Below are 71,714 nucleotides of genomic sequence, written 5' to 3'. Positions count from 1 at the left end.
CCCTTCACACCAGGACATAAGGATGTAACTAAAAATGTGGAAATAATTCAAGTAGTAGTACAAAAGCAAGGATACCACAGCAACGAGTAAAGATTAGGCACTTTTAGAAAGTAGGGACATCAGATCCCCAAAGTATCTCTCGCTCTCCCTCCGTGAAGGCTTGTTTTGGAGACTCTGCATTGTGAACAAAGATCCCAGGCAACCATGTGCCTCTAGAATACATGGCCGCTTCTTTATGAAAGCAGCTTTGAGGTCAGGAAGTATCATTTCAATTTGGCACCACAGTACAGTACTGATCACACTATAAATATTGAAAACAGAGGAAATTTAATGCAAGGAATTATACAGTTGATAGAATTGCTGAGAAACCAAAGTAGACCAAGTGAAGCAACCCAGAAATTGGCAAAAGCAGGAGGCCACTCCCTAGGCTGGAGAAACAAAAATGAAGGAAAGTAGTATCTGAATGCAGAGAGTGATGCCACCCAACAGAGACTAGAATCACTGCAGCCTGTCCAGCAGGGGATGTATTCACAAAGTTTGTGCAGCCCCCTGATGCAGAAAGAGCAGAGAAATACCCTGGTGGCTCCCTTCCTCCTGCCCTTCAACCTCCTGCCACTGCCTCCCACTGCCCAAACCCAGAAGGAATATGGTCAGGTGGGAACCTGAGAAATCCAGACTGCTGGGATCCACTTCCCTGAGGCAAAGAGCAGAGCTGAGGAAGGGCAAGGAATGGATCCAAGAGCATAGGAATGGAGAAGTAGGATGAGTATTTTCATGTGCTCATTAACGTGCATAAAGAGAGAGTACCCGCTGTGGGCCAGGCCATGATCACTGGGGTGGAAATATCACCAATGCACAGGCCCCGGGGAAGTTAGTGTGGTGGAAGGGACAGATATGTAAGCACTTAATTACCACCCACCATGAGAAGTGATAAGATACATCAGAACTCAGAAAGGAATTGCAGTCTGGAAAAGAGTGCTTTTCTTAGAACAAGTGTGCTCCTTGAATGTCCTCGGGAAAAATATTAAAATGGTATCTCTCAAGTGGGAAACACAGACTCTGTATTCTTATTGCAGAATCTCTTCTTTTAAAAACCCATAAAAAGTCCTAAAGGAATTATTGTTGCTCTTTTTATTTCTTGCTCCCCAAGATCAAATGACTTCTGTCATCGTTGAGGGATTTTGACTGTCTCTGGAAAATGATGTCTGGAGTAACCCAACCAAAATGAATACTGTGGTAAGTAGGCCATTAGGCTGGAAAGACCACAGCCGAAGTGCCTTTGTAGACTATACCAGTCAAGTAGGGAGTGAAGAGAATGAGAACAAAGTCGGCCTTTGCAAATGTAAAGAGATTTTCCAGTAAAGTGACAATAATTTAATTACAAAAATGCTTCTGATACAGCTACCCATGAAATCTTTTTTGGCAAAAAGACTGACAGATTAAGTACAGCAGGCTAAGTGACTAGTGATAGGTTTGAATTAGAGCCAGATTAAAGGTACTATACCGGCTTTCCACACAGGGTGCTCAAGGCAGCAGGCTTTTGATCAAGTCTAAACCCTTCCACTAGCATATAATCTGAGGCCACCATGTTCCGTCAGAGCACATGAACAAGTTTTAAGTCATGGGCTGAACACTGACATTATTCTCTCCTAATTAATTTATCATTAGTACAAAATATTAACATGAGTTGGATTGATTTCTATGGCAAAAGCAAATGCTACTGCAATCACACTAGACGTCACAACTACAGAATGATCATGTTTAAAGAGCAAATGATGCTCACCATGGAGAGCCACAGTAGCATTTCTACCCTTCATTGCCCCACAGGGCTTTTGTTTTGGACCCAAAGTCTTAACAGCCCATGAAGGCTGATAAACACCTTTCCTTTAATAGCGGACTAAGAATACAATCATCATTAAGTGATTTTTAAGCCTGAGTGTGACCCCATTTATATTCAATTGATTTTTAAAAATGAGGCTTTGTATTTTACTGGGAACCATCCAGATTTTTATTTAAAACAGAAATGGTTTAAAAAAACTAAAAAAAATACTACACAGTTTCTGTTCTGGACCATTAATTTTTCAGTCAGATCTAACTATCATTTAATTGGTTCCTGATGCTAAAACTTGGATTCCACTTTAAACGCTTGAAACTAGAGCATATAGAATAATTTGTTATGCTGAGCTATTCATCCCAAATGTCCAGGGAAAATAAACCAATCTCAAAATAAAACTGGGCTACTTTCTGTGATGACACAAAATTAATAACATAGTCAAAGAAATAAACCTTGAATCCATGTTTGTTCCTCCCAAAAAATCATTAGCGTTTCCATGATGAAGTAATATTTAATTCATAAGTTTAATATAAAAAGATGTCTGTTGACTAAAAAAACAAAAATTCTGTAACATAACCTTTAGAAGTTCTGCCTAATTTAACAAGACTCAAAATCATAATTCAGATAAATCTGTTTTTCTTGGGTATGTAAATGACTTTTGAGTGCTCCTTATTTTTTCTATATATAGAGCAATTAAAACTAGTTCTGGTAATATTTTAATCCTCTGATAAATTTCTAGGACGAAATTTTAACTTTCCAAAGATTTTGAGGCAGTCTATGTTGTTACTCAACAACTTCAACTCTAAGAAAGGAAATACTTTATAGACCAACTTTTATTTTTTTGGTAAGAGTAGGAAAACAATTATTGGGTAACTTGGGAATTTAACCAGAAAAGTGGCTTGAGAGATCTGCATTGTAAATAGGTTTCTGTTCACAACAAACAGTCAATTTGTAATCTGGCTCAACTAACCAGGTCAGAAAAACAACCTCTGAACAGGAGGAATTCCACACATGCAGATAAGCACTAGTGAAAATCCTTGGGAAATAACTGCTAGTTCAGCATGCACCCATGCAATTTGGTAACCAGTCCTCTGGAGTGCGACAAATTAGTTAGATAATTGCTCTAACCTGAATGTAGCCCTAGAGGTGCTAAAATCCAAAATTCTTTGGAGCTTCTTAAGGACACTTTGTAGGTCCTCAGCTATTGACCTTGAGCAATGTTTCTGTAGCTTCAGTAATCGCAAACTATTTTATAAATAAAGAGCTCTCCTTACCACTGAAATGAAGTTTAAAGGCAATATAGCTAAGCTATTTTGCAGTGATGGAAACTGCAAAAGAAAAAGAATATAATATGCAATTTATTGGAGGGGTGGGGAGAAAATGCAGACAACTGTAATTGAATAGCAATAAAAAAAGTTTAATTTAAAAAATTTATTTAATTAGAGAAGATTGGGCAAATAGTTTCCTAGTCTCCCAAAACTGTTTTAGAAATATATTAATAAAATGTGTCCTTACTGTTATTTTAACTCTAACCCCCAAACAATATTTTCATCCAGATACAAAGTACTAGCTAAGTATGTATTTTTTAATTTTTTCTTTTAACCAGCTCCTCATTAGTTGTTTTCAGTTAATTTTCTTTTCTATTCGTGTTTTGAGTAGCAGTATTAGAAGCATTTTTATAACTAAATGATTGTTGCTTTACTGGAAAAATCTCCTTATGCTTGCAACGGCTGACTTTGTTCTCATTCTCCTCACCCTTTATTTGACTTTTAGTCTATGAAGGCATTTTGACTTGACTGTGTGTCTTTCCAACCTAATGGCCTCCCCAACAACATATCACAATATTTGTGTTGATTTAACTGTCTCTCCTGGTTCTTCTTTCGAGCAACAGCTTCCATGGGCAACATGATTTGTTAGCTTCAGGATATAGTCTGACATAGTACCAAGAATTCATCATCTTCCCCCTCCCCCATCCCTGAAACCTCTTCCACCTCTGGTACTACCTACATCAATGAACAGGGCCAGGACACAAGACGGAAAACTGGCCAGATTCAGAGACTCCCATTGCTCCCTCAACCCCCATATCTAGTCATCCAAAAAGGCCTGCCCAGTCAGCCCCCAAGTGTGCCTCCAAGTCATCTCATTTTTATCCTTTGCCCGTTGTCTTTGATGAGGCTCTTACAATTTTTTGCCTGGACTACTGCAATACTCCCTTATATTGCCTCTGTACATTCCTGCTCTTCCCTTCTGTTTTAACACTAACCATGCAGGTCCCTCCACTTTATAAAATCACCAGTGGCCCCAATGCCTACAGTCTGCAATCTGAACTCCTCTGCAGGCCTTACAAGACCTTCTGGGCCCCATCTCTGACCAATCTCCGTATTTATTCTACTTTGTTTGTCCTCAGATTTCTCATTTTCTTTTTATCTTTGAGTTTGCATAGATGATCTTTACCATCCCACGCTGTAATGTCTGTGTAGAGGATTCCTTACAGATTCAGGTTCTGCTGCTTCCTATAAGGAACCCCCAATCTCCACCCTGGCAGGAGGGCTTTCCCTGTCCTACCTTCCTGGGCACTACTGCTCCTACTTTCAGAGCACTCACCCCTCTGCCAGGGAATTAGCAGTTCACGAATAGTTGTGAGTTCCCTGAGGCCTGGGATGTTTTCTTATCAGTTTTTGTATTCCTAGCACCTAATTCAAGTCCTAAAAATCAGAAGGGGGCAGGAAGTTTGAAGAAGGAAAAGAGGAAGACAGAAAAGGAAAGGAAGAAGGAGAGAAGGTAGAAAGGAAAGAACAAAGAAAAGGAAGGAGCCAGAGAGACAGATACCCATGTTAGAACAAATACTTGCAGCCAGCTGAGAACCGACTACTGAAAAGCTGCATAGTGAAACATCCCGATGCTTGCAGGAATACCTCCTGAGCCTATACTTGGAAGCTGTGCATGAGGCATGAAAAAAAAAGACTTGAAAAAGACAGTATAGCCCTTTCTAACATATCTGAGTCATATGTTGAGATTGGTTTCTGAAACCAATAGTATCTGAAAGTAAAGAAAATAATGAATGCCAGAATGGTGTGGGGAGGGGGGCGAGATTTTTCTCCAAAATACACCCTAGAGTTTAAAAGGGAGGGGTGAAGATAAAGATTGACTAGACGTGAGGGGAGCCAAAAAATCACCTTCTCCCCCCTTCAAAAGGCATCAGAGAAAGGAAAGGGGGATTGGACATTAATGGAAAAAAATCAAGCACTCTGATTACATGTTACATATTTTTTTACTCACTCAGAAGGCAGGGGGGAGGGGTTGAAGGATGTGTTTTTACTAATGATTAATCTCTTTCTCTCTGTGTTTTTCAACCTGGTGACATTGTTGAACTTGGGGGAGGGGAGAGGAGAATTAAAGTAGCAAAAAGTAAGTTTTCTCTGATTCTACTAGGACGATATCCTTAACAAAAGTTTCCCTTGGTTGTTCATTTTTATGTACCCATTGAAATTTCTGTTAGAGAAGGTTTTCCTTTTATAACTTGGCACCTAAACATTCTTTGTCTACTTACTGTGAAGAGTCATCAAATAAAGGATGTTACAGAACATCATCATCCCAAAAGCAATTTATAATAGATAAGACATCTTAAGTTTTGTCTGCTTAAAAAAAGTAATACTTCTGAGGTGATCACTTGTTAAAACATTTGAGAAAGATATGAATGTCTTACTCTAAGGGAGTCTGTTCTTCCTATATGGTGGCAAAAAAAAAAAAGCCTAAAGACACAGCAGGAATAAATAATTCTCAGTGATTTATTTACAGAGCGCTGAAGTGTATGGTTCTGAACAAGATATTTCCCAGAGCTGCGGCAACAGCCTGACACAGCACCAGGCCCGTTTCAAGCTCCCAGCTACGCTTCCACAGACGCTTACCTCTGTTTTCCATGCTACATTTCCTGCTCCAGGGTCAGCAACTTATTTCAGTTACTTTTTTCTCTACCCCATATGTCTATCTATCAAGCTAAACCTCTGGGGTCTCAGTTTTGGTGACAAGGATGAGACTGACTCAGAGCCATTTAATCACAAGTCAACCCAGACACTCACCTGTGTTTTATCACTGATGTACTGCCCAACCCAAATAAGCAATTTAACATTCATCCTTCATTCAACATACATGTAATGAGAAACTACTGTGTGCCTAGCATGGCACAGACTCCTGTGGGGCAAAGGTTGACAACTACTGCTCTTCAGTGTGAACCCATGATGGCAACACTAGGTAACAAATGCTATAAAAGAAGAAACAGAAAGCAAGGATGAGAGAGGGAGGGGAGCCAACACTAACACCTTTCTCCAGAGCAAACAGAAGTTTGCCTTCAAAGAAGAGTGACTGTACTTAATTGAGACCTAGCACTTCGCTGTATGTCTGAGGCTCCTGTTCCACCCAAAGGCAATCCCATTTCCAAAGCACGAAGTCACGAGCCACAATCTAACAGTGGAAGCCACAATCTCGAAAATTGCTTACAAAGACTCTGCTTCAGAGTAATTAGCCTCAGGAATATATTCCTGATATATATTTTTTATCACTAGCTTTAAGACAAGTGTAAGAATTAATTTGTAACTAAAATATTATCTATTTAATAGAGAAATATCAATCTATGAGAAACAAGTGGTCTCTGCCTTATTAGAGAAACCATGTACTTTTTGGCACTTAAGAATATTGTATCACTTTAATACTTGAGATTATGGAAGTGTTACTGTCTATTTTAATGAGAGTTTTCTCCCCATTTACCTATCTTAAGCAGTTACTATATTAGTAAAGAGAAAGAACATTAAACCTGAGGTTAAAATGAATCACAGTGATTCCAATGAAAATTGTGTTGAATGTATGCATGGAATTATTTAGATTAACATTACTCACAGCAAAAATACCAAAAAGACATTCCATGCGACAGGAAATTTGGGGTTCTCACCACTGTTCAGAGCACGTACACACACTATCCAGTAGTTATGTTATATAGTAAAGGTGCTGTCAAACATCGTGTATACAGCAACATTAAATATGGGTCTGGAAGCCAGTTAGAAAATCCCTAAACTGAGTTTATTTGAGGGCTTAACAATATAAATTTCAGAAAAAGAGAGAATCTCCTAGAGAAACTCCTCTCCAATGTAACACTACAAACAGCCATCCAGAAACATATTTCATCAGCTGAGTAAGATCCCTCTGGCAGGCCATCTCCCAAGGGTAAGCCACAACATCTGTAACATCTCCAGCTCTGGGAGAAAGATGACATTCTCTGAATCCTGAAGGAACCATATTTTCCCCTTAGAACAAAAAGCATCATCCCAGAGCACAGGCCTTGTCAGCTTTATTACCACTGTCAAACCCCATCCTCTCCTTCCCCCAAATCATCTGCTGTCACACATATACACACACACACAGAAATCGCCATAAAGAGAAATCACCATATAATTTCTTTAAAAATAATCATATCATTCATTGAGACTTTTCAGAGTCAAATAAATAATTAAGGCTGTCTGATCTCTGGGTTGGTTAGACTTTCACTTTTTGCTTTTTTCCATTGAAAAATGAAAAAGGCATCTATAGTAGATCCTGAAGCTGCTCACTCTCAATGTCTTTCTTGGGAACAGAAGTCTGATTTTTACTTGGACACAGTGCTCCCAAAATTAAAAAGAATGTTTCCCAGCCTCCTTTCAGCTAGATGTGACCACATGACAAAGCTCTGCCCAAGTTAAGTGAGTGATTTCGGGCTACCTGTTGAAAGGACCTATCTCAGATGGGAGACCTCTTTGTCTTCCGGCCTTCCCTCCTCCTGACTTGCAACACAGCTATGATGACTAGAGCTGTCCCAAACAGATGGCCCAAGAGGCCATCTTGGACCATAAGGTGACTCTGAAAATGTAAATCAGGCCAAGGATATTATCTTAGTTGTGGTAAGCTAAGCTACTGTAGAGAGAAAATCCAGACTCGGTGACTTAGAAAACAGATTACTTCTCTCTTGTGCACTGGGTCTTGTGTACTTGTGCACTGGGTTGCTTGAGAGCTCCTGGCAATGGGCAGTTTTGCGCTACTCATTCAAGAACTCCAGCTCATGGTGTCATCTTTGTTGTGTGGCTTCCAAGGGCACTCACTATACAGCCAAGGCAGAGAACTGGAAGCCAGGATGTAGAAGGAAATCGAATGGAAGGCCAGGATCAGAGATCTTTTCCTAGGCGGTGAGGAAGAAGCTGCCAAAATCCTTTCTCCACACATTCCACTAGCAAGATCTTCATCACATGGCCCCATTCAGCTACAGGGGAGACTAGGAAATTCAGTGCCTAGCTGGACAGCCACATTTTAGTTACAATTCTATTACTATGGAAGAAGAAAAGAAACAGATTTTAATAAACAGATGCCAGCCTCTGGACAGATGGTAAGGCAGGATGGTAAGAGTCTGGGCCCTGATGGCATTTTGGGGACTGTGCTCTATACTGACTCCGTCTACGTTTCTTTTATTTGAGAGAAAAATCCATTTTGTGTTAAGCCACTTTTATTTTATAGTGTTCTTTTTTCTTTGCCTTCAAACATTATTCTAAATGGTACAAATTATCAGATTTTACCTTTAAACACAGAAACATTTGGTTTATGAGAACAAAATACATATTGGTCAATTAAACAATTATGATACTTACATTATAAAGGATTGCTCTAACAGGTTATTGGAAATTATGGCTGTAATTTTGAATTTGATTTTAAAATAGAGCTTTTCCTTATCTTTCCTTATAGTATTTGCCCATTTACTTGAAAGATACCATGTAATTTCTCTGTGGACTAAATATTAATAATATTGGTACAAAAACTGAGATTTATTTAAACAGTGAAATAAAGTCTAGACTTAGCAATTATCTGGTAGTTGACATCTGTTTAATCCAGTTATTTTAATATATCATCTACTCAGTTCTCCATTTTTGAGTTATGATTTTAAAAATAGAAAGAATCACTTACCTAATTGATAAAAATAAATGATATCAGCACAGACACATTAAACTTAAATGACTTGAAAATCTCCTTGTTAACATCAGTGGGAACCAGAAGACACAGTTCTGGCATTATGGTCCAGAACTCACCAATCTGATCTCAAGCAAGTCCCTTACTTGCTTTTGATCCTATTTTTCTGATTTATTAAAGCGATGGTTCAAATCAAAAATCTCTATAATCTTGTTCTACTCTACTGATTATTTTCCCAGTTCTAAAGTTCCCCTGACCCTGAGACTACAAGGTCAAGCTTTGTATGACCACACATATAGAGCAAATGGCATAACCTCTTACTGAGATCCTTAGGAACAGGGGAGTTGTCCATGTCAGAAATGGTTACACAATGGGGGATTCGTAAGGCTGTGTTCTCTACTCTCCATGACAACTTTTAGTAACACTGACAGTTACCTTTTACTGGGAGTGTATTATTTGCCAGGCCATGTGCCAAGTGAATTACACACAATATCTCAGTTAATCCTCCTGACAACTCTGTGAGGGCAGTGGTATTATCCCCATTGCACAGATGAGGAATTGGAGGCTTAGAGTGATTAAGTAATTTGCCTGAGCCACACAGAATATAGACTAGAACCCAGGTCGGCCTGGCAAACTGCTCTCTCACCCCTACTCTTGGGCATGCCATCGGAGTCACCCATATTTCATTACACCATGAAGTCTCCATAGTAAACATTCTTTGTGTCTCTCCCGACTCCATGCCCTTACTTCTCCTAGTAATAGACGTGAACATTGATTGAGCACTCGCCACAGAGTTCTGCTCTTCAAATAGATTGTTTCATTTCACAACAGTCCTCTGAGATAGGTATGCTAATATTCTCCCCAGGGAAGGACACTGAGGTACAGAACAGGTAAGTATATTGCCCAAGCTACCAGCTAGTAAGTGAAAAAAAAAATGTTTGAACCTAATTCTAATTCCAAAGTAAATAAAAGTATTTAAATTCTGGTAACATTCTGGCCATGTAGACACTGCTGAAGATGGCTTGTGTGGCGTTGCGAACTCTGGCCGACCAGGACAGGTTTATTTGTATATATCCAGCTTATTTAAATAACAAGAAGACCATTGCAGAGGGCTGGAAGGCCGGCGAATCCCCATAAGTAAGGCTGTTGAAAATCCTACAGCTACAGAGATTCAAGATGTGTGCTCAGCAGTTGGACTTAATGTCTTTCTTGAGAAAAAACAAAATGTACTCCAGAGAATGGAATCGTGATGCTCAGTATAGGGGCAGAGTAGGGGTCCAACTTAAACAGGAAGATGGCAGCCTCTGTCTTATACAGTTCCCATCACATAAGTCAGTAATGTTGTATGCAGCGGAAATGATTCCTAAACTAAAAACAAGGACACAAAAAACAGGAGGTGGTGACCAAAGTCTTTAGCAAGGAGAGGGAAGTAAAAAAAGGAAAGGAAAGAAGTGACTTGGTATGAGAAGCAAGTATGCGATACTACTGCAAGAGATATGAATGGAGGTTTCTAATTTGTATCTGAGAGACACAGGAGCTTTTGGTTTGTATCATTTAACTGACTGAACATTTGTGCCTCCCAACTCCAGCATCAGAGTTGACAATGAAATAAATTTACATCAGAAGTTTGCATCTAGTTTTTATGCAGTATAAAAGAAAAACAATTTTTTTTTTTTGCCTTTCAATGCAGAGTTTTTGTGGAAGAGAGAAGCTTATTTTTAATGGATAATGGACTCTACCATAAGTTACTTGAAATCCTATATCTGTCTTCTGTGTGAAAACATGTTCAGATAAATGAGTTCAATAAGATTTGAAACACATTTTGGTTCCCCTTTTAAGTTAATGAAATAAAATTTGAAACTGAAAAAAAAAATTCTGGTAACATTCTAAATTAACATGTATTGATCCTTTATAATGCGCTGGGCCCTATTGTAATGCTTCACATAAACCAACCACATTTGATCCTATAAAATAGGTATTATGGCTATGGATGTCATTTTTCAGATAATAAAACCCAGGCAGTCTTGGGTAAGTCATGAGAAAAAGTCAGAATGGTTACAAAATCAGGCTTTCACATCAAACAGACTACTGGTCGGAACTACTAGTTGTATGCTCTCAACAGATTATTAACCTCTCTCTGCTTCAGTTTCTCCATATGTGAAGTGGCTGTTACAGGATTAAATGTGTCAGTATATGTAAAGCATGTGAAATAGTCTCAGCAACACAGTAAGAACCACAGGACTGTTTAGGCAAAATAAATAAAAATCCAGACTTAGCCTTTTACTGCCAAAGTTGTCTTATCTCTCTGTGTGATTTGCAAAATATATAAAACACAGTGTTTACCTTGTAGTGTTATTGTGAGGAGGAGAAGAGTAAAACTGAAGAGAGTAAATTAATAGATATGTATTAGAATAGTACATTGTACAAAAGGGTTCAAAAATGTAAGCTTTCACTGTTGTTGTTATTCAGATTATAGCATTCTTCTCATTTTGATCCTTTTCTCAGTCACACCAAAAATCTTTCTTTGTCTCAGGAACAATCAAGCCAGCCCTGCCTTTTTCCTCGCATGAGCAGAGGTGAGGCCTAAGGTGGTCAGCAATTCAGATCATTTCAGGTGAGCAATACGTGCAGGTCACAGAACGCCTTTGTCCCCAGCACTCAGCCCCAGGAAGGCAGGAGCAATTCTCAGTATCTGGGCATGAATAGCTCTCACTGCGTCATGTAAATCAGCACATAATTATACCGTCTGAAATGTTTTCTAAGAATGTGCCTGACTTGCCCGACTGACTGCAAGGCTCTCAGGGCAGGGCTCTGACATCCACTGTTTTGATGACTCCCACAGCACAAGCTCTCGTCCAAAGTATTGACTGATTGCTTGTTTGACTGACTGACACAACAACTGGCCGCCCTCTCGGAGCTGCTTAGCTGGGAGCGCAGGCAGTCCTGTTCCCCAGAGGCAGGATTGCAGGGCAGTTACATGCTGCCAGAGCTTGACCACCTGGGTTAGAAGCCTTTTTCCTCTGTTTTCTGATTATGTGAACTTAGGCAATATAACTCCCTTCTTTGTGCCTTTAAAAAAAAAAAAAAGCTTCTCTGAAAGGGAAATCATAATAATCTCTACACTGAGGATTAATTGAATTCATCATGTAAGTATATATTTAGGAAAATATCCATATGTATTAAGTGCTCGCTATATGTTAGCATTATTGACTGACCAGCACGAGTAACTTAACGTAGTCCAGTTGTCCAGTCGTTTTAGGCTCACATGGTGTGTCCCCATCTGAATGTAGAGCAGAGGGAGCTTCCCTCTTCTGTGGGTAGAGGTTGTCAGTCCAGCAGGGAGAAAGCTTCCCACGGCAGCTGTGCCCTGCCCATCACTCCAGCAGCAAATGTGTGCCAAGCGTACATACCTTCATGAATCATTTTGGCTGTTAAGAAGCATTCACCAACATGACCTTCTCTTTTCTTCTTGAGCCATGTTAATAAGGCTATATCACTTGCCACTCACACTTACGTACACATGCAAAAAAAAATTAATCTTGTAGCAATTATATTATGTGGGCTTGTCCTTGAACACTAAAAGTAATATCTGTTCCTTCTGTCCCTTATTCTGTCCATAAACATTTATTGAGTGTCCCATTACTTAGACACAAGGCTAGGTACTATAATTATAACACTGAAAATCCAGTTTTAAACCAAAATTTATAATCTGGGGAGTCAGAGAAGGTAAAGTAGAAAGAGAAGTAAATAGACAAATATAAAACCACATGGTAAGCATAGAGTTTCAGGTGGGATGTGGTGGAGGGAGGGGAGTCGGTTCAAAAATTAGGCACCGAATCAAAAATGAGAGATTCCAAGAAGGCTTCCCAAGAGAAAGTGGCATCTAAGGTAAGACTTTAAGCAAAATATGTTAATTCTCACAGTTATCCATTGCGTGAATAACGAAACCAAGGCAGAATGACACTCATCTTAAGTTGTAAAAATGTATGAGAGCCTTAGAAATAAAACATTGTCCCGAAGACTTGAGTTCCTTACTTCGACCATCACACCATGCTCCCTCCCTCCTTCCAAAAGATCTAAACATTTTAAGTTTATGAGTCTGACAACTTCAATGGCATTCCTTACCCAGGCTGTAAAACCCTAGCCCTGCCACCATCAAGCCTTTTTTTTCTGAATTTCGCAAACTTAGAGATAACACTGACTCTAGTTTTCTGGCCAGCAACAGTAATAGAGCCCAGAACCTCGGTTTGTATTTGAAGACTAACTTTACAGCTGCAAAAATGCTGGTGTCTGTAAAATCCAGGCCAGAGAGTGAGGGTAAAAGAAAGGAGCTTTCTCTGAGATTTCCTGCTTTGGGAAAGCTAGAACTTTCTAATCATTTTATTAACCTTGGTTTTTCCTTCAAAGTTATTTTGAAGGGTTTTGTTTGTATCAACACAGGAAAATATCATGCCATAGCAAAATCTATATAACAATAAAAATGGTCTGTCTTTTCAAAAATAAATACTTTGTGTAAAAAAGTTAAGTAGCTAAGATATGTTTCTCACTTTATATTGACTAGTCAGCAAAAATAAAGAGGTGGGATCAACATGTCAGCTTTGCACAAAGACACCCTACTTCATAAAATAGAGTTTATAAGTAAAAATTTTCCTATGCTTCATATGTATGCATATGTCCATCCTCAGCTCTGATAATATTGCACAAGCATTCATTAACCAAGAAACTTTATATGCCATGGTAAAACTGGTTCAACCAAAATATTCGATGATGTCCTTTGCCAAGCATGTGAATGCTATTGCTCTTACAGCCAAATCTGGCTGACTTCTATTCTTACAATCATGTAATTTGGCAAATGAGACATCCCCACTCCCACCCCAATTCATTCAGTCAGTTTGATTCTGCTATATCAGTTCAAGTTTATAAGAAAACAGAGAAATTATTGTGAAAATAAAGATGTTATTTTGGCATAATTATCATCAGTAACTTGAGGCGTGCCAAAGTTAAGTCAATAAAGGTTATTTATAAAGCATGAGGTACCACAGTACTGTCAGGAATAAATAGAACCCAGGACTTCAATTTCTAACTTCGGCTAACTCCTTCTCAACTGAAAGAAAGAATTACTGCTGAAGTTCTAGAGAAGGAATAGTGCCAGCAGGCTATTTTTTACATTCTTTACTGAAAGAATATTTTAGAGATGAAACATGATAATCAGATGTTTACTCCTGCAAGAAAGAATGGATTCATATCAACTTTTGCTTTCATCATCTGACTGTATGATGCCTGTAAAATTGAATAAAGGCCAAAGAGAATATAGGCCAAAGTGCAGGAAGTGCAGCGGGAGCTTGACGCTAGAAAGCATGTTCTCCCAGAGCAATTCTTCTCTTTATTGAGTACTTTACAGTCTACAAAATTTGCTTAATTTCACCAAAACTCATCAAGTGCCTTCTGTGTGCTGGCGTTGTCCTAAAGAGCTCTGGCCAGCAAGGAAATCAAAGTCCCACCCCCACCGCCTCATTTAATCCTTGAAACAAACTCACAAGAGGTGGATGTTATCCCTATTTTATGGTTTTAAAAAATGAAGTTTAACAGGATTAAGTGATTTTCTGAAGATCCTGGAGCTGTCAGACTGAGAAAGTAAGGAGGTATGAACGCTGGTCAGTGGACTACCACCCCAGCCTTTGGTAAAATAAATCACTCTACCTCCAGGGGGTGCCCTTGAGCCCTCTTGTGGCCATTCTTAGAGGTTTTCTTGTTTAAACCACCCATTATCTGGAGGACAGCTCCAGCGGTCAGCTGACTGACCTTTGAACAAAATGTTGGAAGAAAGAAAGAAGGCTCAGAAACTGGAGAAGAGGGTGAGATGGAAGAGTGTCGTAAAAAAGGGATAAGATTCCAGTCTTACCCCTTTTCTCCTCCACACACCTGAATAAGGGGAAAATTGTCATTATTTTGAAGTAGGTGTGAATTGTGATATTAATGAGTTAACACTTATTTTTTAAATGTTTGGCTCCCAACAAATTTTACAGTTGCTCAAAAAAAGTTTGGCTGGTCACGTGGAGAATACAAACATTACTCCTCGATTCAAAAATCATTTCATATTCTGCCAAAATCATATAACAACAAAGTCCACACTCATGATTAACCTTTAGGCTGTGGTTCTGAGCACCATTTGAACAAGAGGGCTTTTAAACATTACCAAGTATCTGACCCTTCGTAAACTAATTAAAACAGAAACTCTAGAGATGGAACCCCAGCTTGAGTTTTGCTTCAAACTTCACCAGTGATTCTGCTGTGCATCAGAAGTTGGTAACCTAGGCCTTGCAGTGCTTCTCAAAGTGTGGTCCTGGAGACCAGCAGCAGCATTATTTCAAAACGTGTTAGAGATGCAAATTATTAGGCCCCACCCGAGAACTCTGAAAGCAAAACTGTGGAGGTGAGGCCCAGCGAGCTTGTTTTAAGAAGCTCCCAGGTGATTCTGGCACATGCTCAAGTGAGAATCAATGCCTTAGAAGATTTTGTTAGTCAAATGAACAAAATAGAAACAGACTCATATATGCAGAGAACAGACTGATGGTTGCCAGGGGGAGAGAATCTGTGAGGCTGGGTGAAAAAGGCAAAGGGCTTAAGAAGTACAAATCGGTAGTAACAGAATGGTCACAGAAATGTAGATTTCAGCATAGGTAGGGAATACAGTCAATGTCATCATGATAACTATGTATGGGACCAGGTGGGTACTTGAAGCAATGGGGGACCACTCTGTAAAGTATATGATTTTCTAACCATTTTGCTGAAACTAATACAGAATAATACTGAACACAAACTGTAATTGAAAAATAAAAATTTTTTAAAGCTATAATCTATCTAGTTTAACATCCAAAACAGCTTCTAAGCCATTTCATTTCCTAACATGAGAAAGGAGAAACCACTTGAAAAATAAACTTTGCATTTGGAAAAATAAGAACCATGGTAAATAAATTCAAATTAAATGATGTAGAAAAAACTATTGTTTAATTTTTTTTTAGTTTTTCCTCTATTTTTCATTAATTTTTTTTTCTTTCCTAGTGATCAAATGCTGATGTTTTCAGAGCACTGGCCTGATGGAAATGAGTTCCCTTTCCCTTTAATTGCATAAGACACATGTGAGCACAGAAATATGAGTTACAGATTTACATGTATTAATCTTTGTGAGAGCAGCATTCTCCAAGTATCATGCAAGCCTCACGTGACAGTCTTGGGTGCCACAGGCAGACATAAGTTGTTTACATTAGCAAATACATTTCAACAAAAACACATGTTGCCAGTTAGCACTCTCAGCTCCTCACACAAGCCATCCTGCGGGGAGTTAGACTCTGTTAGAAGAATTTAAATTTAAAAGTCCTTTTTTTATATTTGGTTCCTAACAATCATCTGAAGATCTCAAAACATTTTGGATATGTTAGTTTCAATTCCTTGTTAATGCAAGGAGTTAATGCAACTGATCCAAAACCATGGAGTGGGAGTAAGAGACGTAGAGCTCTGCAGGCCACGCTCTGACTGGACATCTGAATATGAATGCGTTCAGGGGAAAGGCATGGGGGGAACTTATCATTTAGAAGCCAATGAAAACAACCCACGTTGGAGAACAGGGACGTAAACAATACAGATAAGTGCAAGTCTGAAGAGCAGGGGAATGTCATTAAAGTGACACAGGCTGAAGACAAGCAAGCCATTTCCACAGGCAGGACAAATACTCAGCTTGTGGGCTCAACCTGTGAGTATAAAATGTAAATACTTCTATATTTATTGGTAACTAGTTGGTGCTCTGGGCCCCCACAACGTCATCTCACTGCCCTGGCCACCCCATGCTCTCCCCACACCTCCCCCACCCTATGTCTCCCACCTGCTCTCCCACCCCCATCCTGCAGCTGCTGCCACAGAGTCTGTTGAACGTTTCTAAGACCACCCCTGTACCCATCTAGTACTCAAAATGACTCAAATATAAATGAAATAAATTTCACTTGATGTAACAAATTACTAAAATATTTAACTTCTCAGCTTCCCACCATATATTTTTGTTCTGATATAAAATTCCTGCAAACATCCATATGTATTTAAATGTGGGGGTATATTCCAGCAGACAAGGACCTACCCCTACCAGCAGCATTGGCATCAGCAGGGTCCATAGTGGTCAGTCATTGTGGTGGCAGTCACAGGCATAATTGTAGTGACATTCCACCCACCTTGTTTCTCCCATTGCACACGTCTCCTAACTAGAGAGAGTCATGGGCCACCAAAGCGCTGGTTGTTCTTTTCTCAGAGCAAGCATTTAAAGGAGCACACAGCGGCTTGGAAAAAGAAAATACATAAAAATCACTAACTTCATAGAGTTTGAATCTGAAAACATTTTTCACTTTTATTTCAAAACATTTGTTTCTGCTACATTGAAAGAAAGGATCTCCCAATGCAAGTGCCCCAATGGGCTGTCGACGAGCCATGTTGCAGATTCATAAACCGGAACTGTCTCTTGATTGACCATCCTCAACCTTCTCTTTCAAACCTTTTTGGATAATCAAGAGAAAGAGAAAGGCATGAGGAAGCACAAAATATAAACTCCAGCTTGACAGGACCTGACTGTCTAAAGCAGGCTCAGTCACAGTCATACAGCCTCTAACAAAATTTTCCAAGCCCCCACCTCCCAAACCTGCTTGTTCAGTTTTGCCTATTGTCCAATTCACACCCAACAATTCTCTCCAGCTCTCCGTTTCCATTCTCTGCCAGCTTTCTTAGCTGGACACTTTACTTCCTGGTCCAATTTTGACCCAAGGTCCCAGGGTCATGCCTTGCAACCTCGGGACAGTGGCTCTCACACACCCAGTCTCAGTTTTTAGGAGCTGGGCCTGAGCAGACCCTCAGACTGCTGCTTGCTTGGCAGGGGAATGAAGGGCCAGGGTCTGTCCTCAGCACTGGGACATTTTCACTGGGGCTTCAGGCCTTTGGATCCCTCACTCTCTCCGCCTGTACTACCATTTAGTCACCTCACTACGCCTAAGCACCTGCTCTTACAAGTTACCTTCTCAGAGCTCGGGGACTCTTGCCTCACCAGCGTTTAAATTGGTAATGGCACTAGTGGTGAGTCATAATAATCATAAAAGAAAAAGGCATTTTAAAATCTATGCAGGAAAAAAGAAAGATTCAGATAAATGTATCTATAGTTTTCAACATGAAAAAAGTCCACTTTATATATCCCTTCCTTACGTAGCCACTAATAAAGAATTTCTGTTTGAAATAAGCCCCAAAGACGTGTGTCATATGGAAAGTTGTCCCCCTTTTTTAGGTTGTTTGTAAGAAATTCTAGAAAATATTAACTGAGTGCCCAAGACTTCGCTTTAGCCTTGATTCCACTCATCCAAATTCTGATGAGGTTCACTATGTAAAGAGGATTAACTTTAGCATTTAATTTAAGCACTCTAAGGATTATATTATCCATAAATGTCAGTAAATAAGTATTATCTTTATCCTTTGGTATACAAGATATAACACTCTTGTACCAAACTTGTTTTTCAATTTGGCAAGTTTGGTGTGGGTGGGGCTTTTTTAGAAACTGGTGTGTGACCAGCAATATAAGTCAAAGATCCATCTGGCACTTAAATTCCTTTCTCTCATTTACTGTAGGCTTATGTCAATTCTGGTTTTTAGTTAATCAGCCCATACCAATATCATTAATGTTTCCCAGAAGTAGACATCTTTGTCTTCGATCATATATACTCAGAATTTAGTATTTCAAGTATTTTCTTTATTTAAATCCCTGATGTTGAGAAAGAAAGACTAAATTAGATCCACCCCAGCAGCAGGAACATTCAGTCTTAAAGCTTCACTTATCTATCTGTGCTTTACCACAAATATTTTCTTTCTGCTTTCTCCCAGTTTTATTATCACATTCCTTGTTGTTATGATTCTGCTAACACATCTGGTTATAAATTCATCAAAACTAATGCTCTCAAGAAATTACCTATAAAATTCATTATCTCAGATCACTATCCTAAATCTCACCTCTACTAAAATTACAAGAATAAAGAAAGCATTAGATTTCCAACATCACTCCAAAGTCTTATTTTCTTTATTTGTCAATTATTTTATATCGCAGTTACACTTCACTATAAACATCAAGATTCTACTTCCCTTATGAGATGCTGGCGGAACCTCCAGTGACCTTATGGAGAAATATATTTACAAAGTAAGATAAAGCGTTAAAGATTTTGCAAAGCAAAGACTCGGAGTACCTAAAGGCAGGAGAACAGTCCTCATTTTTCACATTTCCCCACCACGGCAAGCTGCTTCTTTCTCAGGACAACACATCTCCTACCTAACCGTGGTGTTCGTTCCGCAAGAACATTTGTGTAGATAGAGCTAAGATACTGCAGCACAGTAACATCTGACTGTGTAGGAATCCCGTAGGCTTTATTTATGGGAAGATGGAAATATGGACATTCCTTCTCCAACTGAGATCAGTTTTCTGTAGAAGTGACCAAAGATAACATAGGCCTTTCTGGCATACTTTCTTGTTTTCCCAGAATTTAAGTTTACATCACTGCTTGTAAGAATAGTCACAAAGATTATTCTTTTTTAATCAGAAGTATAATGCTGTTCACTCAATATAATTTCAATTTATGGCAACGCATTTTATATTTCACTTCATAAAATATGCTACAGATATTTATGTTAAGATAACCTACAAAATGTTATGATGTGTTTTTATATGACTTCCTTCCAATCATTGCCATCTTTGTTCATAAGATTTAGTCAGAATGAAATTATTAATAGCAATAAAATGAAAGACGATATCAAAGGAAAAAAAGATTGTCCCATTATTAGTTATCACCCAGAATCTGCCCCAGTGGTTTTCTACCCCGGCTACATACCAGAATCAGAATTTGGAAAAGTACTGATGTTCAGATCACATCTCAGACCAAGTAAATCAGAACTGCTGGAGCGCGGCCTGGACATCATCGTTTTATGGAAGCTTCTTGGGTGATGTGAATGGCCAGCCAGGATTGAGAAACACTGTTCATCTTACACCATCAACCTAGATTTTCCTTGTTATAATTCCATTTTGGTCTTCCGTTAGCCTAACGTTGCTTTTTGAGTTATTAAGGTACATCGAGTATTCTCACTAAAAATGTTGTTTTAATTCATTCGTTCACCAATCCTCTCTGGGAGGCTGCTCTGTCCCACGCACTGTGCCACATTCAGCGGGGAGACAGAGTACTGAGCAGGAGCGTAGTGCCTTCCTTGAGGGAGCCAGTGGAATAAAAAAACAAGTATTAAATTGGTAAGTGAAGGCTATATGGAAAGTAAACGAAACTATTATGATAAGTGGCATGAAGTAAAAGCCTGTCTGAGGCTTGGGTCTCACCGGAGGAGAAGCCGAGTCGTCGGCAGAGAGAACAGCCCGCGGAGCCGCGCCCACCGAGCGCGCTCGCGCAGGCCCGCGCACGTGGGCCGGGGCGGAAGAGCGAGGCCCGAAGGCAGGAGTCTCTTCGCTACGGCGTTAAGGTTGTGTGAAGAGATTTGTGTTGCATGTTAAGTACAATAGGAAGCCATTGGGGCATTTAGAAGTGGGAAAAAGGAGAGAGTAAGGAGATCCATGTCACCGCACCTAACAAGGGAGCGTCCTCCTTAACCCGGCCGGCGCCATTTTGAGAGCACAACGCTCGCTAACGGGTGCGAGTCTGGGAGGCGGACTACTTCCTGCGGCGTCTGTGAGAACGCAGCGCGCGCCCGGGCCCAGCCCCGCGCAAACGCACAAAGCACGGCCACCTGAGGTCTGCACGCGCTGAACCAACGCAGCCTACACCGGCCGTGGGTACTCGGCTGCGCCGTGTCTCTGAATAAATGGCTTCAAATGCAGGGTCTGTCATTCCGAAAAATTAATAAATCATTCTAATCATTCAGTGTTTGTAATCATTACCTTTTCTTGGCAAAGTTAATGGCTGTTTTTTTTGTTACTACAGAACCTGAGTTCCTTCTGAAGAGAAGAAAACACTTCTTTCATTTGCCCAGGAAAAGTTGTATCATTTTAAGCAAAAGCTGTTAATTTGATTTCCATTGATGAATATTAGCCAGTTGATAAATCTTCAAAAAGAAACTTATATCTACATATAAGCACAATGGACTTCTTATATGCCAATAGGACTGGTTCTATGGAGAATCCCATTAAGATAAATATGCTGTGAGAGAAAAATGACATTTTTCTAAATTATATATTAATGGTTTTAATGACTCCTTCCAAGCCTGGCATAAACGCAGTGCCCAAAAAGAAATCATCAGGTCTGTGCTTAAATTACAATTTTATGACTCAGATGAATCTCCTACTTGTTCATTAAAACATGTGCTATCCTTTGTATTAATTTCCCAGGGTTGCCATAACAAACACTACAAACTAGCAGCTTGAAGCAACAGGACTGTGTTCTCTCACCGTGTCCACAGACTCCAGGGGATACTCCTTCCTCGCCTCTTCCAGCCTCTAAAGCCCCCCTTCCCTTCTCTTGTGGCGGCACAATTCCAGTCTCTGCCTCTCTCTTTGCCTGGCCTTCTTCCCTGGCTCTCTCTGCGTCTTCAGTCTTCCTCTCTTTTCTCTTATAAGGACACATCACTGGATTTAGGGCTCTACCTAAATCCAAAATGATCTCATGTAAAGATCCCTAATTATATCTACAAAAACCTTAATTTTCAATAAGGTCACATTCGCAGGTAGTGGAGGTAGAACTTAGATACATCTTTTGGGGGCACACAATTCAACTCACTATGACCTTCTAAGCTTTGTAGTTACTATGATGTTCACCTGCAAAAGAGAAATCACAAAATAACAGTGGCTACACAAGAAAAGTTGATTTTTGTCTCAAGGTAAAGCTCAAGTAGAGAGGACAATGTTGATACAGCTCCCAATGTTGTAAAGGACCCAAACAGCTTCTTTCTTATTTGTAAGAGGATCCCTAAGTTTGTCCTTAAATTTACCTCATGGACCAAGATCACTGCTCTATCTCCAGCCATCATTTCTGCATCTCAGCTACCAGGCGGGTAAAAAGATAAGGAGAAGAATACATCCTCTTCCTTTAACTTAACCTCCTAGAAAATTTTCACATTACTACCAGCTATATCTCATTAGCCAGAATTTAGTCATATGGCAAACCTAGCTGTAAGAGAAGCTGGAAATTATACTTTTTATTCTGGGAAGCCATTTGCCCAGCTAAAATTAAAGAATTCTAATACTGAAGAAATGAAAAATAACGCCCCAGCAGTAAAACAATCTCCCAGGATTGTTTTGAAGAAGTGAACATCCAGAATTGCTATATTCTGTAAAGAATCGATGCCTGCACAGAACTTGACTAACCTTAGAAATAAGCACTTTTCACAATAGTTCACCCCCCCTTTTTTTTCCTTAGTATTATTTGGTCTCCATATGCACCCGTTAAAAAATTATTACATATATTGACTATTTCAAGTCTTATCAATTCATTTGATCACTACTTATTAAGGTAATATCTAATAGGGGTCACTATAAAAAGTGATATGAATGAAAGGTACCACACAAGCAAAGGCACATGTTTTGAGTAATAGAGAATTACATTCAGAAGAAGGAAACAGACTTGGGGAAAGAGGAAACACAGGGAAGAAACAGTAGCTTCCACTTCAGTAGGAAATGAGTTGTCCATCAAACCTCTGACTGTGGCAAAAGAACAACTACACCACCAACAAAAACTTAAGGCCAGTAGAGGTCCTGGTCAGAGGACATCTCATCTGAGCTGATGGAAGAAAGAAATGTTCCAGGAATTCCTGTAAAAGTATTATTCAGAGACAGCTACAGACCATGACATTGACTGGGGATGTTAGCTTAAAGTAATATAGAGGAGGTGGGGAGAAAACTCAGCTCTAGGAAATAAAGCTTACAGGAAACAAGTCCCAATAATCCAAATGAAGTAGTGGGCTGCCCCTAAATCCCTGCTAGTGAGCAGAGAGTTAAGACAAAGAAATTCAGAGTGAAAAAATACGTCGACACTAGGGAGGTAGACAAGCAGATGGCTTTTCCGAGGATAGCATCAGAAAACCCTTGTCAGATACTGCCAATCACAAAATATGGTATATTCTGAAATTTTGCCCCAAGGAGCAAGCAAACGGAGGGTATTTGCCAAATAGTAACCAGGGAAACATGTCTTAATAACATGATAGGTGAAGTGCCAGCACAACCTGCTGGTAACATTCATTTCCCAGCAGTGAGGACAAGTCCCACCAAGGTAAGAATTGACGACTACTACCCTGGTTAGAGCATCAATCCGTACACCAAAAAGTTGTGGGTATGATCCCCAGTCAGGGCACATACCTAGGTTGCAGGTTCGATCCCCGGATGGGATGCAGGGGGAAGGCAACCATTCATGTCTCTCTCTCTCTCTCTCTCTCTCTCTCTCTCTCTCTCTCTCTCTCTCTCTCTCCGTCTTCCTCTCTCTCTCAGATCAATAAACATATCCCCAGGTGAGCATTAAAAATCATAATAATAAATTTTTTAAAAAAGAATTGACTACTACTTTCAAAAATATGTATTGATACTTTAAATACACGTTCATTTCTTTATCAACCCATGCTTAAGGGATCCATGTAAATCCTAAAAACAAGATAGTGTTTGCGATAAAACTCACAGCTAACTCATTTTAAGCCTCCAGTTTTTCTGTTCTTAGTCATACATCTCTTACCCTTATCAATGAAACCATTGTTTATTACACCCTTGTGTCTAATTAGACAGACAATCCTGTCTTTCTGAATCACTACTTAAATGCCAGTTCTCCCATTAATAAACCTATGAAGGGAAGTCCCCTGAATGCAGGCACTGGTGGAAGAATTCATGTGTTTTCAGAATGGTAGGCAACGAAGGATTTTTTCAGTGCCTTGATATGAAAGGCAGAGTCAGTCCCCAAGATGCTAAAAAAGAAAAAGTAGCTTAAGTATCATTCCAACTATTCCAAAAGTGGTAGAAATGATTGTGTGGTAAAAAAAAAAAATAGAGAACTTTCATTTATTATTGGTTCAGACACCCATCAACTGATCAGATAGTTACAGGTCAGGTTACTTTTTTACCTCCCAGAATGTCCTTTTTTATTTCATATCTGTTATAATCTAATCCCCTAAAAACATCATAGAGTTCATATAAAGACCATATCGGGAAACAGATGCAAGGGCACTTTATGCCGTAAAAAGTAATATATTGATGCAAGATGTTCACATTTCTATAAGCAGGAATACTTTCCTTCAGGAGTATTTTGCTCACTTTCATTCACCACAGAGCCAGAGTAATTGCTAGAGTGTTGATAGGATTTTGTTTTATGTTCATCGTTGTATAGATTGTGTCCCCATTTCACCTTTTAGGTCTTTATCTTGATTCTGCAATTTGTTTGCTGAATTTTCATTCTGCTTGTTCAGGGATAAAAATCTTCTGTTTGTGATCCTTCCACTGCACACTTTTTTCTCATTCCGCAGCATGGGATTGTTGGTGTGTCCTTAAAAGCTTCTTTCAGGAGAGCACACGTTTGTGACGAAGGAGTGACCTCCCATGTTCCTTCATTGCTGATTGACTGCAAACGTTTTAGAAAGAGGGGAACAAGTTAGTTCAATGGGTGGATAGGCTGTGGAGGGAGCATGGGTCCTCAGCCTTGCCCTCTGCCTTCAAACATTGGGAACAAACATCCACTTGGACACGTTTATTTTTCCCTCAAACAAGATTCCATACACTGTGGCTTAAGTTCTCCCTGACAATAATAATCAATGTGAGCCTAGAACCAATGAGAAGTAAGACAAAAGAGTCAGCTGGTGAACAAAAATATAACCTTTGTTACTGACAGACTGGGTTAGAATACTAAGCTTACTGTGAAAAACAAAATGGGTCTGTTTACTCCCAACCCTCAGTCTACTCCTCAGAACAGCCCACCAGAGGGGAAGTTTGAGACCACGAGGCAGTCACACTACCCAGGTCACTGTCTCCACTTCTCTGAATGCAGACTGCAAAAGAAAGACACAAAGTCCCCTCATAATCAGGACTTTTAATAGAACAGCTCCCCACAATCAAGGATGTTGGAATAATAGCTCGAAAGCCAATTAGGTAAAAACACATCACCAGGAAGAGTAAGGAATTGGTTAAAAGTTTGGGAGTACATAGGGGTGTCTCTCCCCACAGAAACCAGGAATCAAAGGAGATGTTTCTTTCCAGCAAATAATAATAATAGCTAACATTTATTTAGTTCTCACTATGTGTCAGACACTGCTCTGAAAGCTTTACCTGGATTAACTCATTTAATTTTTTAAAAGATTTTGTTTATTTATCTTTAGAGAGAGAGGGGAGGGGAAAAGAGAGGGAGAAAAACAGTGATGTGATAAAGAAACAGCAGTCAGTTGCCTCTCACATGCATCCTCACTGGGGACCAAACCCACAAACCCACGCCTGTTTCCCGACAAGGAACTGAACCAGAAACTTTCACATTGCAGGATGATACCTAACCAACTAAGGCACATCGGTCAGGCATAACTCATTTAATTATTATCTCCATTTTACAGATGAGGAAACTGAGGTATAGAAAGATTAAATAATTGAATGAGAGAAAAGAAAATCATGTCCAAGTAAAAGGCTTATCAGGAGGCAAAACAACATTGTATCACTTATAGAAATTAATGAGAAAGTCCAGCCGAGAGGAAAGTGTTTCTTTTATTTCGTATTTAGGGTTTCTTCTCCCAATACATCTGAGGCTATAGAAAAATACATATGCTGTTTGTGTACAGGGCTGTGCCAGGGGGAATATTCCTCTCTCTCCAAAAATGTCTCCCCTTAGTTTGGTGTGGAACCTGCCTGAAATCTCCACTGATGTCTGTCCGTCTCCTCGGGTTAATGTTATCCAAGATTAGTTGTAAAAGGCAATGTTATTAAAACAGTAACAAAACAGACAGCAACAATGAGTTATATAACAGCGTTTACCTCCTTGCAATATATTAATTTGGAGGTGGAAGTCAGCCCTAACAAAAAGGGCCCTAAGAAAATGAGACAGAAGCCGGAGAAAAATGCCAAGGGGAAGAGTTCTCAGGGAGAGAGGCTCAGTAAGAAGGACTCGTGGGTATCCAGGAAGCAGTGTGAGCACAAAACAAAGAATGGCCTGCCCTCTCTCACGTCTTCACTTTATTTGACCTAATGTCCCCAAGTCTTTCTTTAGGGGATTTTCTTATAAAACCCCTGTCAGTTGCCAAAAGGTCATTATTGCCTGTCTACATTGCAGTAAAACCACTCTTCTTTCCCTGAAGCTCTTCAACTGCCCACTGCCACCAGCAGATACCCCCTGTCCCTGAGAGTGCATGAAGTCAGGAGTGATAAGAAGGACATCAGTTCTAGGTTGCTACATATATAACATGAGTCCTACAACATCAGGTCTTTTCCCATGGATTAGTTTCCTGTGGCTGCCATAACAAATGATCACAGACTGTGTGCCTTAAAACAGAAATGTATTCTCTCACAGTTTTGGAGGCCGGAAGTCAGAAGTCAAGGTGTTGGCAGTGCCATATGATCTCCACAGGCTCTAGGGGAGTACCCTTCCCTGCCTCTGCCAGCTTCTGGTGGCTGTCTGCAGTTCTGGGCTTCCTTGGCTTGTAGCAACATCCCCCCAATCTGCCTCCATCTTCACACATTGTCTTCTCCTCTATGTCCTCTCTTCTTCAGTTAGCCTCAAATCTCCCTTTGAATTTCTGTTATAAAGACACTTGCCAATGGATTTAGGGTCTGCCCAGATAATCCAGGATGATCTCATCACCACAAGATCTTTAACTTCACTACATCTGCAAAGACCCTTTTCCAAATAAATCGACACTCAAAGGTTCAGGGATTAGGATGTGAATATATATTTTGTGGGAGGACCGTTCAATCTGCTGTACTCCATCAGGAGGACAAAAGAGAGAAGTGGGGAATCAATACACTCTTTTAGAACCCCAGTCCACCTCACCCCATCAAGAAAAATGCTAAAATGAGACGTAGTATATTGATGCTCTGAAGAACATGCCAAGGTGGGGGGAAATAAACCACTGGGTACATGTCCCCACAATGTTAATAAGCATGAATGTGATCTCGGATGATGCATTTATCCTTTCAGGGCCTCAGTTTTCTTATCTATAAATGAGGAGTTGTTCAGATGTTCTTTGAGAACTCTTCCAACTTCAACATCTTATGATTCCACAGAAAATTCCAGGCATGTTTTAAAGCCCAGCATGCACACAGAAAACAGACAAAAGTAATGTTATCACAGCTAGTCTTTCACTCAGCAAACACTTTGAATGCCTTCTTTTTGCCAGGAAAGGGAAGAGGCTTCAGTACACCGATAAAAAAGTCACTGCATTAACTACAACTAAATCCCCAGAATCTCTCAGTGGTGCCAAATCAACAAGCCCCCATAAAATTAAACTGGTTTTTACAAAGTATACCTTATCTAAAAGAAGAAAAAAGAAGAGAAGGAAAGGAAGAAAGAGCCCTAACATAACTCATCTGAAGCAGGGCTGCCTAGTCGGCTCTGCGCACACCTGATGTTGTGCTGTGCTAGGGAGACACTGTACTGGAAAACAAAGTATGTGGGTTCTGAGAGTAATCCCAACTCTCTGAGATCTTGACCACGTCATTTAATATTCCGGAATTTGTTTGTTCATGTGGAAAATGGAAACACCACGAGAGCGTATCCCACAGGGAAAGGGTGAGGACCCAAATGAAGAAGGTATGGTAGGCATTTAGCAGCAGCTGCCTGGCATGTGTTGTTTCTTCTGTTTGCCCTGCTCAGGAGAAAGTAAACAGATCTGACCTTAAACAACATTGTAAAGTTCACTCTTCACCTGCTTTCCTGTACTTTTCTTTTCCCTCTTGATGGGAACCCTTCCTGGCAGTTTGTTCATTTGGCCCATTTATTCTTTCATTCAACAAATAGCAATTGTTGATATCAAGGAATTTTGATTGGACCATGAAGATGAATAATATTTAGGCCATGGCATTCAAAAGCATACATATATGTCCTGTACAACAAAATCAGGTACATAGTCTAGACAGTCATTGAGAAATTTAACTAATTCCATGTCATTCATCTTTATAATGGAAATATTTACATTTATTTCTTATTTCTCAAGATTATTGAGAAGTTAAAAAACTTGTTGAGTAAGATCTTTAAATCTTTAACTAAACAGCAAATGGAAATAGACAGTTTATTTTGATGGTTTTTATTTGACATTGTATTAATATTAAAAGTACTTTGAAAATAATAAAGATATAGAGCATTGATTACAAATTTTGACTAATTCAAATGAATTCTCAGTACTACCAATTAGATTCATTTATTTGACTCTCTCTGCTTATCTACATATTTATTTCTTCCCTATTGCAAAAATTAAACTGGAGCAGCAAAACTAGCTCAAGTAGGCAGCATTTAGAAGCCTGACCCAGGTTAATATATATAGACTTAAAAGAAGGAAAAACTGCCTTTCTTTAATTTAGACTTTTACTAATTATCCTTGTCATTCCTCTACCTGGTGTGTTTTTGTTTTTTATAAGATAACCTGCTTGCCAAGCTGTAGACAAATTACATAGGAGTATTCTTTTCATTATGACAAAGTACAACAAATCAGATTTCTAGTTTCTTTCATATAAGCACTTTTATAAAACAAGTAACAAAAGATGCTAAATATAATCCAGAAGAGTTAATGTTCATATGGAACATTATATTCATAGGAAGAAATCAAATTTTTTATGAATTCTAAATTTGTTGTGTTTTCTATACAGTTTTGATACAATAATGTAATTAGTTAGCCAGCCCTTTTGACATACAGTATTGGGATAAAAGAAAGGGATTATTTTTACTTTCTCAGGGCCAAAACAATCTAGGGATTGGAACTAGCACATGATGCACCATTGAACAATATTTCAACCTGTCATTTTAGACTGCTAAGACCCGTCACTTCCTTTTTTTTTAAATGACCTGAGACAAGTAGGGTTTCATTAACTCTCACCAACATTATTCCAAAGAAGAGTCAGCTTCAGACAAAGCCATATATTTTTTTAATTATGTGTAATTGTGCCAACGTGTTCTTAGGGACAAAAAATAAAAAGCTTCCTCATAATTCTTACTAAGAATCTTACCATGGGGACTTTACTCTTTTTAAAATTAAGAGTCAATCTTTTATTAAATATATTCTAACTAGTTATTACTATTATAGGAAAATTGCCTTTATGAATGAAGAATTTAGGGTTAGGAGAGGCAAGGAGAGTCTGAACTGGATTGCTTGTCCTTTTACAATTAATCAACACTTCAGAGAATGCTTTGTAAAAATATAAAACATTATTTTACATTTTAAGCATTACCCTACAATGAAGTGTGCAGTTAAATTTTGTGCTAGATCTTAAACAAGGACCACATGAGCTCACTAGGGAATGAGATGAAATCCTCGATAAATAATTTGGAAGTGTTTTTTTTTAATGACAGAAGTGTTTAAAGAATTTATATTTGAGTTCTCTAAATGAATCAAAGTGTTTTCCTATTTTGATTATTATTTATTCCATTTTTTAATTTGTTTTGTTGTCAAAATTATAAGCAGATAGGATTTACAGGAAATGTTGAAACATAATGTATGTATATATGTGCATAAATATTTATACACACATTTATACAGGGTGGCCTATTTATAATCATAGTGCTTTACGTGGACCTCCTATCAGGAATACTAAAACATATATTCATTTCTCTATACATAGCAAAAAGGATACACAGAGAACATACACATAATTATGTGACTTTTAAACTTTTTTAACTAAAAAGGGCTAAAAATTAACTGAGACAAAAACTATCATAATGTTTAATATTTTACTTCTAAGTAGTATAGAGATCTTATTTTACTCTCTCAAGTGTTTTATGACAGATTATTTGTTTTTTACAGGTATGAGGTCAAATATAAAGAAAAAATTGGGTAAGAATAAAAACCTCCCCAAAAATCCATTGTTCAAAATAATGAAAACCACAGTCAGTGACTTCCAAAACAGATATTTTTCAGCTGCGCAGTAATATTTATCAGCTAAACCCTAACAGCAGTAAAGAATATGTGGCTATTATATCATAGTCCTCTTGGTTATCAGTTGTTTTGAAGGTTTAGATTTACAGCAATTTCACAGAATTTTGTCCAGATTAGTAATTCATCTTTATTTTTTTGTTCTCACAAAATGATACTACCTTTCTTCCCAATGAGAAAATCTAATCTTTTAGTTGCCCCTTTATTTCCCAGAACCACTTCAAAGTTGTTAAGGATTTCAGAAATAAAGTCTGATATCGCTGTGTTTTCCCCCAGACATTTGATGGTGTCTGTTTCCTGTCTCCCTGAGGGTAGAGGAATATTTTTTTGCGTGCAAATTTATTATATTTTCTTCAAGTTAGTAGTGAGGAAATTACATTTGCCCGGCAAAAATGATTTAAACATGTGATGGTGATGCTACTAGCTTGGACTGGTTACTAAAGAGTTTGGTAATTGTAAAATTCCATTCTAAAAATACAATATTTAGAGACCAACCATGAAAATTGTATTCCGCAAAAGCACTTTTCTACAAATGGTGCCCATTCTTGCCTTTCTTTAATCACCAATGAGATAAAACTTCTTTAATTTTTCTTTTTTAGATTTTACTTATTTATTTATTTTTAGAGATAGGGGAAGGGAGGGAGAATGAGAGGGAGAGAAACATTGACGTGTGGTTGCCTCTCATGTGCCCCCTACTGGGGACCTGGCGTGCAACCCGGGCATGTGCCCTGACTGGGAATCGAAAGGGTGACCTTTCTGTCTACAGGCCAGCACTCAATCCACAGAGCCACACCAGCCAGGGCAGAACTTTTTTTTCCCATACTTGGTAAACATTTAATTTCTTCTTTTGTGGATTGTCTATGTCTTTGGGCATTATTTTATTAGAGTATTCGTGTGGTTTGTCAATTTATATAAGTTTTCTATTCCAATATTATTAATTCTTTAGCACCATTATAGTAGCAAATATTTCTCTAGAGTTCCTTTGGCTTTTAATCCTATATTATGTTTAACTTGCAAAGTTTAATTTAAAATTTAGTAATCAATCAAACATATTTTCTAAATATGGTAGAACTATTAATTATACATTTGTTTTTTATGTTAATTTGTGCAAAATATGTTTGAGCACAATTTTGGATCATACTTTTTTGATCTGAAAATGAAAAGATGGAAAATATGGCTGAAAAGGTAGGTGCAAGTCATGTCGGGGGGCTTTGAATTCTCAGATAATGAGATCAGTCTAGTGTCTATGTGTTTCATTCATATCAACTTGGGTGCAACTGTGGATCACGACGTGGTAAGGCAGCAGTGTATGTTAACGTCTATGAAGCCAAGGAGTAGATTCCAAGCTATCTGGACACTGCTGTTCTATTTCACTCTCTTTTTTAACTCTCACAGAAGCTCCTTCTGTGGTAAATCTTTTTATGGATTTATCCACATTACATCTAAACCCGCGATCATGCCTAAAAGGCTTAATATGTGAACATATGTCTTAGGATATTTATTTAAACTAAAAACACAACAATAGTTCACTCACTTCTTCCGCCCTCCAACCCCCCTCCCACCTCTGGTGACCACCAATGTGTTCTTTGTACCTATGAGCCTGTCGGCGGGGGATGGGGGGGAGAGTTGGGGGGTGGAGATAATTTAGGTTTTGGTTCTACATATAAGAAAGAGATCATATGGTGTTTATCCTACTTTAGAAATCATTTTGTTTAATTTCACAAAGAAATGTTGATTTTTATTGTTTTCTCCCTACTCTTCAAATCCACCTATCACGTCTTTGTCTTTCACTATCGATAGGCCATAGTCAGGCCAGCTTAGGCCAATGATCATTAATACATATGATACAGAAGTAGGTTCCTGAGAGGCAGCAAGAACTCTTACACACAGTCATAGAGAGAAACCTTGAAGGCTTCTACCCCAGCGTCTGACTCAAACTTTCTCTCCTAGCAGACTTCTCATTTCACATATGCTGTGTGTATGACCACCACACTTGGAACTTCTGGGGCAGATCTTCTTTTGAGGAATTCTCATAAGTATCCCTGTGTGTAGGAGATTCAGGTTTGCTAGTTTGGTAGTAAAGGGAAGTGAGAGCAGCCTTGAATCTGGTCCAAAGCCTCATCTTTGCCTTCCTTCAAACCCTGGGAGCCCTCTGAGTTTGGAATCAGCTCACTGTTTGGGTTGTAGCTTTTCGGTGAAATAATCCTTAAAAGGGCCAAGAAATAACATATTTTTTCAGTGTTTTCAAACCTTAAAAAAATATGTTTAAAGGAAAACACTAAGATAACAACACTTAAATTACATCACAGCAGTTTCTTACATTTTAAATGATTGTCACAAAATAGTTGGGAGGAGGTAAAAAGTTCATTTCACCTGTAATGAAAATTTTCAACTTAAAAACGTACTACTTTTCATATTCAATATGGGGAACAAAAGACTCAAAAGCATTCTCCTCAGGTCAATCTGCAAACCATTCTACTCTCTATTATCATCTTCCCCCAACCCTGCAACCTACCACCGCAGTTTAATCATCTTTCTTTTCTTTCCTTTCTCTGTGATGATTTTACATAATTAAAAGACTCAGTTAGTCTTTCTTTTTTAACTCAGCATATGCCCTGTAAAAAGCTGGATATATCATACCCATCACCCAGAACTTAGTTTTTAAAATTACCACAAAAGGAAGCTACCAAATTAACTGAATCATCTTATTAAATCTCTATTCTAGACCTTCCTTCTGCTTTTTCTTTTTTCATTTTAATTCGGTCATCACTTTTTCTTTCTTGATTTTTTTCTATTTTTAATATATCCTTGTGGATTTGAAGAGGGTGGAGGATAAGGAGAAGGTATATGATTTATGTACCCTTTTTAAAATACAAAAAAAAACAATAAATAAATATTTCAAGATGAGAAGCATTATTTTATTTTTATGGACTTTTGTAGATCCTACTTTATTTTTGTAAATCAGAAACTAACAGAATGTTAATGCTTTGAGAAAAAAAGGATGAGTTGTCGACTGTGGCAGAAAGATCGAAGAGTTGTGGGGATGCGGCTGTAGCCTGTACAGTTTGCCGCTGCTCCTGTGAGAGATGATGCAAAATGCTCTCAGCAAATGCATCTCTGAGAAAAAAGAAGAGATACTTCAGGGGAGAACAGGAGAGTGAATATCAACAAAGGAAACAGTCGCAACCATACTGCTTTTGATTCATAAATTACATTCAGTGAAAAGATCTCAAAAAATTTGGAATATGTGAATTTGAAAGAAGAAAGAGCATTTATACTCAGATAAGAACAATGTATATTTTTCCAGGATTACTCCCACGTTTTGTTTTCAAAAATGTAAACATATTACGGTGGATTTGTGACTTCAGTTTCTTGAAGTTAGACTTGGGAAACAAACTAAAACTACTAGAAGGAAACACACAAGTAAAGGAAAAGCAGTTGTTACAATCTCAAGAGTGACATGAACAAAATGATCGACATCTTCCCAAAGGACAACGTAAATATCAAAAGTACAAAAAAGAGGAGGCTTCCCCCCATGAAACAAGGTGGCGTATGTGTACAATTTCCAGATAAGAACAAAATCGTGGCACTTAAACAGGAGCAGTACCGTTAGTTAGATGTGATATCTGAAAAATATGACAGCCATCTCAATCTGTTCAAGTAGCACTCGTGGTAAGGGTGCAGTTTTATCAACATTGGTTAACTTGTTGTGTATTAGAAAACTAGCAAGGAGATAAATTGATGGATTAAAAGATAAACTACCCGTAGGCAGACAAACAGATGAACAGATAGAATTACAATCAAACGTGTACTTTACTCAGATAGAAAGCTAATAACCAGCCCCACGAAGTGACATGTCTGCTAGAAAAGCCTTGAACGCAGAGTTTTCTGACTTTGTTTTTAGTTTAGTTCTTCTAGTATCATGCTATTTATATTTAGGTATAACTCTCTAAAGTCTGTGACAAGGTTTCCATCTGTTAAATGAACCCTATAATATTTTCATACATTTTTTTAGGGTAACACACAGTCATGCAATGTACCTGTGAAGTTATGAAGCATCTCAGTGAATTACCAAGGGACCTTAGCAGGGCTCTTTGCTGAAAAGGGTAACTGGCTATCTTTCTGGGAATAACGTAAATGTAGGCTGAGGGAGGGCACATCTTCTAGATTATTTCTGGTTTTTATTTCCTATGGATCCTAATTTCTCTTTCCTATTGAGAAAAATACTGACTGAGATGCATGCAAGAGAGATGAAAAATAAGATTGCTCTCAAACTTTTACTTTCAAAAATCCCACAGCATTTGGAGGAGATAGTCTGGATTCCTGTGACAGCAGAGGTTGAGATCTCCCTTGGAATGAACCCACCTACCATTTTTGCTTTGTATGAACCCACTCCTCATGTTACCTTATTCTACACAAGCACAAAAAACAGGTTTTTGGGTTTTGCCAGAGAACAGGAAACTGAATTGATTCCTTCATTTCTTCTTCTCCTGTGCTTCTTAAACTTGGAAGCCATACATGCATGTATTTATCTAGCCTTTCTGGAGGGCAAGATGGAACCAATTTTGGATCGTTTTCTACAAGGGAGACAAACTTGAATTCAGATAACCTTTGGTATCAGTAACCTGCCTGCTATAATGAAATGGACCTTTTAGAAGGCGTGCTGGCGTTCTCTCCTGGCTATTATTCTTCTACCAACAACTAGCATACGATTCAGAGCTGCCCCCCCACACACTGTGTCCTCAAGGTCATTATCTTTCCCCTTCATTTGTCTCCTGACACCCCTCCACCCAATATTTCTTCTTCACACAGAGGTCATCTTACTTATTATTTCAAATGACTTTACTATAGAGATAGTAATAGAGGTAGTAATAGAGATAGATATTAGAGTGTTAACCAGACAGGGAAGTAATAATAGGTAAAATCTCACTTCTTCTTTGAGCTCAGCATGGTTTAGCACCATAACCAGATTCCTAACAGGTTTTTCTAGATTTTATTCCCCATTCAACTTGCATGATCCTGCAGTATGGCTGTTCTTATACTTACATTTCTCTTTGGTCCTGGGATAAAACTACTCACACCACAATTAAGACATTTTATTCTCCCTTGGAAACTTTGGGAGAAGATTCTTACAATCTAGATTCCTAAGATCTTACATTAGGGGCAGGCCAACCCAACAATCTGTACATTAACTTTCCTACTACTCAAAAATATCCCTGAATTTATCTTTCTCTTTCTTGGAATGACTTGCTCAGGACAAATTCTTCTGCTTCCTTTAATTCCATCATTTCTCCTTTGCTTCTCTCTAGCATTTAAAACATTTCTGAATTTCTCCAAACCTCAGTTAATATACTGCTTTTCTTGTGTGCATTTCCTTTTCCTTTTTGAAATGTTCCACATGGAGGTTCTATATTTCTTTCCCCCAGAAGATTCTGAGCCTTCAGTTGTGTTCACTACCAGTTCAGCGTACTAGTTAACATTTGGAACTTTACCTAATTCAAATTAGGAACAAACCTAAATTCAAATTCCCACTGTGAGACTTACTGCCTGTGTGATCTGAAGTCATTTCCTGCTGACTCTGCACTCCAGTGGTGAGACGCCTGTGCTCTTACCAGTTGGATGACCTTGGGCCAGTGACATAAAAATGCCAAACCTCACTGTCTTTGGTTGTAAATGACAGTACCTACCTTATAGCTGATACAAGGAATGAATGTGATGATCAGTATGAAAGTGTTTAGCACAATAGCTAAATAAACTAAGTACTCTATAAATATTAGTTGTTGCCATTATTACTAATTCAAATTATGAAACTCATTTTGTATATACCAAGCGTTCTAACTTCACTTTGTTTTTAGTGCAAATGCTATGATTTCTTAAACCTAGACTTCATTATTCCTTATTAGCCAGAGGCTTTCTCTCCATGGTCCACATGAAGTGTAGAGTAGAAAGCTCGAGGAGCTGGAAGCACTGCTAGACTTTTTTCACAGTCAAAGCCATTTAAACATGTCTGAATTTGAGTTATGGTGAGTCTTTACTTGTCCCACCTCTTCTGTATGCTACAGCTTGCTCACAGCGTAGCTGTCACCTGAGTGCATCAAAACCTAAACGTTAAGGTTATTATAATAAGTATGAGAGTTACAACCACAGAACATGACTGAGCCAGAGAGCTTCTATGAAACAACATGAAGAAGACCATGAGGGGAGATCAACATACACACCAAGCGCTTCAGAATCCCAGGGTGGGGACATCAGTGCTTCAGTTAAGGACAAGCTTGTGGTGGCAATCTGACCACTACGTTAGTCAATTCACTGAACTCCCGCTTGTTTCAGCTGAAGTGGCTGACAACCTCCAATGTACCCTTCCTTCTTCATTGCTCCAAAGTTCATTCTTCCAGACAATGAGAACTCATTCAAGAGATTATCTTCCCAGAGAGAAGTTGTTCCAGTTGCTACAAACTCTTACTAGAAATTCCAAGACAGTTTACCAGGTACATTTTTACGAGGATGTGAAGTATGTGAGAAGCATTCCAAGTATCAATTATTATACAAAAAAGAGCTTAGCTTTTAGATTTTGTGGTGGTGGTGTTGGTGATGGTGGGACCCAACACACGCCCCCCGCCAAAAGTAAAAGGAATACATCCAGTAATACAAATTATTATTACTTGCAACAACCAAAATGGAAGTTCTGTAGGAAGTGAAAACTGGCACATTTCTCTGTTAAACTAAATTTTTTGTTAATTGAAAACCAAGATTATGCTGGCAAATAAAAAGTTCATTTTAAAATCAAAACAGTAATTGAACTTACTACCTGTAATGATGTCAGGTCTGGTAATGATTTGCAAACCCTCACAGATTGTCAAAAAATACAAAAACAATATTATATTCCTGAACTTACAGAAGTGTTTGACTCAGTTTAGCGTGTCTCAATGGCTTCACTTTCTGAAATTCCTATCAAAAGTTAAAAGAAATTCTGTATAGCTACTTTTAATGGAAGCTCATATTGGTCAAAATACATAAAATATGTAAAGCAGCTTGTGTCCTATTTATTCCCACTTTTGTAAATGAAGTTAAACCACAGAACTACATAGACTTTAGGGGTCTTTTTTTCATTGATGAACCCAAGGTATTTCTCCTCTTTAATACCAATGGCAATGTTGACACATTTTTTCCCTCTCTAATTCTACATGTACGAAAACGAAGTGGTTACCAACAAAACCCCAAAACATAATTATCACTGCAATGAAATAATCTTGAAATTATTCTGATTTTTTCTATGATTTTACCTGTTGTCCCACAGTGCAGGTTCCTGCGGACCTCTCTTTGGAATGACTCGTTGTAGATGATGATAGCCTGAGTTGACTGAGGAATCCTTGATTGGGGATTCTGATTCATGAAGCAATCTATATACCAACCTACTGCCTTAGTTCCTATTTATTTACAGTTTGGTAAAGAATGTAGGTGGAGGTGTTGTCGGCACATTTGCACACATGTTCCAACTGCTTTGAAAAAGGAATGGGCAAGGGAGAGTATTATCAAAGTAAAATCAGGCAAGCATTTCAGATTTCAAGAGACAACTGAAAAGAGAGTATCTGTAAGATCCCCTGGGCTTGAGGGCAGTCCGTGTAGGTCTTCACGTCTCTAAGTGTGTGCTCTTAGTGGAGAGGGTGGGCCTTCCATCTTCAAATCTAAAAAAGATTGAGAGATTTTGAAAGGCCCAGGTGTGCCAAAGGTCAGAGGGATCAACATACAGACCCTGCCCTGGGAAAGTGGGGTAAAGGTTCTGATGGAAAACCCCTGCAAAAGGGGAGCCAATGGAGGCAAGGAAGTTTCTGAATAATTAAAAAGTTAAGAATAAGCAAACTCAGTTACCATGGGGGAAGGAGGTGGGGTGGGAAATTAAAAAGCAGTTGATGTGGTAATTAAGAATTTGGTGAGAGCCTAGGCAGGTCACCTCCTTTCTGAGATCAGAGCCCCATCAGAAATTCTTTCAAGTGTCCTTCTGCGTCGCCAAAGATGACAACAGCAAATCAATAAGTGCTTGAAATGAAAGGGGATGTTGGCGAGCCCCCAGGCTACAGATTTCCCGCCGCCAGCCTTTTCTGAACTCCTAGCGTGCCTTTGCACCGCCTCTCTTAAGAAGAGCTACCTTTTATTTCTATCCTCAGGACGAAGGTAAGTGCTCAGTTAGCATATCTATTAAATGTCGGCTCCAGTTCCAGCTCTCGGTTCGGGCGCAGAGCGCGCAGCCGCCCATCGCCCAGCCAGCCCGCAAGGCAGCGGGAGAGGGGAAGGCTGGCCAGACCGCCACGGCCACACACCTCCGGGCTGGCCCAGCTGCTCCAGGATTTAGCGCTTCTGGGTTAGAGCTGGAAGGTCTCTGCCAGAGCAAAGGGCCTGAGCGACCGCGGCCAGCGGAGCGCTCCTTCCACATGGTTTATTTACAAACAAACACAAAATCATTAACAGACAAGGACCAGTGCTCCAAAATTGAAGCTGAGAATCACCAAAACTCCGTTCGCAGTTCCAGACATTGGTCTGTTACCCTTCCAATACTCATCCCTCCCTAAAGTGTCTTGATTGAACAATCTTTCCAGAGCCCAACATGCCCGAGACTTTTTAATTAGGTAATTCATTAGTAAGTCAATACAGACATTTATATATTCTTTTAGCTCTTGTGGTTAAGTATTAATTTCAAAATGATTATAAGATACCGGAATAGGCAACGCATAATAATTTTAATTTATATGCAAATCAATTGGTTCATCTTAAATGCCTTTAAAAAAACAATTATTGTATTGTAGCATCGGAAATTCGGACCAAACCGCCTGAAGAGACAGTTCGGAAACAAGACCCGGACTGGCGAGAAAATTTAGAACAGCCAACAAATCAATAATGTTTGAGGCAGTTAAACATCTCTAGCCATTGGTATTTACATACTCGCTTGTTGTCAGATAAGGAGCTGGGGAAATTGCCTGCCAGGGTTGAGATCATAATCCGGAGTGAAGAAAGTAAATGGTAGCACGCAGCCCGTCGCGCGGGCTGTAAAATAATACTGTACCTTTCCCAAATCCTGACGCTTGGGTGAGACAGGGCCGGCCGAGGTCACCCACATTTGTCCTCGGTCTTGCCCCGCTTTGATCAGGAAATTTTATGTCCTCCCAGAGCTTCACAATTTGATTCTTGTTCTAACAGTTCTGTCACTTGCTTCAAAACACTAGAGGGAAGGGCGTAATTCAGAATCTCACTAAAAATTCCCTGACCCGTTCGGCCAGTACCGCTCTCCCTGGGCTGATTTGGGGGAGGGGTGTCCAATTCCCTGTGTCCCGCACACATTAAGTCAGATAGCCGAGAAGACAGAAGGAAGGGCTAGGGGAAATGGTTATTATCTTTAGACTTGGCTCAGATTTTTTGGAAAAGTAAAAAGGATGTATACATCTAAGGAAATTTTTTAAAGATATTCTAGAACACTTAGTTTCAACAAGGATTACCAGGAGAACCGACCAGAGTTATGTATGTCGAATTGCAACATCCTTGAAATTCACAGATACGTGAGGTCAGAGTCTCCCCACTCCGGCTCCCAGTCCAGGCGACCTGGCCCTTAAGGAGCTGGTGATACCTTTGATGCCGCAATCTTGTTTACAACTGCAGGGCAGAGAGTGCTTGCTCTGCTCGGACGCTCCCTCCACCCCTTTCTAATTTGGAGTAATCGGAATCTAAATACAATCGCCGCGGCCCGTCGCCAGGGCCCACTATTCCATTTCTGCTCTGACAGGGAAAAACCTGAAATCCACGTCTTACATCTGCTCGGTGGTTTGTAGCCCCCCAGCACCCTGCCTCTCCGCTGCATGCCTAATGTATTCCCCGGTGGTTCTGGGCATTAATTAGTTGTTTAATAGGAGTATGACTAAAAATGTAAAAGAAGGATTAGGAGCGTGAAACGTATGTCCAGCTCCTTCCACACACTCGAGGAGGGAATGAGAATCATTCTGTATCTTCTATTTCTCCAGGAGCCATTTGCATTTCCCACCAGCTGCTCACTTAAGCTGCACTGGCGCTGGGCGAGGCGAGGACCCAAAAGCTCAGCGCGGTGTCTGCCACCGCCGGACTGGGGTTAACCAGCCCCTGGTGGGCAAGACTCCAGACAGAAGGGGGGCGAGGGGACGTGAGCTTCCCGAAGCCCCTACAACCCAGTTCGGGTTTGCAAACCTCTGAATCCAGAAGAGGAGGGGGCTGCACGCACAGATCTGTGCGGCTCCCCCACGCAGCCCGGTTCTCTTTCCCTGGTCTCTCAGGGTCTCTGAGTCTTCCTGTGTCTGATTTTCTCACTCTTTGCCCACTTTTCCGTGACATCTCCCATTCTTGCCACCAGATGAAGACGAGGCCGCACTCTTTGAGTGTGTCTTCATATATACAAAATGAAAAGAAAAGGGGGAGGAAAGGCACTACCCCGTTACTCCAGAGGGGTGGGAGAAATCCTCGATAGGCAGAGATGAAAATGTCTCTCGTGGACAACATTTGCTGGTACGTTATGACTTTAGATTTCAGTTGCAAGACTTGTTAATTAAATTTGATTTTCTTGCCTCAGCAAGATTTCAGAAACCGGAAATAAAAATTACTAGAGACAGAGGGGAAATAAAAATAAAACAGCACGGGGGCATTTTCCCCTCACGTCTATTTCCTCAAATAAAACTGTCTTGAATTTTCGCCCAGTAAAGAGAGAAAGTTTGAGTTTTCACGGATGTTATGTGAAGGGTAGTAATGGCTTTAAAATGTAGACCTCTCCTCAGTTTTCTTCATGGCTGAAGAGGCTAACCCTTTCCATAAAATGAGTCCATCTGTCGACTGTTAGTTATTTCAAAGTGAAGGGATTTAACATTCAAAACAAATTGAGCGAGTTTGTTTGCCTGTTTTTACTGCTAACTCAAATGAATTCAAAACACGGAGTAATTCAAGAAAACACATAACATGTTCCAGACAACCCCCAAATGCAGGAAAATCCCCACACCTATGTAGTGACTTGGGTTATTTTAAACTACATTTTTAAATGTACATATTTCACACACATTTTCCCAACAAGTCATTGTTATTTTCTTAAAATTGCGAGAATTGGTGCGTTAATTTAGGAAGAGCAATACCACTTTTAGAGAGAACTTTACTCTCCATCGAGGGCCAAAAGGGAGGGCTTTTTCATGGCGGGCCTGGCCGAGCTTTGCTCCTATGCAGGAATTGATATTGGTGGGAAAATCCGATTGAGAGCTATGGCTGTTTTCCAACACTTTCCAAAAATATACATTTAACAGGGTGTCCTTGAGACTGGAAGAACTTCGTCCAATATGCCTAGAACAAACCTTCACACCTGGTCTTCCAGGAGAATCATATTTATAGTCCTTCCAGCCAAGGGCAGGACAGAGCCTAAGTATCCAGCTCTCTACCCAAACACATACCCTTGCTCTAGTCAAGAAATCGAAAAATCAGGGTTCAGAGGTAGGTCACACTTTTCGGGTGAAAATGACCTCTCTAACGTCACATGTCCTTCGACTTTTAAGAGAAAGTGTGGATCTGAGGGGAGCTTCTCTTCCCACCCCCACCAGCATCCCATGCAATTTAATACCGTGCTCGACAGGAACCTTAACCTCGTCATTTTAAAAAATGAGATATCCGTGACCCGGGCTGAACTCTTGAGTGTAGGTACAGCAGAGGAAATTCTAGACCCTATGAGGCCCTGAGCCTTGTCCAGCGCGATCTCATCGAGTACACTGGTCAGTGTGCGTCAGTGCCCACTTGCGCGCGGACACTGGGTGCCGCGTACCTGTTCCCTTTGCCTTGACCTCGGGCGCCTGCGCGCGAGCACTCAGAGCTGTGCCAAGCAGGCCGGCCTTCCCGGGTTGCCTAGTCTCGCTCGCTCGCTTTCAACTGCGCCCGTTCATCCCACTTTTCCCTGTTTCTCCTTCGTCATCCTCTCTCACCCTCAACCCGTCAACCTTCACCCCAGCCTCCTATGCGTCCCTCGCACCCTCCCCACCCATACCCTCACCCCCACCCCCATCCCCCGCAATCCCTCGTTTCTGTGACCTCTTCCCTCAACCCTGCAGGCCTGCAAGCAGGTCACACACAGGCACACTCAAACTCACACCCCATAGGCCTCGTCTCAAACAATCCCTTGCACACTGCCCTTTGTTCCATTTCTTGGGCCACTTTCCCTGTCCCTTCCCCCCTATCCGTCCGGGCTTCCTGCCCAGGAGTACCTTTCGGTCTCCCCGACGCCCTGGCCCTCCCCGTCTGATTTCTTGGAGCTCCCGGTTTGGCGCAGATTCCCTTTTCTCCTCCCCCCATCCCATCCTCCCTTCGAGTCCTCCTTTCCACTGTGGGAGTGCGCGCGCCTGCGGCTCGTCTGCTTCTGTCTAAGCGCCCTGCCCGACTCCCTCTCCTTCCTTAGTCCTCCCGAGCTCGTCCTCCGGCTCCCGACTCCTCGGCCCGCCAGCCCGCGTCCACCTCCCTCCCCTGCCTCGCGGCTCCGAGCCCCTGCCGGCTCCCCCCGCAGTCGCCCAGCGCAGCGCGGGTCCCTGCTCGGCCGCCCGCCGCCCGGCTCGGCCGCCCGCCCGCCCGCCACTGTGCAGTGGAGTTTGGTGGAATCTCTGCTGACGTCACGTCACTCCCCACACGGAGTCGGAGCGGAGGGAACAGAGAGGGATGAGAGCGAGAGAGGAGAGAGAGAGTGAGAGACTGAGCGAGAAAGCTGGAGCGCAGTGAGAAGAAACTGCCAGTGACGACTAGATTCCGGACGCCCCTGCGCCCCCGCGGACTCCCTCGGAACTTGGCCCCCTCGGGAGCCCCGCAACCCCCTAGGCCCGGCTTTCGGGAGCTGGCGGTGCAGCCCGCGCCTGGCTCGCTGGAAGTCTCCCCGGAAAGCTGTGGGACGCGGAGACAGCAGCTCTCTCCCGGTAGCGGGTAAGTGGAGGCCGTCTGTCCCTCAAGGATGTGAGATAATGTGAGTTTGGAAATTTGTTCCACTTTGTAGAATCTTCAATGTAGGTGATTTGCAGTTCTTGGGGATGCCTCCCTCCCCCTGCACCCCGAGGTAACGCAGTTGGCAAACGGAACCTGCAAAGCATTGTTCCTTGCGTCCCCGGCCACAGACACTGTCTGTCTATGGGGCGCTGAAGTCGAGAGGGAAGCGAGACCACGGCTGGCATTGAAAAAGAGGTATCTTCCCTGAAATCTCGGTGCCAACAAGTCAGGGACAAATCCTCGGGCTGCGGATTAGCATTCTCAAGATAAAGGGCTGGGAACAAAGTTTCAGCTACTGGAAGATTAGCCCCCTTCCCATTGTTACCAACTGGGAAAAAGATTCCATCTTAACCGGCAGTTAGTGACCTCTCAGGCCCAAACGAATTACCTGGGAGCCAGGACTGGATGCCAAACTCACACAATTACTCCAGAGTATAAATCCTTTAAATTGATCACCAGTCAGCTCCAGTTTTGCACTTCACGAGATACATTTTTTAATGGGTGCATGGAAGAGGACTATTTTCCATATGTCAAATAAGAAAGAAAATGATTCTAAATCTGAAAAATATGATCCTCTTTTTATTCCAATTTAATGGTTTTAACTTTCCTAAGCAATTTAGAAATCACACCATCATAGGGTAGTCCGATTTTTACTTTTTTGTGAATTATGTTTACTAAAGTAAACTAAATGGGAAAATCTTTTACTATTATAAATTTAAAAATAACAGAAATTCATACATTCTAAAATATTCTTATGAAAAAGTAGCCTAATTTAGGGAGATATCCTTGAATTCTTCTCAAGCCATTAATTAGAATTAAAGATGATTTCAATATCATTTTGGAGGAAATTCATCTAAAACTCAAAGACCAGTTCTGCCAAGGAAACAAAGCAATTAAGCAAAACAGATTGTGGATTTTTGTTAATGTAATGTAAAATAATCAATGTTTCAATAATCAAACTTTCCCTAAAAATTAAATAGTTGCTTTATATATGGAACGTTTCACGTTATCGCAGCAAAACTACACCGAAATCGTTCAGGCGCACTGTCTCCCAGGCTGAGCATTTTGTCTTCAGGTGTGTCTCACGCATCAATATGAATTAGCTCACAGAGAGCTTAAACTGCTAAAACAGAGACCTGTGTTAGGCAGTGTTTTAATTTACTTGCATAATCGCCTACTGCGAATTAATTTACTGGCTAATCTCACCCATTTAGTCCACTTAAAACATATGTTCTTGTGCTGTTTATGTTTAAATTTTCCACTGAAGATTTTATTATATGATATCAAAGTGAAAGAAAAGGGGAGAGTATGGGAATGTAAGAATTTGGAATTATTAGTACTATGTTTTTCCTGCAATTTTTTTCTTATGACAGTCATTAGAAATTATTTTTAAGCAAGTTGTTTTATTTCTTAGAGTTGGCCTGCCTGCCTTGGCCACTGTGGTTTGGTTTAGCTGTGCAGTGCTTTTAGCGTCTCACAACAGAAAACTGAAGTTGGACAGAGCAAAACTGCCTGGCGTGTACACTCCAACCAGGACATGAGCTCCTGGGGTGAAAACTTTCTATCAGTGAAAGTTGCACATTTTCATTTGTGACATTAGCCGTCAAAGCCAGACCCTAAATCCCACAGCCAAATTTGTCTTTAAGGCTTGTCTTGACAGGGCAAGTTAAGGATCAACAGGCAGGAATGGGAACATTATTTTTTTTAATGTTTAATTACCTTCCCTAGTTATTTAGACTCAATGTATTTAGTAGGCCTCGTCGTTATATGAGGTATAAATAAATAAATAAATAAATACGGGTTTCCCGGCCCATTTTGACTTCCAAATGAATCCCTAAGTCACAAGGACATGTAGGGAGAAAGCTAAGGAACCTGTCTTGACCTTCTTTTCAATCTTTAGAGCAGAGTTCTTAAAGATTTGTTTTGTATCACTTCGTTTGCGTTTCAGAACTGAAGCTTGGGAGTGGGGGATAATGTGTAGTAATTGACTGACTAACTTTAAATCCAGTGACCCGATCTTCTTCTTTTGTATATTTCATTCTTTTAAAAAGTAAAAACTGTTTGTAGTTACCATATGCAAGCTCCGGCCACCGGCTAATAATGCAGCCAGTTCAGACGTTTAAAAAAAAAAAAAAAGATTATCGAAATGATGATGACATGCAAATTTCCCCTGGAATTATCATAAGTAAACATTTGAAGTCTGGACTAATAAAATCCCATCTGTGTTACTTCATATCGAGTTAGTAGAAAGCTGTGATAATGAATTTTGTAATATCTCACGAACAGACATCTCAATCAGGGACTAATCCTGTGATTTTACAGCAGAATCTCTAAATCTGGAGCCGCCAAACTGCTACTTCTGGGCCCCTGGGCCCGAGAAGATCGGCGGAGCCCCCGCCTGCGTCCTCACTGGCGGTGGGAAAAGCATTTGGCAGTCCTCACCCGTAGACACCCATGCCGCGGCTCCAGGCAGCCCCTCCACTAGTCAGCTACCTTGGCCAGAGTCCCTGGGTCCGGCTCCTTCCAGGAGAGGCCGAGGAGCCGGGAAATGCGACTCAGGGCAGAGGCAGACCCGCAGCTACCTGCCGGCCTTGGCCTCTCCGCCAACCTGGCAACGACCTGGCCCGCTCTCAGCCCGAGACCCGAACGCAGCGGGCCCTCCCGCGGCCCGCGTACCCTGGTTGGCTGGGAGCGAGGCAGGCGCCCAGATGGAAAGGTCTTGGGGAGCACCGGGCCTCCTTTCATTTCTTCTGTCTTTCAAGCAGCCGCATCACTTTCTCGCAAACCTAGAGAGCCCCTCACCACCCACTTTCTCCCTGTTTGCCTGTGGTACAGAAGAGGGAGCGCGTTAAACGTTTGGCTCGCTGAACTATGGCTGGACATTTGAAAAACATTAGGTTTGCCTGGGAGGAGAAGGAGGAGACCTGGAGAAGCTAGTCTCTCGGAGCTATATCTCTATCCTTGGTGAGCAATAAACCCTCTGGGGACGTTCGCCCCGCTCTCCTCAGTCCCCCCTCAGGCCACATCGTTTCTTGCCTCTGCGATCTTAAATCATACTTTAGGGTAAATAAATGGTCGGGTGAGTATCTCCAGGGAGAAGTGTGGCTAAATATGGAAAAGTGGCTCCTGATGGATGAGAGGCCCAAAGCTGACTTGCTCCTGGAGACCCCCGGGCGGAGAACCTCAGAGTCCTGTTCGTTTCAGAGTTACAGAAAATCAAGAGCAACTGCCATCTAGGATAGGAACAACTCGACTCTGACATTCTACAAATGTTTACTGACTTCCAACTAATCGGCCAGTACTGTGCCGAATGGTGGCCTTCGCTTACAGTTCTGCAGCATAAAAGGCCTCTCCATCCCCTCTCCAAAATTTTTATCTGCTAAGGTGACCCGGGTGTGCGGACGGGCTCTTAACCCCTGGCAGACGCTTTGTGAGCAGTTCCGCAGCCCACGTTCCCAGAACGCGGTACCTTCGCAGACCCAGAGCCTCTGGGCGGATTCTCTGCGGCTCTGGAGGGAATTCACCCCCCACCCGCATCGCGAGCAACGGTGGGGATGACGCCAGGCAGTCAGAGGCGGTGAGAACGCAGCCCAAAGTAGGCGCCTACTAGCCGGTGGTCAAGCTGCCCCCACTAGGGAGCCTCCTTTGAGCCCTACGCTTCCGCGGACCTCGGTTTCACACAGCCCCCCCTCTTCTGTTTTCCAGATAACGGGGAATGGAGACCAACTGCCGCAAACTAGTGTCGGCGTGTGTGCAATTAGGTAAGACTCGCTTCTCCTGCCCGGTCCCCCGACGGGAGCCCGAGCCACGCGAAGGCAGAGCGAGGGCACCCGCCCCGTGGTGTGGGGCTCTCTCCGGAGGGCCAGGCAAGGGAAAAAAGGAAACCAGAACCCGGCCCGGGGGGAGCCGCGTCCCGAAGCCCCGGGCCTACTCCCCCGAACGGGAGCTGCTGGCCAACCCGGGGGCGCAGAAAGCGGACGCCCCCTGCGCCGGGTGGCCCAGAGGGTCCGCGAGACGAGTGTGTCCTCCGCTCTTCCTTCTAACTGGGCCTTTGCTCTTTGTCCCTCTTTCTCCTCCGTCCCGCTTCCCCCGCACCCCGTACCCCGGCTTCTTTCCGCGGCGGCACGTGGGGCTGATGCGCCTGGCCCAGGCGTGCAGCCGGCGGCCGTTGAAGGCCTCTTCTCCAAAGACTCCGAAATCAAAAAGGTCGAGTTCACGGACTCTCCCGAGAGCCGGAAAGAGGTGGCCAGCAGCAAGCTCCTCCCGCGGCAGCACCCCGGCGCCAATGGTAAGGCCGGGAGCGAAGCGCAGGCTGCGCGCGTCGGGCACCCGCCGCCGGGCCGCGGGGCCTCTGGGCCGCAGGTGAGGCGCGGGCGGGCGAGCCCGCCGCACCGGCGCTCCTGCCCCTCGGACGTAGACACCTGGCCTCTGGGCGGCCGGGAAGCTGCCGTCCCCAGGACGCTAATTCCTTCCCCCAAGTCATACTGCCCTCCAAAGATCCGACACCTCTCCCTCTGGCTTCCTCACTCTGTCCCTGTGGCCTAATCCTCGCGTACCCCGTCCGACTGGGTGCCGCGAACCGGCGTGGAAAAGTTGTCCAACAGCGACCTCTGTCGCTCGCCGCTACCCACTGCGGGCAGCCCTGTCCGGGGCCCACCCTGTCGCGGCGGCTCTCAGCCGCGCCCCGCCCAGGCTCGTGGGTGCCGAGTTTACCGCTGAAGGGGAGCATGGGAGGCTTGTGTTGGCGGAGATTCTGGCCGGGGAGCTGGAGGAGCTGACAACAGCCCGCAGAGCCAGAGGACGGCGGGTGTGCGCAGCAGCCGAGGGTGGGGTTGAGTGTGTGCTCCTGTCGACGCGAACCTACCTGCTGTGCTGGTTGCAGGGCCTCGAGTTTTGGTGGTGTCGTTGCTCGACTGGCTGGTTTCACTCTGGACGAGTCAAGGGGCAAAGCTGTTCATAGTCTGCAGGCTCGTGTAAAACTTAAAACGACTCCAACCATTGCACAAGCTTTTGCTCAATTAAAACTTGTCCTTTGATGATGATGATGATGATGTGTGTGTGTGTGTGTGTGTGTGTGTGTGTGACAAGACAAGATTTCCTTGGCATACATGAAAAACCCAAATTTACTGTTTTTCTATCCTCTGGGTTTTCCAGGCTCCTTACTAAACAAGTGCCTAGCTTTAGGAGGTTGTTGATCTTTGATAGTGTGAGGAGATAAAGCGAGCCCCGCTCCACCCGTAGCCCCCCGCCCCTAACCCCCTCTTTCCGGATTAAAGGGTAAGGATACAAATATAATGGGTGCCAGAGGGGGGCGAATTGGGGCTCTGGCCAAGTAAATAAACCAAATTACCACGAAGAAAACAAAGGCCCTGCATTCGGCTTCCCAGTGAATCTGAGGGAAAAAAAAAACAAAAAACACCATTTGTTGAAATAAAACGTCTAAAGTGGTCCCGAGCAGACCTTCCTCGACACCGCACCACATCGCGAGTCCTCCCGCTGGGCCAGTTAAATGCTCACTTGTCCAGGATTAACCCCATGGGGTTAAATGAGGCCATGCAGAGATAAGGTCGGGTGATTTCTGCCATTAAGATTGTGTTAAATTCTTCCTCTGTTTGATAATCGGTCGTAAAAATAAATTATTAGACCTGAGTATGTTTGGGATATGGTTAAAAATCAAGAGCAGCCATGACTCCTGGGGAAAAAACTTGTGCGGGTTCAGCCCCGGCTCCAGCCAGGCGAGAAGAGCTCCCTGGGCTGGCTTCGCACGGGACGCGCTGGCCGCCGCCCCGCGGAGGAGGCTGACATTTCTCGCTGCGCTTGCAGTTGTAGAAACGCAAAATGTCTCCTCCTACCCCCACCCCCACACAAGGTCCTTTGACCCCAGGAACGTGTTTTTGAGTACAGGTGGCCTCCAGGGGAGCTGGGGAGGCAGAACCCCCTAGAGGAGAAGCTTGGGGTGGAAGGGGGCTTCCTAGGTGGAGAAGTAGGGGCGAGTCCTGTCCCCTACTGTCACAGTTCTGGCAGACAACGCTGGACCTTCGCTTTTAATAATTAGCAAATAAACAAAGAATTAGAAATAACCATTACTTTCAAGCCCAGGTTATTTCAATGCACGTGAAGGGCTCTTCCCCTACAATGCCAATAGTTTCTTTTCTACCTTTCAGACCCAAAAAGAAGATTGCTACCTAAACATGGTTAATGTTACTAATGAAGAAGAGGCATGTGATAGGAAGAAATGCAGAAAATCTTGACTTTATTAGCTTTTAGGGATCTGATAGACCAAAATCAAAGTCACACAAAATGAGTGGGAAAATCTGTAGTACCCTTGAAGGAAGGCTGTCAGCGTCCCCTTTACTGAATATAAGCAAACTTAACTTATGTAATAAGCAAAGTCCTGGCCACAGCCTGCTTTTAAAAGAAAGAGATTTTTTCTCCTTTGTTTTTTTTTAATAGTTTTTATTTGCTTTTAAAAAGAAAAAATGTTTACAATGACATGGGATTTTTCAAAAGAGCCAATATATTCTATTACTGGCACTACCTTCTCCTCACCCACAAAACCCCAGGTCTGAAGACTGAAACCATCCTCTGAGGAGGCAGGGAGGACTTCTGGGAGGCCAGGGCCCAGCAGCCCTTCCCATGGAGTCCCAGTCCCCTTGATATCCCCACAGCCTTGCTCAAACCCCAAACAGAGATGGGGCATCAGGTCAGCTGGAGACCTCTTAGGCCAGATCTTTAAGAGAGGGTGGAAAGAGGAATGACTGGGCACAGCCAGAGGAGAGAGAAAAAGTTGGCAAGTTAAGCAGCACCCCCTAGAAGTAAGGGGCAGAGGCCCTTGAGAACTGCATCCTAGAACAGAGTGCTTTTCTTATTTGGGGTGTCCTTGGGAATTTCAAAAAGTGGTGTTGACCTTCAGGAAAAGAGTGGACTGATCCCCTGTCAGTAAGTTTAAAGTTTCGGGGCGGTGGCTCTGGATTCCGGGCTGAAACCAGTCCAAGCTGTCCCCCCTTGGTAATGGCACCTGGCCTCCCCCAGGACGCGGTGAATTTTTAAATAGCTTTGTCACAGTGGCTGGGTTGAAAGTGTTCGACCTGGGTCTCCACTGTTCGAAAACGTCCTTTCTTTGGGAGGAAGACTCCAAGTCCCGTGAGACACACACCCTCCTAAGGGGCAACAGCTCCGTCCCCGACTTCTTCAGAAGACCCGGGACCACCCCGCCACCTCGCCGGCCGAAGATGCCCCAGCCATTCATTCAATCAGCAAATGTTTGCCGAGCACAAACTACGTGAGTTCCTAAGTACCACCTGAAAGCAAACAGCCCTGGTTCCCTCCATCGTCATGAAGAGAATTTATGATAACAGGGACACCAGCGACAGCAGCTCAGACCCTCGGCAGCAAAACGCAAAACGGTGCTGCGCGGGGCGGTGTCCGGGGCCTGCTCACTGTCAGAAAAAAGGGAGAGGAGCTATTCGGAAGGGGAGAGGGCTCCCCAAGCGGCCCGGGGACAGGCGCGGGAGACTGCCCGGGAGCCTGACGTCTGAGCAGAAGCAGCGACGCAGGGGAGCTGGGCAAGGAGAGATTTCCACTTTCTATCGGACTCCCTCCCCACATCAGCTTGTTGGCACAAGCTACCTGTCCGTTTTGTGCGGTCGTCCCCACGACCCCTTGCGGGAATAATCCCACAGTGGTCCCAGGGTAGTCCCCGAGTATCCCCGCCCCGCAGAGGCAAGGCTTACAGGTCGCGTTCCCGGCGCCCGACTGGGTGCGCGCTCAAAGTTTGGTCAGGCCCGTGAGGCCCCTTCTCCGCGCCGCCGCCGCTGCTAATCTATGCAGCCGCTGTTCACGAGGCCGGAGGTGGGTGGGGGTAAGAAATGTGTAACGAAAGCTTTTTCGTGAGCAGGAATATACTAATGGAACACTCTGATGTCTTCTTAATCCTATGTAAAAAGCTTTGTGGTCTTCCTAATATTGACTGAATGGGTAATTAATGGCTCTTCATCTAGCCGAATACCCTGTAATCCGAAGAGAGGCAAAAGACAACAAGCCCAAGGTAGAGACAAAAGGCCCAACTGTGGCTACCACCCGCCATTCCCCCCTCCCATCACCACTAAAGCCAGGGCTCCAAATGGGAATGTTTCCTCTCTGGAGGGAAAAAGCAGGAGTGGTAGAATTTACCTACCTTTCCTGGGCTAAACTTCACACAGAACCTGGCCACCCAGCTCGGTCCTCCACTACTTGGTCTTTCCCCTACCAGGTCTTTTCTCTTCGTTTCTTTCTTCTCAACTCCTCTAGGAAGTCGCCCTCATTTTGACTCTGAACAGCACTTTTTTTCTTCAAAGTCTTTCTCTTTCATTTCGGGAAGTGGTTGATAACAGAGGACCACCACACGGGTCCTCAAAAGGCTCAGGCGAAAGAACAAGCTCCTTTCTGACCAGGTGGAGCCTCCTTTTTTTTTACAATACAAGGCAGAGAGTCTGTGAGGACTGAGGTAGTTGGAAGAGAAAGGAATAAATTAGTAGGAGAGAGAGCCAGCAAGATTGTGTATTGTGTTAAAGAGTGATCAGGAGTGATGGAGTCAACTTCATTGCAAGGATCTGACATGAAGACTGCCCAGGATTCTCCCAGCATGTTTTTAACAGGCTGACATTTTAATTCAAACCTTTAGAAGTAATATATTACTTGGGTTACTACAATGAGCTGGGTTCCTTTTTTGTCAGCTGACAGCTTTTAAAATATTATTTCACTAGGGAAATAAAAGCTTCATCTCAGATTATAGGTGGGTATTTTTGGATTTATGTGATTTATGGTCACCATGACAACTAATGCTGAATGTTAGCTACCAGCAAGTCTGGGAGAGGGGAAGACAGAAAGAAGGAGAGCAAAAGAAATAGAAAAGGGAGAGGAACATAGGCTGGAAAGGGAGAAAGAAGAAAATAGAAAGAGAGAGGAGATTTTAATCCAATTGTTGTTTTGATTTTTAAGTGACTTCAGTTAGTCAATTCCCACTTCTCTCTCTCTGGACCTAATTTGATGTGTACCTTATTCCCACTTTCTCGCTCCCCTACCCTAACAAACATGTATACATTCTCTTTATTTTACTTTTTTATGACTAGTTGCACTGCCAGATTAAATAAGCACCTAATAAACCTGTAGAGCTAGCATGCTAATACGAAAAGGCATTACAGCATGTGGGTTTAGTGATTTCAGCACTGCTTGCTCCCTTGCCTCCTCTAATCCCTTGATCTTTTCTTCACTGGCCTTTGTGGGGGTACCTACACCTGCCACCTTGAACTCCCTTATCTAGTCCTGCCAAACCTCCAATAGAGTGTGTGGGGACAGATATATGGGGACCAATTGCATGCACCCAGAAAGGGTGAGTGTTGCTCAGTACATTCACAGACTTCTGATTCAAAAAGAATCTACTCCACCTTTTTTTTTCTTTTTTGTTTTTTTAACAAACTAAGAATGTTTAATTCCATTTAAAGAATACCCAAAAAAGCTACAGTAAAGCCTTTAATTTCTGGGTCTAATTCTGGGGGGGCAGGGGCAGAGAGGGGGCCCTTTCCAGCTTGATTTGGGTGTCAAGGAAAGCCAGGCAAAGGAAGGAGGAGAGAAAGGGCCACTTCTTGGGCAGGGTGCAAGGTCTCCTTCTGACCTCTGTGCCTTACACCACTGCTGGCACACTGACGCCTGTCAGGTGGCTCGAAGCGGAATCCCAGCGGGCCTCTTCCTTGAGCTGGCCTGCACCAGAGCAAGACTCCCATCCTTCTAGGGCCTGACAGTGCAGGGGGACATCTTATTGAGCCATGTTCCAGGTGAGCTTTAGGGACACTTTTTCCCCAAATATTGTATCCCAATCTATACCCAGACTGCTGCAACTGAGAGGTTGACGGTACAGCCTCTCCAATCTCACCGTGATGGCCAGAGGGGTTTTGCACAACTAACACTAAAGAGTGTGAAATTCAATAAGACCTTGAGACTGGTAATCGGTGGCAAATACCAGCTCAAAATTCGTCTGACCCCGTGTCACACATTTCCCTCTTCAAGGGTCATTATTTGAAAGAATAATCAAGAAAATCCAATTGAGACAATACCAGATGTCTTCAGACTCAAAAACCTAAACCTGCACTGTGCTTCCTGTCCTTCCCTCCCCGCCCGCCCCCCCAGGATGGTGCACCTCCCAGCTTCCCTAAATGGACCACACTGTTTTTCTTGATTGAAAATATCTATGAGGAAGGCTGAAGTCATGCTATCAATAATTTCTAGAACAGTTAAAGAAATGGTGGGGGGAGGAGGAGGAAACAGTAGTGCTAAACCAAAATACATGATTTCTGTCCTTCCAACTTCTTCCTTATTTATACTACCTGCACCTGTGTATCCACCCATAAGGTTTTTGTAAATTAAATCTCCAAAATTGCCCACCACCACCACCACAATTTTCACTGAAAAGTTTTTCCTGGTTCCCCACTACACACATGCTTTTCCCCATTTACACTTTTCGTAGTGTTGTACTCCTATCACCCATGGAGTGACTGTTGTTGGACCTGGGAAATGTGTTGCCCAAACTCAGAGTCTGTAACGTGATGAATTGATTAGGAGAGAGTTGAAACTCTGACTGAAAAAAAAAAAATGTGAAGAAACGCCTCACTGGCTCAGTTGTTTAGAGAGCTGGGGGTGGGGGTGCGTGTAATGTATTATTTATGTGGATGTCTATAGACTGATGGGCGTGCATATATGCAGCTGTGTTTTACTCTAACCAGAGTGCTCCACTTGACTTTGCAATGGATAGACACAATTTAAGATTTCTTGACATTTTAGGCTTTTAGACTGCCCAAAGATGACCAGCATGTCCAATATCTCCCACACTTTGGCACTATGAGATGCTGTCACTTGCCCTTGGGTTTTTCATCCACTTTGGAGGATGGTTTAGGTCCTTTGCAGTGTGTATTTGTCCTGATGAAAGTTCTGTTAGTCAAGCAGAGCCAACTCAGCTTAAATCAAAATTCTGCAGGTTTAATGAGAGATGTGCTTAGAAATCTACATGGCTCTGTGGAGCTCCTCAGCCCTCCCATGTAAGGAGTTTTGAAAAAAAACCCTGAGCTTGCCCCCGAAACTGAATGCTCGCTATGATGGAGAGTCTTTCGTTCTTTGATGTAATGGAGTTTCTTTATGAGATGAGGCTTTAGGGATGTGATACTGTGGGGATCGCAGCTATGCTGAGGTTTAAAAGGAGAAACTGGAATATGATTAGTAAACACATTGGGCAGAAAAGAGCTAGATTCATATTGACTTAGTTATAGGTCATCAGCTGGCAGTACAATGGGAGGAAATATTTACTTTACACATATACTTTATGATCTTGGGGGAATTAGAAGAAATTCAATAAGAAAATGGCTAGAAACATCTAAAACCCTTATTTAAAAGACTTAAGCAAATTAAAGTCTTATCAGATTAAAACCCACTACAAATGTAAGAGCATTGTCTTCAGTGAAACGCTGTGGGGTCTGAGGAGATTCTTCTCCAAATCTCAGGGATAAAATGCGTCATTTAAGCACCAGATAATGAACAGAATGTAAATTAATTTAACCTTCTTTACCAACAGGCTGCTGGTATAATATGTATAATTTAGTGATAAGATGGCAGGACCTAACATAATGGGATGTGTGAGTCTCAGCCAAGGCAGACCTGCCACACAGGGGTGTGATCTGCCTTGAGTAGGTGTGTGTGCATGCTTGGGGGAGGGGGTGAACTGAATGAAAGGTTACCATCAGAAATGCTGATTTAAAGCTTACTATGAAGAAAGTTCCCCCTTCTAGCTAAATTCTTCTTGAAGTGGGATGATATCTGCAAAGAAAGACTGAAGGACAATTCTCATTGCATTCCCCCAACTGCCCTCAAGCATGTTTAAAGTGGGGGAGGGGCTGCAATGGGGTTTTGGGTGATAGCAGGGCAAACGAAAGACACATAAGTTGCAAACATTTTTCTAGTCTGTTTCATCCACTCTGCCCCAGACTGAATAAGTTTCCCGATCTTGTGACCAAGGACAAGGAGGGTGTTTCCTGAAGATACCTTATACTAGTGTTGCAAATCATTGACTGTAATGTCAAACAAATACACAGTCGGGGATGATAACACTAACTCCACAATAAAGCAATTGTCAATGCAGAACCCTGGAGAGATTAGTTTGTGTTCTCCAGCTGACCTAAGCCAGAGGACAAAAGGACTTTCAAAAATTATTTTAAATGATATGTTTGTATTTCTTTTTAAAATTTCATTGGAAATCAAATTTCTTTGGAAATAGTGCTGCAAAGAGTTGGATGTCCCCAAAGCTGTTTTATTTCCTTTGTTTATATACATGAATAAGGTTTTGGTTTTCTTAGCTGAGTGTTCTCCTAAGCTTTTGCCCTTTTCTCACACTCTACCGCCTCTGCCTGCTTGGACTTTAACAATTCAAGACAGCCTTGAGCTTCCTAGGGGGGGAAAAAAAGACTTAAAAATTATCCTTGAAATTGGTTATTTGGCAACATTCTTAATTATATGGAAACTCATTAAAGCATATTTTATATATAATTAGTTCAAGGCTGTTGATTCTACAAGCTTTATGGATTTCAATCTGATTGATAATAAAGTAAACAAGAGAGTCGAATTTAAAGCTCATCTCTCTCTCGGGTTAGGACGAGCTTAATACAGTGTACAAGGAATTTGAAAGATCTAGGATATGTGTCTTAATCAACGTTAAGTAGAATGGATAAGCTTTCAGCATTTTGAAAATGCTAGGTTAGGGTTTCTATTCTATTGTGTGTTTTCTGCCTGGGGACTAATAAGCATTACAGAGAACGTGATCTGAGGCGACTTTTTATTCTTGTATAAATCCAGAGTGAACCACCAAACAGTTGTTCGTTTAAAGTCAAGGTAATTTTCTTTTGACGGGTCCATTTGCTTCTCGATTTCTCATTTATTAGCCTGACTTCTCAGGGCTCTGTCTTTTTTGCAGTTAAAATAAAGCTTCTTCAGATTAGCGCAGCATTCACAGGACAGGCTGTTTGGGAAATTTAAGATGGGAGAACTGATTTGTTGGTGTTTTTAAATATTTCTGGTTTTAAGTAGCTTGTCTCCTTTCCATGCAGGAGAAAAACGCCTCTGGATTGAAAAGGGATGTGGTGAGACACAAAAGGAAGGATTGGGGGTGAGGAGGTGCTTTGTTGATCCGTGTACTTCCAGCTCCTTTCTCCCAAGCTTCTTACTCCCAAGCTCATCCTTCCATCTCCCCGCCGGAACAAAAAGCCGCTCGTCTTTAGCGGGTAGCAGCCAGCGGGTGTAGACTCCGAGGGCGCTGCGAGGCATTGGCTCCGCTCCGCGGAGCTGATAGGTGCAGGCGGCACAGTCCCACCGCCGCGGCTCGGGGCTTCCTGATTGGGCCGCAGCCACGTCACTCCGGGCCCGGGCAGGGTCGGGGAGGAGGCGGAGGCGGGAGGCTGGGGAGGGCTGTGGCCGCGTGACGTCTCCTCCCCAGGAAGCCCGCCTCTGGTTTTAAGATGTTAAGCCAACAGGGAAGCGCGGAGCCGCAGTGCTGGTCCGTCGCTGGCCCAGGTGCCAAGAGCTGAGCCGAGGCGAGGCCGAGCTCTAGCTCGACGATCCGTGGGAGTGCGCGCGTGTGTGCCGCGTAGCGTGCGACCTGAGGCTCGCGCCGCCGCCATCGCCGCCACCGGGATTTAATACCAACTACCTGTCCCTGTCACTCTTGACACTTCGCTGTCAGGGCTGCGCGCGGGGCGGGGTGAGGGGGGGCGGGCAGAGCGCGCTCTGCGTTAGCTTTCCTTATTGGAGGGGTTCTTGGGGAGGGAGGGGGGAAGAAAGGGGTCTTTGCCCACTCTCGTTTCGCTTTGGAACTTGCAAGCCTGCTCCCCCAAGACGATCGGAGCTGTACCCTCCTGCCCACACTCCCATGGCTCCGTCTGCCCGCTGAGTTTCGGCCGCTGGAACCTTAAGCTTAAGCCTTCCAAAGGAGACGAGGCGGCGCGGCTGGAGGACTCGGCGGGGGTTGTGTTCTCTGACTCTGCCCGCCGCCGACATCGCGGGGAACCTCGGCGCGTAGAGCGCAGCGCGGCCCAGGATTCGTAGGGCAGCGCGCTCCTTCGTCCATGAACTGCATGAAAGGCCCGCTGCACTTGGAGCACCGAGCAGCAGGGACCAAGCGGTTGGCCACCTCCTCGTCCTCCTTCTGTCACCATCCCCAGCCACTGGCTATGGCTTCGGTCCTAGCTCCTGGTCAGACCCGCTCTCTGGACTCTTCCAAGCACAGGCTGGAGGTGCACACCATCTCTGACACCTCCAGCCCCGAGGCCGCAGGTAAGGAGCCGCGCGGCCCCGAGGTACCCCCACCCAGGCGCCCCACGTCGCTCGACCCCTCTGGCTCTCAAGGAAGTCTTCCCCTGGAGGGGAAGGCTTGATGGGAGTGGTCGTTCAGCTTGCTGCCTGCAGAATTCCCGTTGCTTTCGCTCTACCTCCGCCGCCCAGATGGGGTGGTGAGAACGGCGGGGGCCATTCTGCCGCCCTCCCTATTCCTACTCCGGCGTCCCTTCTGTTTTTGGGGTCACAAAAATCCCAGCATCTACATCGGAGGACGTTCAGAGGCCTCTCCCCATCTCCCACCCAGGCTCAGTTCTCCTGTCGACTTTCAGCTCCCGAAAAGCTCCGCTTGTTAGCAAAGTATTTCTGAAACTATCCCTCAGAAGAAGAGGAGGTCTTTTTAAAGAGCGGAGGAAATTGGGTGCCAGACCGAATCCCAAAGTCCACTTTCCTAGCCTTCCGAAACCGCATGGGAAGCTGAGCTCTCTTCGAGGGGGGTCTGTGCAACGCGCTCGGGTGCGTTTCTCGGGAGATTTGGTGTGTCTGCGCGGAAGCGTAGGAATTATGCTCGAAAGTACAGGCTATAAAAAGTGAATGTGCCGCCGTCGCAGACAGATAAACATGTAAATAAAACGTGCAGCGCCGGGGAAGGGGAGGAGATGGGGCGCGCACACCCACACTCAACGTCTGCACCCCCAGACGCAGCGCTCAGCGCCACGCCGGCGGTCGCTCACACACTCCTCTCCGCTGGCCGCCCAGCTCTTCCCGTCCAGTGCCTCCTGGTCCACTTGGAGTTCGCGGGTTGCCTGTGGGCATGCTGACGGGAACCTTTGTGTGTTTCATTCTCAGAAAAAGATAAGGGCCAGCAGGGAAAGAATGAGGACGTGGGAGCCGAAGACCCATCCAAAAAGAAGCGGCAGCGGCGGCAGCGGACTCATTTCACCAGCCAGCAGCTGCAGGAACTGGAGGCCACTTTCCAGAGGAACCGCTACCCGGACATGTCCACGCGCGAAGAAATCGCAGTGTGGACCAACCTTACGGAAGCCCGAGTCCGGGTAGGAGCCCCCGTGGAGCCTGAGCGAGCTAGGCGGGAGGGAGTTGTAGAGATGCAGGCCGTGTAGACCGGGAGGCAGTTTGGAAGGCGGCGCCTCCCGGGAGGGCGCGGGTGGGGTGCCTTTGCAAAGGCAGAAGGCCTCGCGGCGGGCCCAATCGCGAGGTTACAGCTCCCCCTTCCGAGGCCGCCGCGGCCTTGTACGGGGGCCCCGGGGCGACACCGCTCCACGCCACGCCACCCAGCGCCCTCCCAAACTGGGCCGCGTGGCATTCCCTTGCTCCGGGTATTGTGTTCGCGGCTTGCAGTCGCCAGGCGAGCGCTAATTAAATCCCTCCCAGGCCAGGAGCCGAGAGCAGGCTCCAACCTGTGCGCCTTTAACAAGGAAAACCAGCCAGAAACACGCGAGGGTTGGCCCTCCCTGGGGAACTCTCGCGCCCGGCCTGGCCCGGCCCGGCCCTTTCTCTGCTCGTCTCGCACTCCTCGCTGGGTCTTTGCGGGGTTTGGGCCGTTCAGGTCTCTGACACCCAACCCCCCGGCTTTGTGATCCCCGGAAGCCATTTTAATACACAACTAGTATCCTGCTAGCCTTCTTGGAAAGAAAAAGAAAAAGACTTTTCGGCTTGGTTTATTTATCTTTTCTCAGGAGATTCGTTACACCCTTCCTCCCAGTTGTAATAGTTGTATCAAAGAAAGAGCTTACCTTTGTAGCAAATCTGTACTTTATGGATTGGCAAAAATGAACTTAAATCAGTTACCCAGTAGCAATATCCTGTTTTATGCTGGTCCGTGGAAAACTCCAAAATTGTTAGGATTCTGGAAACAGAAAACACTCATAGAATCCAGAGGCTTTGCTGAAAAAAAATAAAAATAAAAAATGCTCCGGATAGAGCCACCAGCCAGAACAGGGAAAGCAGAAAGAAGAAAACACAACAGTAATGATGAAAAGAATTAAGGCCCAGACGCACTCCCAGAGCAGAGGGAACGGAGGCCCCCTCCGGGTGGCATTTGTGTAAGGTATGAGGCTTCGCTGGTGGTGAAAGGGCCGGAGTGAAGTTGGAACTGGTTTTAGTTTAACTGCGTGGAGCTGGAGCTCCAGCCGGCCGGCGTGGTTTTGCAAAAGGTCAGTCTTTCATTAGACCTCCTGCGCAACAGGAGAACGGGCCTCTCACGTACTCTTCTCGCCTGGGCAAAGTTTAGACAGCGTAGGGTAGAAATGGCAAGTAATTAAAATAAAAACGCAATATGTGGGTTCTGCGGATCCTTCGGAAAAGCCCTCCCCCAGTCCTCTGGATTGTCTTCAGTCCCTCCCAAGCCCCCCGCCGCCGCCCACGCTGGGCTCTCACTCCCTCCCGCTACCTTCTTCCAGGCCCGCGGCTGCTCCAGCCAAGTGGGAGTGAGGCGTGCTTTTTATAGCAGTCCGGTGCAAAGAGGAAGGGGGATACAAAGGAAATAGAGAATGAAAGGGGAAAAAGCGGATTAGTCGGCTGGGCCCGACTGAGATGTGTAATGTGAAACATCCACCGGTGTCAACTCGGAAATCTCCGACCAGGCCTTGCTCCAATACACAAAAGCCACCGTCTGGGCGACCAGCGGTCCCTATGTGGATTGAGAGCGGGGTTGCGGCGGGGCCATCGGACGCGGGTGGGGGCTGGCTGAGCTGGATGGCCGCCTGCAAAGCCAAGGCCCCCTACTGGGCCCAGCGGGAGAGCCTGGGGATTGCAGACCTGGCCTGGGAGGGACAGAGGGTGAGAAGAAGGGCAGCAAAGGGAGGGGGAGGCTGCAAAGCGACCCTTTCTGGGTTCGGAGATTTACGCGCCATGTTCGTTGAGTTTAATGAGCTGTCGAGGAGGTGGCCTTTTGCTTTTTACTTGGTTATTTTGGTGAAGAAGGGGGTCGAAGCCTGGCATGTTGAAGGGAGGGCGCAAGTTCTTAGGAGTGGCAGACGGCAGCGGAGATCCGACTGAGGAGGGAGGAGCAGTCTGGGAGAGAGAGCGGGCTCTGGTGCCCTCTCAGGCCCTGGTCCTCACAATTGAGTCTGTGGCTTTGGAATGAAAACAAGCTTGCAAGGTGGCCAGGGAAGAGTTGGTTGGGAAGCCCGCTGACCCACGTTTATTTTTGCAGTAAGTGTTTTTGGACCCCGAAGGGGCCAGGGTTACAGAGCAAGCTGCGGCAGGCCGCCAGGCGTTCGGTTAGGGTTTGTGGCGAAGCTCAGAGCCCCGGCTCGCAGGCCTGAGCCACCACCCGGCGGCCCTTATTTGGTTCGAGCTCCGGACTGGTGCCTGCAGGAGAGCTCCGGCAGCTTGGGGCGCGGGACAGTGCGTTGGTGGGGAAAACGGTGGTGACTTGGGCGTGCGTGTGTTGGAGAGGAGTAGGCCTCCAGTGCTCTGCAGGATCAAGGTTTTACTTATTCGATCTGTGGCGTCTGTTTGCTCCCTGCCCTCCACCTCAGGTTTGGTTCAAGAATCGCCGGGCCAAATGGAGAAAGCGGGAGCGTAACCAGCAGGCCGAGCTGTGCAAGAACGGCTTCGGGCCACAGTTCAACGGGCTCATGCAGCCCTACGACGACATGTACCCGGGCTATTCGTACAACAACTGGGCCGCCAAGGGCCTAACGTCGGCCTCCCTGTCCACCAAGAGCTTCCCTTTCTTCAACTCTATGAACGTCAACCCCCTGTCCTCTCAGAGCATGTTCTCCCCGCCTAACTCCATCTCCTCCATGAGCATGTCGTCCAGCATGGTGCCCTCGGCGGTGACCGGCGTCCCGGGCTCCAGCCTCAACAGCCTGAATAACTTGAACAACCTGAGCAGCCCATCGCTGAATTCCGCGGTGCCGACGCCCGCCTGTCCTTACGCGCCGCCGACTCCTCCATATGTTTATAGGGACACGTGTAACTCGAGCCTGGCCAGCCTGAGACTGAAAGCAAAGCAGCACTCCAGCTTCGGCTATGCCAGCGTGCAGAACCCGGCGTCCAACCTGAGCGCATGCCAGTACGCCGTGGACCGGCCGGTGTGAGCCGCGCCCACAGCGCCGGGATCCTGGGACCGTGCGGGCCGGGGCAGCTCTGCCCTTAAAAGACTGGGAATTACGCTAGAGGGTCGTGGGCGCTAAAGAAAGGGACAGAAAGCGAAGAGAGAGAAAAGGAAACCACTGAATTAAAGAGGGAGCTCCCTTGATTTCAAAGGAATTTCCTCAATGTCTGACATCTTTCACTAAAAGTATTTCCAATAGTTGCAAGGACACACACAAATGTTTGACTGGATATGACATTTTAACAATACTATAAGCTTGTTATTTTTTAAGTTTAGCATTGTTAACATTAAAATGACTGAAAGGGTGTATATATATCGAAATGTCAAATTAATTTTATAAAAAGCAGTTGTTAGTAATATCACAACAGTGTTTTTAAAGGTTAGGCTTTAAAATAAAGCATGTTATACAGAAGCGATTAGAATTTTTCGCTTTCAAGCAAAGGAATGTATATACTAAATACCACACTGTATGTTTCTAACATATTATTATTATTATTAAAAAATGTGTGAATATCAGTTTTAGAATAGTTTCTCTGGTGGATGCAATAATGTTTCTGAAACTGCTATGTACAACCTACCCTGTGTATAACATTTCGTACAATATTATTGTTTTACTTTTCAGCAAATATGAAAAAAATGTGTTCTATTTCATGGGAGTAAAATATACTGCATACAAATTGGTCTGGATTATTTCTGCCCTCCTCTGTCGCTTGGCAGCAGTAATTCTTTAAGTTTGGTAGAAATTCATTGTGGCCATTCATCAGAAACAAACAAAAAAGGCATGCCCAGGAAAAAAGAGCTGCAAAGTCTAGTCTTGTCTTTCGGATCTTTCTTTGGCTGAAACCCGGAGAGTTCCATTATTGTTAGTAAAAAATAGAAGAGAGAAAGAAGAAAGAAATTTAGAAAGTGCACCAGCGTAGAATCATTGCCATTTACTCCTGGGGGAGAGGAGTGGAGACACTGCACCTCCAGTGAATTGTTCGGGAGAAGGATGTGCGTATGTGCCCCTGTGCAGTTTATATACACTCCTCTAAGAGGAATATGTCTATAATCAGTTTACAAGGAAACACCTCTGGTTCAAAATATTTAGTCTTTCACGTTTATCTTTCAGGCTTAAGTAGAGAGATTCTTCATGTTATATTGCATTACTATTTCCAAATCCTTTTGAGACATTAAAAGAAACAAAGACAGTCTCTAATAACCACAGCCCCCTAGTTTCTCAAAGAGCCCGGGGGTTGAGAGGTTACAGTGGAGTTTCCTGAGTCTTGTCGAGCAATATGTAGTTGAGACAAAGGTCATGCTCTCCGTGTTTTGTTTTAAATAATATTGACCCATTAATTCTAAACCTGCTTGTTCCTGAAATTATACAGGATTATAGTTTGCAAACTGCAGGACAATGATTCAAATCAAGATGAATTACAGCCTTGGCCCTCCCATCCTCTGACTTCTAAACGGGGAATGAGGATCTATGTGAGTGTTTGAAAGAACTTTAAACAGCCGCTCTTCCTTTGTCGGTGGTTTTCAGAGTTGTGTGTGTGTGTGTGTTTTTTAATGTGGAATTTGATTTCGTAACAAACAGTAGCAAATACGAGTTAGTCCCAAAGAACCCATCGCCGTGGCGCTTGGAGGGTTGGTGGGGGAGAAAAGAGTCCTGAGATCTTTCACTATTCTGGTCAAGCCTCCCCGCACCCCCCAAGTGGGCGAGGACAAACACCACCCTGGCGGAGCCGGGAGCGAAAAGTAGCCGTCAGTTTTGTGGAGCAGAGAAAACCTGCGTCTTTGCGCTTAGGTGTCTTCTATCTGACTGAAACTTTACCCGTAAGCGTTTGGAACGCAGACACGAGCCTGTTGTGCCGGGAACTGCTGCTGCCGTTTAAAGAGATCACAGATAACGTCCCCGATTTAAGATCTGTGCTCAATGCACATTAACTTTCTTTCTTTCCTTTTTAAGCTCTGCCTCCAACCTGTGAAGGGATCACGCGGCAGTTGGGGGCAGATAAAAGCCCTTTGGACGAGGGTCACCTCCGTCCTTGTTGTTCACTTGAGAGCACTGGAGAGGAAAGCGGTCCCCACCGGCGGACTTTGGCTCCTGGAGCAGCGGGGCCCACTGCCCGGCTGCCCGGAGCCTCCGCCTGGCGTGGGGGAGGGGCGGGGGAGGGGCCGCGGGGTCCGGGAGAGAGGGTTTGGGGCTGGGGGCTGGAAGTGCTGAGGGGCCCCGCTGGATGGATTTGCGTCTCTGGTGGGTCCTAGAGTGACTTGGGTGCGCTGGGGACAGGAGGTGCATCTCGGCCTAGTTTGCTGGCTGAAGTAGAACTTTATTTCGAGGGAATCCATCAATCTGCAGGAGACAAAAAGTGGAAGTCGAGGTTTGGGGAGGGCTGGCACTTTCCAGACTGGAGGGGTGCGGGCTGGGGGCGGAGACTCGGCGCTGCGGAGAGGCCCTGCTCCCACCTCAGCTCCTTTCCCCCGACTTCCAGCGCCAGGATCGCCACCCTCCTCACCCCCTTCCTCCTCACACCATCCCCGCTCGCCCGCAGACCCCTTTCTGCACCCCTTCCCTGCGAGTGAGAAAAGCCTAGTCCCCGAGCTCGTGGGGTCGGGGCCCAGCTTCTCCCGCTCCCACGACGTCCCCCCTCCAGACTTTGCTACTGCCACCAACTCGGTTCCACTCAATCGATTTTCGCTGCATGTCAACACTTATTACCGGTGAGTGTGAAGGTAATTTTTCTCCTCCTCTAGGTCTCTTAATGATTTCTGAGCTAGTTGTGTATTAAAGTGCTTAAATGAATCTTTAGGTAATCTATAGCATGAACACCAGCCTCCTCCGCTGGAGACCGAAGATGGCGAGTCTGAGGTCGGCGGGCGGCGCGGGCCGCGCGGGCCCCCGCCCTCCTCCGCCACCTCCGAGCGCCCAGAGGCCGGTGCCCCGGCCGGAGCCCGCGGGACGGGGCTCCGTCTGCAGGCTTCCCTCCCCCCCGCCACCTGCGACTCTGACCCTTTCTCCCGCCAGTCCTCGGGTTTTACCCTTTTAAATATTTCTAAGGCCCCAAACTCTTCCCCCAATTCAAATTGGTGGAGACCTGAGGAAAGGTGTATAGAGCTCGCGTTTGTCTCAATTTTCTCCCAGTTCCTAAATGTGAGTTTTACTCTCTACCACTTGGTTAGAAATTTAATCTACACCCCCCCACCCCACAAAGTTGGGTAGCCGGGGCGGAGCACGCGCCTTGATTAGAAGGCAAATCCTCCCCCTCCGCCACCGAGCCTTGTTTTTTTTTTTTTTTTTTAGTCCCACCCCCATCCTCATCCTGAGAGGTGCTGAAACCGGGAGTCTGTGGGAGTGTAACAACAACAGCCACAAAATTAATGGGAAAAAAATTAAAAGCGTCTTAAAAGTCCCAATACTCCTTGAAAGCCCCATAAATTAACCCTGTAAAGATGGCGAGCTCTTTTAAGGCGAGTCTATAAAAACCTGGCGCGATCTGGAAGGAGGACACCCTCCCTGCCTCCCTCGTCTGCAGTGTGTCCAAACAGAGGTCTGTCCTGCAATCCACATCCTCATCCAGGGGTGCCCACGTTGCTGTCGCCGGGCTCCTCGGCCAGCGGTCGCCCACAGCCTGCCAGGGAGTCTCAGGTTCCAGGGTTGAATTTTTTTTTTTTTTTTTTTTTTTTTTTGCGGAGGGGGTGGGGGTAGGGGTGGGGGTGGAGGGTTAGGGGGACAGAGAGAGAGAGAGAGGGAAAGAGAAGGAACGAGGAGGGGGTGTAATCAGATCAGAGGCCTTTATGGATGTAGAGTCCCTGCTGATTGACATAAAACCCGGCAGGCTGCAGCTGATACAAGCTCATAGGGAAGAAGAAAACGTGGCTGACTGAGACAGGACAGGTCCGAGTACAGAGGAAAAAATTATTGTAGCAGATTTTTCAAAAAGAATTAAAAAAAATTATCCTTTCTCCCCAGCCTTCCTAATGTGAGGACTGTATTTTAACTGAACTTGAGAAAATGATGACTGAGGATGAGGTTTAAAGTAAAAAACAATAAGTTAAGAAGAAACACTACTGTAAAATAACTAATTTACCTTTCCTTGTTTTAGCAGGAAAAAACAGGGTAATTTTACTCTAACCTTAAAAGTTTATCTATCACCTTTGTCCCGCCCACCCTCCAGGAAGAGTGGCCTTCTCCTCATGGTTGACATTCCATCTGAAAAGACAGAAGTCAGAATTTATTATACTTGGAATGCATAATTTCATTCACTTCTGTGCTGAGTATTTTATGTAACTGTTGATTTTAGATTTTGTTTGTGGATTACAGAAGGCCTGCAAGAAATAAAATATCCCATTAAATATTTAATTATACTTAATTACCTCTTTTAAAAAATCATTGCTACTCTTGTAACAATAGTGCGTTAACAGCTCACTGGCAGTTGTGGAAAACAGAATTTGAGGCTTAAGTTACTCAGCCAAAGAATGGCTAGAAGAACTATCTAAATTCCTTTTTAAAAATATTTTTAAAGTTTTAATGAGTACATAGTATAGGTGTTTATTTTGGGGGTGTTGTGTGGGAGACCGCATGCTTTTTCTTCTCTCAGAAGGGCTAAGAGAAGTTCACACTCACTGGGCCTTCCTGGAGCAGGGCGTGTGTCTGCACTCCCTGACTTTGATGGATCTTTCCAAACCTAGTTCTCCTGTTCTTATTGGGAAAAAAAAAGTTGACATCCTTCTTCCCTTGAGCTCTCTGACTCTTTCTTCCACTGTCTTCTCATTGTACCATATTCTTTATCCACACCAAAGTAGCCCACCATTCCTTCCTGCCCCTCTTCTATCCACTTAGAACAGGGCCCGCTGCTGCTGGAACCTGCTGTACTCCAACTGCCACGGCTCGGGTGGTTCCTTACAGCACACGACGCCCTGGACCAATGGTTCTTCCGTCCACACGAATCAGAGCCTTGCTGCCTCCGCCTTACAGTGTGCAGCACTGCACCCCCACCCCACTGCCAGTCCTCACCGGAAACCTTTACCCTCCTCGCTCCAGGAAGACGAGACCTAATATCGTCTCTGCTGTCCCTTGAAAGGCGGTGGGGCAGCATATGAATGTGACTTGGAACCCAAAATAGTGGCTGGCAACCCAGTTCCTGAGCGCTTTCCCCGTTCTGCTTGTGCCAACAGCCTCAACTCTGCCCCTCTGAGTGGATATCTGGGTGGGGTTGCTGCACCCGGTTGAAGTTTGACGGCATCTTCTCTGTCCTCCCAGATGGGCCGCAGGGACTTCTCCTGTCACTTCACACATCTGCCTGTGTTTGGTTGACTGCGAGTCTCTGACTGATACCCCTCTCAGTGTGGGAGCCCAGGGTGGGAGGAGGGGGTAGGGCCAGTGGGTGCTCCAATGCACAGAGTGGAGACCCTGCAGGTATTCCCTTAAGTGCCAAGGAAGGGGCTTGGCCTATCAGAGCGCAAGGTCACTTTGTTACAAAATAATATCAAACAAAAAAAAGTAAAATACGGCCCGCCTTCTGTGGGCGCCGGGCCTGGGAAGATAGTCACTCACTGACTTCAGTGCCTTTAGCCCCCGGTTAGAATCGGTGAAATGGTAGGAGCCACTTCTTATCTGATGAGGCAGGGTCTTGTTTATTTCCCTGACTGGGGGGGGGGGGTCGTGCAAAACATTCCGTCTGCAAATGCTAGGCTGCTACTTCCCGCACAAATCTCCCCAGCTCGGAACCTCCTTTCCTTGCGCAGCCCGCCCGACTGCTAACCGCCCAACACTGGTGAACAGCTGTCTGCACAGCTAGCCAGGCCCTTTGCGACCCGTGGATGCTGTAGGGCCACGTAGCTCAGCTCTTAGAAGGACCCAGGTGTTGCTGCTCCGCCAGAACGTGCCCCCAGGGCGCCTTCGCCTTGGGCCTCGCTGGCCGCCCGAACCTCGACTCGGGCACAGCCTTGTCCTGCTGCGGTCAGTTGACCAGAACAGCTGCTTTATCTTAATGTTGTTCATCTTTTGGCTGGCGACCTGGGTTAAGGGTGGTGGCAAGATCTGCCGCCTCGCAGTGTCCTGACCGTATTTTCAGAGGGCCACCCACGCACCTCCGGAGACCCCTCTCGGGTCAAGCGCTCGTGTGGGCACGTCCCTCCGGACAACAAAACCGAAATCTAATCCGCAGCTGCCACCGCCCCTCCCCTCCCCCGGGCCCCCACGTCCCGCTCGCGTTCCAGCCCGCAGCCCCCGGCGACCAAGGAAACCCCATCGCTGGCGCGGCGCAGAAGGCCCCCGGTGGGGCTCGGGCGAAGCGCCGCCCCAACGCGCCCTCCCGCTGCCCCCGCACGCGCCGCTCCGCGCCCGGGCGTCGTCGTCGTGGGCGGTCGGGCCCAGCGGGGCGCGGCCTTCAGGCTGAGCCTGCCGGGACGCGTGCTGGGCCCTGGACGCGGCGAAGGAGTCTCCTGCCCGTCCTTTCTCACCCTTTCTCTACCTTCTGCGCCTTCGCTCCCGAGAGGCCATATACCTTGAATGGGTCACCCCTGCCTGGCTTCCCGGGAGCTGCCTCTCGAAGCCCTGGGGTTGAACATTAACCAGCCGTAGCTATAGAGTGGGGTAAAACGTTACATATAAAAATGAATCATCTATCCGCTCCTGGGAGAGAGGCCCTATAGCGAGCTCTGCGCCCAGAGCTGCCCCGGACTGGTCCCCGGCCAAGTCCCTGGCTCAATGCACCGACCCTTCAGGCAGCCGCTTCTCAGGGTCCCTACGGCCCCCGGTGGCTGAGGTCGGATGGGGGCGGGAGGGACAGGGGTCACCCAGCCAGCCTTTCTCCTTGGGTAGCAAGAAGTTAAGGCCTTATTACACAAGAGAAGTTCCTTTCATTTCACACTTGAAATACACAGAAAAGTGTCTGGAACAGCTTTCGTCTCCTACAAAGGCTAGCAGCTGAAGTTTTAGGAGAAGAGGCTGCCAACTGGGTGGAAACCCCAGGCTGAGCAGTGGACTCCGGGGATCAGCCGTTGGCCCCGGCGCGTGCGCTAAGGGGGGACGCTGGGAGGCAGGCCTGGGAGAAGGGGGAGAGAGTGGAGGCTGAGGGAAGGCGCGCTGTGGGCGGTGCGACTGGCGCTGGACCTGGCCAGGCGGGGAGCTGAGACCACCAGCAAGCCCTGGCTCCGATCGCACCTCACCGCATACTCGCCTGGGCCCTGCTTCTTTCCGACCCTGACCTGTTTGTTTCTTTAGACACAAACAACAGAAAGTAACAATTATACTTCGGCACTGATTTTATGTACTAGACTCACGTGCTCAGTGTCAAATATACAGAACTCACAAAAAGCTTACAGAGCTGGAGAAAGAATTCAGGACAGTGCATCCCTTGAGTGCTTGTGCTCTTACCTGGTAGCAATTCGTGGTGCTCAGCAAATCCCTGAATAGAAAAGTGATTCCACTTCTGTATCTCTGTCTTTCTTTCTCGGTCTTCCCCTCCCCCCATATAAGAAAAACAAATAAGTGAATGTAAGCCAGAGAAAGATGTGACGTCACATCGGGAATTTCCAGCTGACATGGGGAACAATTGCACCTCTTGAGCAGATTGGCTTATTTCTATGCAAAATAGATACTATACTCAAAATGCAGTGTCTGGCTCCTAATAACCTCTCTGTAGGTGTTTTCTGAAGAAGTAATAGCCCTCCACTGGACACCCCTTGGACCCTACTCTCACCTGTCCATTGAATCAGCATAATTTTTACTGAGAGAATTCACCCAAATCTCTGTACTTAGGGGTATGAATAGGTGGCTGTGGTGGTGTGTTTTTCTGGTATTACCTCCGCATCATTAAGCCCACTGCTTCTCCACAGCCTGTATAGTAATTATGAGAATTTCTGGCAAAAGTTGGAGGGTTGCCTCAGAAACATGTGGGCACCCAGCTTTTGCAGAGACTCATCAAGAGCACACATCAAGCCATGTGGTGAGTACCATTTATGTGTATTAGTTGGACATTACGCACTTCCAGGAGAAATGGCTTTGAATTTAAGACACGGTTACAGCATGTTCATCTTTTCATGTAGTCTAACTGCTCTAACTTCAGTGCACAAATTTGATGCCATTGTCATAGACAAATACAGCCCAGGTTTGTCATCACCCAACTTTGTGTTACCTCCCTTCCCCAAGAAAAATAGAATTGACTCAAACGTTCTACCAGCTACCTCCTGAGAGAAATTAACACATCAAAACGACTAAATAAATACAAAGATATGAATCACACTCATGCCCTCCAGTGACTTAGAGACACAAAGAAAGAGGTGGAGAAAAGATATTTACCTTTAAATGTGTGGGTAGTTGGGGGAGGGGGTATTATAAAGGGCATTGCAGCACTCCTTCTGTCTTCTCTCCACCAAATTACCATGTTATCTGACACCCTCAATCTATTTGTGTCCAGGTTAACAGACAGTTTGACCAAGAGGTCATCAACTAAAGGGCTTGGGTGATTGCAAACAAGTTTGACAAGAAAGGAATCAGGGTGGGGTGCCACCGTGGAGGTGGAGAGAGGATGAGATCACAGTGGCTGGTGCAACCTGGCAACCCCAAGTCTCGGTGGACCCTGCATCCACATACAATGCCTTGCCAGAGAGCAGGGGAATAAGAAGAGCTGTCAATTGCCCTGGCTGGTGTAGCTCAGTGGATTGAGTGCTGGCCTGGATTGAGCACTGGTCTTCAAACTTAAAGGTCACTGGTTCGATCCCCAGTCAGGCACAGGCCTGGGATGCAGGCCAGGCCCCCAGTTGGGGACGTGCAAGAGGTAACCTACCAACATTTCTCTCCCTCTCTTTCTTCCTCCCTCCCCCCTCTCTAAAAGGAAATAAATAACATCTTAAAAAAAAAAAAAGAGCTGTCAACACAACTGGGAGAAATTTCATCTCTCTCCACATCCCTTTCCTTTCACTTTATGTCCTGCCTCTTTTTTTTACCTCCTTTTCTTTTTGTCCTTCTGCCACCTCAGTACACTCTCCTCAGAATTCTGCCTGCTCCTGCATTATCCTCCGCTTGTCTTCTCTTTGAATTAAGGCTTCAGATTAATTTGAGTGTTTTCCAGATATGAAAAGTTGTTTTTATCCAATCAAGGGTCTACCTGTATACTACCTGTGTTTGTATTCACAAATATGGAGTGCTTGTGTGAATCATAAAGGTGTTAGGGCCAATAAATAAAGCATGCAATATCAGAACCTGTCTTTTCATTTTTTTAAAGATTTTATTTATTTATTTTTGGAGAGAAGGGAAGGGAAAGAGAAAGAAGTAGAGAAATATCAACGTATGGTTGCCTCTTGCGTGCCCCCTACTGAGGACCTGGCCTGCAGACCAGGCATGTCCCCTGACTGGGAATCGGAACTGGCAACCCTTTGGTTCACAGGCCCGCGCTCAATCCACTGAACCACACCAGCCAGGGCAGAACCTGTCTTTTCATAACAACAGAGGGACTGTGCAAGTTCTTCAATAAAGTCCCACTGCACACTAGGCATCCTGGAAGTGTCAGTGAGCACACTCTTTTCACCTCAGGCAACATTACCCTTGGTATTATGATCACCAAAGTGGTAAATCTCAGTTCAGTTTACAATTCTCAACTTAGAAGGTCTTCCTCCACATGGAACTACCACGTGTGGACTTGCACACATTGTCAAAATATTATGTTCAAAGAGAACACAGATACAGTGCTGTGTAGAGATGATATGCTACGTCTTTCCATATAAAGGTACTTATTTTGCTTGGGCTATATCCAATTGTTATTGGCGCAATGGGATTTTATGGTGATTTTTCTTCCCTTTATGGTTGGAAAACACTGTCATTGACATCCTGCAACTCTTTCAAATTAGAACATGGTGGAAAGGTGTCTTCCTCCACAGAAGAGCTGCCCAATTTCCACTTTCTTTTGATCCTTTCCTTTCCTAACTTCTTTCAATGTCTTTTTTAAAGAAGTAATTCTAAATCTCACAACTTTCTCACTTTTTACTTTTTAAATTTCATTTCTGGACACTCATTTTTCTTATACCTGAGAACTACCTTTGTCCACATTACTTCTTCGTTAACTATCATGTGGGTGTTTTAATGAGTTAAAATTTGGGGGGATTATTTTCCTTTAAACTTTTGTGGGAGCCTGGCACAATACTTGATAAACAATAGATGCTCAATAAATGCCTATTGATCAAACAGAATAACTGAAAACTTTGCTCACAAAAAAACAAACTTGAAAGATATTAAAATTGATTGAATTGGAGTGAATTAGCTCTCAGATTCATTCTATCTTTTTCTCAACAAATCAAACATATGCACGAGTTCTGTAGCAGAAATTTTATCTTAACCTTTCATTACCACTACCATCACCTTTACTATGCCAGAGCACTTTTAGG

General features: G+C 44.0%; 1 protein-coding gene and 1 pseudogene across 3 annotated transcripts; both read left to right on the top strand.

Annotated features, from left to right (window-relative positions):
- Positions 1-9,832: 9,832 nt before the first annotated feature.
- On the top strand, positions 9,833-10,265 carry LOC112321344 (signal recognition particle 19 kDa protein-like; annotated as a pseudogene).
- A 31,996-nt stretch (positions 10,266-42,261) lies between these two features.
- On the top strand, positions 42,262-62,023 carry PITX2 (paired like homeodomain 2). 3 transcript variants are annotated; one of them, XM_024578766.4, is made up of 5 exons: positions 42,555-42,856; positions 46,622-46,677; positions 47,067-47,204; positions 58,112-58,317; positions 60,766-62,023. In XM_024578766.4, the coding sequence occupies exons 2-5, from the start codon at positions 46,632-46,634 to the stop codon at positions 61,327-61,329; spliced, it is 954 nt and encodes a 317-aa protein (XP_024434534.1). In that variant the 5' UTR covers positions 42,555-42,856; positions 46,622-46,631; the 3' UTR covers positions 61,330-62,023. The 3 variants fall into 3 exon arrangements, with proteins under 3 accessions (XP_024434547.1, XP_024434534.1, XP_024434516.2); XM_024578779.4 differs by lacking the exon at positions 47,067-47,204 and having other exon boundaries at positions 42,262-42,856; XM_024578748.3 differs by lacking the exons at positions 42,555-42,856; positions 46,622-46,677; positions 47,067-47,204 and adding an exon at positions 56,773-57,262.
- The last annotated feature ends 9,691 nt before the right edge of the window (positions 62,024-71,714 follow it).

This window comes from Desmodus rotundus, chromosome 4 (assembly GCF_022682495.2).
Source record: "Desmodus rotundus isolate HL8 chromosome 4, HLdesRot8A.1, whole genome shotgun sequence".
Taxonomy (NCBI): Eukaryota; Metazoa; Chordata; class Mammalia; order Chiroptera; family Phyllostomidae; genus Desmodus; species Desmodus rotundus.
This window is presented reverse-complemented; position numbering and strand designations above follow the sequence as displayed.

What these genes read in the sequence shown, in the direction of transcription:
- PITX2 (XM_024578748.3), top strand. Translation starts at nt 57,055, where the DNA reads ATGAACTGCATGAAAGGCCCGCTGCACTTGGAGCACCGAGCAGCAGGG. An exon ending in CTCCAGCCCCGAGGCCGCAG is followed by an intron (nt 57,263 to 58,111) that starts GTAAGGAGCCGC and finishes TTTCATTCTCAG; the next exon opens with AAAAAGATAAGGGCCAGCAG. An exon ending in TTACGGAAGCCCGAGTCCGG is followed by an intron (nt 58,318 to 60,765) that starts GTAGGAGCCCCC and finishes CCTCCACCTCAG; the next exon opens with GTTTGGTTCAAGAATCGCCG.